This window comes from Buceros rhinoceros, unplaced genomic scaffold (assembly GCF_000710305.1).
Source record: "Buceros rhinoceros silvestris isolate BGI_N320 unplaced genomic scaffold, ASM71030v1 scaffold8722, whole genome shotgun sequence".
Taxonomy (NCBI): Eukaryota; Metazoa; Chordata; class Aves; order Bucerotiformes; family Bucerotidae; genus Buceros; species Buceros rhinoceros.
Genome location: NW_010397135.1, coordinates 9,105 through 70,587, shown reverse-complemented (window position 1 = coordinate 70,587; position 61,483 = coordinate 9,105). Strand labels below are relative to the sequence as shown.

The 61,483-nt window shown below is 37.9% G+C and overlaps 2 protein-coding genes across 2 annotated transcripts; one reads left to right on the top strand and one right to left on the bottom strand.

Moving 5' to 3' along the window:
- Positions 1-874: 874 nt before the first annotated feature.
- On the top strand, positions 875-7,320 carry LOC104502194 (neuron-specific protein family member 1; the record flags this gene model as incomplete). The annotated part of the gene is made up of 3 exons (XM_010146130.1): positions 875-1,012; positions 1,633-1,743; positions 6,978-7,320. Coding segments are annotated over 3 exons (450 nt in total), but the record flags the coding sequence as incomplete, so codon positions are not given.
- Positions 7,321-10,046: 2,726 nt separating this feature from the next.
- STX18 (syntaxin 18) lies at positions 10,047-40,887 on the bottom strand (the record flags this gene model as incomplete). The annotated part of the gene is made up of 10 exons (XM_010146129.1): positions 10,047-10,166; positions 11,721-11,801; positions 12,371-12,440; positions 13,249-13,307; positions 20,699-20,787; positions 25,208-25,323; positions 28,996-29,062; positions 29,164-29,241; positions 30,218-30,333; positions 40,820-40,887. Coding segments are annotated over 10 exons (840 nt in total), but the record flags the coding sequence as incomplete, so codon positions are not given.
- Positions 40,888-61,483: the final 20,596 nt, after the last annotated feature.

The window sequence follows — 61,483 nt, the reverse complement described above, 5'->3', positions numbered from 1 at the left end:
TTCCTCCATGTTGAACCCAGGACAGGCAGCATGTGATACTGCCCAACCTTATTTTGCCAGGACATTTAGCACTCACAGTTGTCTGCCTATGGTGAAGTTTGCTTCCCCAGCATGAGAAGTCCCTAAAGGTTCACGTCAGTCCATTTCAGTGCACTAGTCCCACCACCACACACAGCTTGCACTGTTACAAATCCTGTTAGTTCTGGGGTTTATCACAAAGGGAGTGTATGTTTTGTTTGTTTGTTTTTTACCAAGAGGCAAAGCTGCTCTTTGTTGTTGTTGCTTTCTCAAATACCAGATTATTATTCTTTGCATAATTGACCTTGATGTCCCTAAGTTCTCTTTTGAGGATATGTATATAGCTGGCTTACTCATCTTCTTTAAAAATATATATCATACTATACTTTATTTTAATTAAGTAATCATATAATCTCGTTTCTGTTTATTACTGTTTCTTATGCTGTAGCACGTGCTGGCTTCTTTCTGACTTCCAAAAAAAAACCTCCAAGCTCAACCACTCTTAGTGTATAATCTCTTTGAGTTACTCATTTGACTATCAGTAGAGGCTTTAGAATAATAAACACATCCATCTGGGATATTCTCCCAGGTAATGAATTCCATTTGCCTCAGCTCAAACCTTCCACAAAACCAGGTCTGAATTAGGGAGCTTTGCAGTGTAACTGCTAGGCCAGACTCTTGTTTTTTCTCTTGTCAGTGGGCGAGGTAATTCCAGAGGTAGTTATGTCTCCCATCTCACCTGAAAGGCTGCTGGTCTCCAGCTGCTCGGAATTTATTCCTGGGTTAAGTTAGCTGGATCTGGATACTGACACTGATTTCAGGTTCAGCTTAAGGTGGGTCTTGGATTTCCTTCCAGGCCAAGTTGAGGACCAGTGAGGTACCTAAGGACACTGAAAAGTCGGTGCCACGTAGTGCAGTCCGTAAAGGCATGCCTGTGAGCGCTGTGGACAGCAGTGTAACAGAAGTTCTCCACCCTAGCCCTGTGTGGAGCATGGTGTGTTCCCTTACAGATCTGGCAAGGTGAACTACTCCTGCATAGTCTCTGTGTGATGAAGAAATAGTGTTTCAATCTATAAATTAAGAAGCATTGAGCAACCAAGTACGGAGACTGCGGGTGGAGGAACAAACTCTCATCCTAGCAAGAGGGCAGATGTTACTTTCTCCTTGCTGTGCTAGAGTCACCTTTGTGTTAACTGGATGACACCTGTGCTAACTCACTGTCATCTGGCTCCACTCTTGGACAGGCACAGGGGAAACACGTGCTTCCCAGCTGACCTAAACTAGACTTCCATCATCCAAGTACTGAAAAAGCGGCAGACCCAAGCTACCTCCATGTGTCCTTCTGGCCTTCTGTGCACTGAAGTGAAATACCACCAAAAAAGCCTTGCAGTACAGAGGCGATGGGCTGCTGAACAGATCATCCGCTTCCTTCTCCAAGAAGGGGGAGGTAGAAGCACGCACATGGTGCTTCCCTGTTCTCCCTCAATAATTAAGAAGCTGTGTTTATCCTTTAAAGTGCACTCATAGCTGCTGCCTACAGTAGCAAACAGCAATACAGTAAGCAGTACATTACTAACATCAGCCTGTTTTTTCTGTTTTTTGTTTTTTTTACAGGTAACTGTGCTGGTCCTTTTTGCCCTTGCATTCTTAACGTGTGTTGTATTTCTGGTAGTCTACAAGGTTTACAAGTATGATCATACCTGTCCAGAAGGATTTGTTTTCAAGGTAAATTGTGTACACGTTCTAGAAAAACAGGGGAGTATGTAATATCCTCTGTGTTGTTTTTTGCATAACCTTGATTAAGTCATGTTGTATTGCATAGAAATTTGTGTTTGTTTTCATGGGTTGATGCACTTCCTGTTATGTTTTTCTGCTTAATTTATAATTGTGGTTGTACTACTGCACAATTTTCATAATGTTGTTACAATGATGCTTTAAACACTGAAAATACAGTGAAAGACCCAATGCCAGAGTCCTTCAAACCTACTTGCATCTGCAGTTATCTGGACAAAGCCCTCATTTATTGGGTCATGTGGTTTAATGTTGCATGTTCCTCCAAATTCCTGTGTCTTAGGAAAGAAGAGATGATAAAACCCAGAGGAAAAAAAATGACTTTGGAATATGTGTCAAAGAAACAGTAGAGTGATGTTCTCATAAAAAGCAGCAGAGTTACCTTAGGGTTATTTTTGTAGAAAGGACTTTCTGTTTTAGAACCATGGCCTCCAAGCCTGCCACAGGCCGAAAGTCATTGCAAAAAAGGGAAGACACGTTTATTGGAAAAAACACTGGAGCTAATGGAAAGGGAGGTTGGGGCTCGCTTCATCATGGTAGTGCTGGCTCCTCAGCCATGACCTGGGCTGAGAGTCAGAAAGGTATCATTGATTTCTCAGTTGTAAATTTAGCGGAGTTGAACTTGGCTGTAATTAGGTAAGAAAAGTAGCAGTGATGATGGCATTCTTCCCTCTAATTTTTTAAGAATGTTTAGTCCCGTAATGAATCAAATGGGTACTTAGAGTCATCTTCAGAAGGATTTAAGAAGGAATGGCTGCCTCAGGCAGCACTCTTTTGACAGTCCTGTTCAGGGCTTTTGATTATGTCCCTGCAGGCATGAATATTTTACAAGAATCTAGTCCAAAGTTACAATCAGTGATGCCCTGCTGGACTAACTTAGCTCCAAGCATTCAGTTTTAGGCTACTGGTTTCCCTTGGTTCAAGGGCAGAAGATAACTGCGGTTAGAATATTTGACTGTAATTCAGGAGATCCAACTTTTGGTTCTGCTGCTGTTGTTTTGTCTTTGTCAGAGAAGCACTGAAACCCCGCTGTGCTCGTATCTCATGGGATGACAGCCTTTTTCTTCCTAAGCTTTCGTTTGGCTTTGAGCAATCTGGGATATGTTCCCACCAAGCCTATCTTGATGTGATCCTGACTTAACAGGAATGGCCAGTTACATACTCCTGCCGTAAGTCTGGTAACAGCCTGCTGCTTCTCGCACCACGTTGTCCCCTCCTTTGAGCTGCAGCCTTCTGGCCTCTTTTGTCCTTTCTTCCTAGTGTCACGAACATTTAAGGGGAGAACAGTTTCTCAGCTACATTTCAGTGAACAGAATCTGGTTGGGTTTCTCTCCTCGGGGCCCTGTGTTTAAACCAGAATTTGGGCAGAATGTCCCATAGCTTATGCTTTATTTTTAAGGGGCAGCACATACACAGGGCTGTGCTACTATTACTCTCTCCTGGTGTTTGGGTTTTGTGGAGGCTGTTCTGTAGCTACTTGATGGCTTAATGCCAGGAGACATAGCGTCTTTAGTCACGTGACTCTTCGGAGTTTTACAGGATTAACACATCAGCAAACGACACCAGGCCTGAAACAAGCAGTGTTGACATGAATTTGTGTTTGTTGCCTTTGCATCTTTTTTGGGGGAGAGTCCATAATACATCGTGGCACAGCATGGCACAGATGTTCTGAGGGAGATGAAGTCATTTGTCACCTTGTGACCAATGTCTCTGTGAGCTGGCTTCATGCTTCAGATGGACTCAACATCATTCTCTGGCCTAGATGTCCCTGGGCTTTGGGTGCTGATGTGATTTCCTGGTTCAGGGCAGAGGTGTCCCCTGACTCAGGAAGCTAGGCACCATGGGAATCTGTATAAAGGCTGAGCTGCCGCAGCTGTGAGTCAGACTTCTCTGCTTTGATGTTCTCATACATGGAGCAGTGCCAAAGGTCTCAGTGTTTCCAGCCTTTCTGTGGTCCTGCGCATCCAGGGCTTGAAGGTGTGCTTAAAAAGGTGCTTACTTGCCTTTGTATAGCAGCCTTAAACTGCTCAAGCCTCAATTTTGTGCTTGCTCAAGCTTTCTGACCGAGCCCTATTACTGCTGTTGTGTAAATCTCTCCTCTGAAGCACTCAGCTGGCTATTGGTGTGACTCATGGGAGTCTTCCTCAAAGACCTGAGTGCATTTACACCCTGGAGGAATTTCTCCAGGGACTCAGTATGCTCCATACTGCATCTGTTCCCCTTTAGCTTTCGTTGCCAAGGCACCTGTGTTCTGTCAGGCCCACGGACAGCACAACGGAGTAATTTCAGTGCATTGAAGACACCACCATCCTCTATTAATAAATTTGAAATTACTGATCCAGCAAGTTAATGTGACAGAAGATACTCTTTGTAAGTGAATACCCCTGGGGCCTTTTTGTCAAAGGAAAAAAAGGAGTCATCTTAATGATACAGGCTGGCAACCAGGATTTTCTCGGGCAACAAAGGCCTTATCCCAGAACTAATTTCTGGAACAGAAGGGTTCTGAAAGCAACAGGAGACTAGCAACTCACTCGGGAGCATCACAGTTTCTCCTCATGGCCTTCCTTACTACTTTTTTATCTGGGAACCACAGAAACAAATAAGAAGGATGGAAAGAAATGATCTGCATAAGCGGAAAATCTCAGGCAAATGGCAGGATGACAGTCAGCACCAGTTCCCATCGCTCAGTCACTCCTGAGCGACTTGCCTCCTAATCATGACTTGCCTTTTGTAGGAGCTAAGCAAAAGGGGCTGTCCTGGGGCAGTACCCAAGGAGCAGTGAGTAAAAGGGGAGGTTTTTCCCATCTTTTCTAGAAGTGTGAAATCCTGGGAGCAAAAACTAAGCCAAGATGGAAACTGCTGTGTGTTTCTTTAGGCTCTTCTGTCAAATGTTGTGCGTGTTTGTGACTACAAAAAATAACGTTACTGAGTCATTCTGCCTGTTACAAGGCAAATTGCTTCTAAAAGCGGCACAAGATTCTGTGGTGTTTTTTTAGACTGGCAGTAATCTCAGCTTGTCTTCACTAATAATTATATTTGCTTGAATTTCCTTGGCAGATTTCATCAGAGCAGTGGATTGTGTTCTTTTCTCTGTTCTAAATATTTAGCGTTCTGATTACATCCCATGGCTGTGTGAAATAATCACTACAAAGATGTCTGTGTCTATGTACTTCTTAGTCATTTTATCACATCAGAAGTAATGTCAGTTATCCCAGACAAAGCACGGAAAATACTTCCCGAAGATGGCATGGTTGATGTAGGTGAACGTGCATCTCAAGTAGCTCTATTTCAGATTCCTGGATTTTTATTTTAAATCTAGGTCCTGGTCTTGCAGCTGGCATATAGGATGATTTTGGCCATGGGGAAACCTCTTGCTGACTTAAACAGCGTTGAACAGGCACAAGTGTCTGCTTTGTAGTGCTACTTCAGACAGAACTGAGGGAGGATTTGCCCTGGCTGCTACATTAACAAGATAACAAATACACTGAACCTGGGTGGGAGTGGTGACTTTGAGCGCTATTGCGAGTCTGGCATATACCAAAGCTGCTGGCACACAAGCAGGTTAGAACCCATGAGGTGTTAACTCCGTGGGAGGGCTGTTAGTCCGGTGACAGCAGGTCTTTCAGCAGTCAAAGTTGGCACAAGATTGCATTCAGCGGGAGCAGGCGGCTTCAGAGACTACCTGTAGGCCTGTTTTGGCAAGCTGTCCTTTTTGTTTTCTTACCTTTTGATGCTTTTTCTTCACTCTTAACTTTTTTAGGATGCAGAATTTCTATTAAGCCAAGACTGTCTCCAGGATCTTAACGCAATCATTTGTGCTTTATGACTTAAACTATCTGGAACTATTGATACTGCTGCACATTTATGCCACTTTTTTTTTTGGACAAGCAAAAGTAAACGTGGGCACATTTGAGGTAGCATCTGGTCCTAAAAACAATGACATCTTTGCATGTGTTTTTGTGCTTAGAGATTTACAATACTCAATTTCATTTGTGAAGGTCTGCGAGAACAGCAGCAGTTCACAGTTGCTGTGCTGTAGTGTTATAAATTTTAGTCTTCTGGTGCTGGGAGCAGGAAGTTCAAACAGCCTAAATGTTTTTAAAACAGAGTAGAAATGATTAAACTTATTTTTCCTCAAGCTGCAGCTACTCATAGCTTATAGAGGGTCAATTCAGTTGCCCAAATGACTGCCCCAGCCCTCTGAGGTGTCAGGCAAGATTGCCTGGACTGGCAGATATGGCAGAGGACCTGCAGAGAGACCCATTGCCTTCTGGAGCAAAACCTGGGTGTCACAGCACACGTCCAAGTCATTTTTTCGTTCAGTGCAACTAGGTGCTTCGCAGGCTTTTACTGTACTGTCACTGGGACGGCTGCTAGACGATACTTGCTGACCATGTACACTCATGGTGCATTACCCTTTGTTTTTTAAGATGACAGCAAAGTTTGGATCCTACCTAACATTTAACTCTGTAAATGGGGTATTTCACTTTCAAAAGCTCTGAGCATCTCGCAGTTCCTGTGTAGCGCTCTTACACTTCTGGGAAATGAAATATGTAGTCCCATAGCTGAAGATGGCTTTCTAAAAGCCTGCTGTTGGTTACACCTTTCTGACAGTCAAGAATGAATGCTGTATGTGTGCACACGCTTGCACCCACAGTGTGTTCTCTGTACAGCGTATTTACTGGGCTACAGAACTGTTCATGCCTGAGCACCAATACATCTGTGTCAATTGCTGTCCTTCAGGCTGAAAACACCAAATTAAAGAGCCTAAAGCTAATCCAGTGGTAGGATGCAAACATTTGTAACCGTAGAACAAGCAGCTGGAACTAGGTTGGGAGGAAAAAGCAGGAAAATACAGCTGGAACTAGAGGTTGAGTACTTTTAAAAATAGTTGTAGGTGAGCATCTTTCTTGTCTGTTAATTATTCTGGCATATAAACCCAGATTGGTCTTCCTGTCAAACGTGCTAGTAGCTGAAGGATTGCAGGGAGGAACATTGTGAACACAGTAGGACGACACTGTAGTTAACTGCTGTATGTTGCAGCTCGACTCGCAGAAAGTGCATGTTGGCTCAGACTAAAAGGAAAAGTCGAAACCAAAGTATACCCTACTTCTGGTATGTATGGGGCTTTATCTATCTGTAATCTAAGTGATGGATTTTCCTTTCAGAATAATCAGTGCATTCCAGCTGGGTTGGAAAACTACTACTCTGAACAAGACTCCAGCGCTCGAGGGAAATTTTACACAGTCATAAACCACTACAATCTGGCCAAACAAACCATTACGCGCTCAGTGTCCCCGTGGATGACGGTACTGTCAGAAGAGAAACTGTCTGAACAGGAGACTGAAGCTGCTGAGAAATCAGCTTAGTATGATAAGCTAATTATTAACACTATGTCATTCGAAGGTAACTAAGGGACTTTAAGGAACTTTTCATTAATATAATTACGGATAATTTAGAGGTAACTCATGTTTATGGTGCAATTGCTTCTGTTTGCTGATACTGCTTTGCAAAAAAAAAAAAAAAAAAAAAAAAAAAAAAAAAAAAAACCAAAACAAAAAAACAAACCCAAACCAAAAACTTGCTGCAGAACATTCATGGGCATAAACCAAGGTGCATATCGGCATCGCTTCAGAGCTTTGACACCATTTTCAATGTTAAAAAATCCCCATGTTAGATACGTTCTTGCAGTTTATTGGATACTGACAGATTTCTTCACTGGATTTTCAGGGCTTGGACCTTTGATAAATCATGTGTTCTGTTATCTGAACAGCCACTTTATTTATTAACTTGTTTATCCGTTGTCATTTTGCAAACTGAAACATCCCAGCCATAACTAGAGTGATCTCTTGGTTAGCTGAAAGCTCTGTTAGATACTTAGTTCTGGCTCAAGCAAGAATTGGTAGTCAGCACTGATGTCAAGGGCGTAATGTAATGACACTTATGGAGAAAGAAACTGTCAGGTAGCATTTTTCTTACATTTTCTTTACTGTTGTTTATTTGTAAGTGATAATGAAGTTCTCTGCAACAAGGCATGCTTAATGTTTTATTATTGCTGTCAACTGGATTTAACTGCATTTCCACTGTGGCTTTAGCATCTTGGTAAGGATGTGCACTGAAACACAAACTAGATGATAGACATTATGGGAGAACACAGACAGTTTTAGTGAGGGATGTTGAGGACAGTGTGAAGATACACAGGTCAGGATGTGCTAATGAGAAACAACATCTTGTGATCATACTTAAGAGGGAGAAAGCCTCTGCACAGTAGATGTGGTCCACTGCATAATTTGTTGGATACAACTGCGGGAGTGCTGTATCTAAATTTTATCTTATTATGTTAACATTTTCCTTTTTTATTAATTAGAGTTTCAGTTTATGTATGGTTTGCGGTTTGATACTTTCTAAACCACAGAGCACCACCAGTGAAAGAATAGCTTATTAGATAACACAACTGGCTGTTTTAAAGTGACATGTGAAACGGAGTGAGGAATAGAACTGTCAAAGTATGGCTTGGGAGGGCAAAAGATGTAGAACATAGTATTGTGGATGCACGTTAACCTTCCATTGTAATTACGAATTTACCTATTCTTTGTGTGAAACCATTTTTTCATTTTTATTACAAACCTTATATACTACAAAAAAGAGAGACATCTTATTACTTTAACAGAGAAAGTAAGTGTGTGAAGCATCGGGGCAAGTGAGTAACTCTTTTGTTCATGTAACTTGAATGGGACAAGGTGGAGTGGACATGTCAAAAGTTCCTTTTTTTTTTTTGGTACTCTACAAACATGAAGGGAAAACATCAGTCTGGGCTGTTTCTCAAGATCTGTAATATTACAAACATGGTCAGCTCTACTTTTATTTTTCTCCAGTAGAGTTGCTTTATCAATTTTTCTTACCAATACAGTTAAAATAACCATTATTACTTAAATCTCCAGGTTTGATAGGAAATGTGCATTACACAGTATAACTGTAAAAGGCTTTAAGTCATTATGGTATGTGGAATGCATTAAAAGCAATAAATTATGTGCCAAATTTTTCTTTGCATTTAAAAATGTCAAGCTTATGTTAAGATACTCAAACATACGTTTGCATTTTCCAAGAGGCGTATGCTTTACTGAGTGTAATGAATTCACATGTAACTTTTGACATTTTCACTGTGCAGAGTAAAGATGCTGCTGGTTGTTGCACAGAATGTGTAGAAATGTACATTTCAGAAGAGAGTAAAACACACGGTTCATATCAACATATTTAGAGAGGACATTCAGATTTTACAAGATGGGAAGACCTCTTCCCAAGACTGGCCAACACAGAAATGATTCATGATACATCTCCTCCCCTTAAATTTAGAACAATAAAAACTTCAATGCACAAGTAAATACAGATGAGAAACAATTTATTTCTCTCTCACAACAATGAACATTTAAAAAGCTAAGTAATCTCTTTCTCCTAGATCATAAGGCTTATGCTTCTTAAAGTCAAACCCCTTTTCCCCTCTCATTTAACGCAAAGGAGTTTATTAATTATTATCTACAGTTGGTGCTGAGACTTTTTTTATTTAACTAATTGCTCCCAATTTTAGTACTTTTAAGAGTTTGGCTTTAATACTGTCGATCCTTTGGCTTTGTTCTGACATCCCAGAACATGTTTCACTGCACAATCTGTTTGTGTCGTTGTCTCTCTTTTCACCTAGAAGTAAAGCTCTTCAGTTGACTTCTTATCATTATTATTACTATTAATTACATCAAGCTGATCTGCAACTCGAGTAGTTCCAGAGGATTAGAAGTAGAGGTCATACATGTGCAAAATGATCACGATGTACTGAAGTGGTATCGTTAAATAAAAGCCTAAGACAGTGTAGATGCTTTTGCAAAGGAACAGTTTTCTCTTGATCTGGTCTGCGCACTGGGAGCTGGACGTTAAACATTGCAGGAGGGTGGGTGACAGTGATAAAACCAGCATCCTTTTTTCTTTTTTCTGTGAGCTATGCTCCAGCTTGCAGCTGTCTTATCAGCTCTTTGAAAGGTTTCTGTGTTCTTCAGAGGATTAAGTGTGGCTTTATGTTCGATAAAGGGATTTAAAATGAATGCTACCAACTCCCTTTGCTCTAATGCATACATACATGTTTGTTTATTGGAAAACATTTCCATCATAGCAGTATGAAAAAATGCATAATGTACAGGTGTACCACATACCCTGCTCCATTGAAAAAGATGTCAAAAGCTGTACAATCAAAGTATGTAGACAGTATTATATCCTTAATTATCATACCAGTCCAGGAAAAGCAAGGAAAATGAACACATCACAAGGAAGAATAGGATCCATACTCTAAATCCAGCATTGTTTTTGATGGCCTGCAAGGAAAAGTTACCTCCATTACCACCACCGGTACACATACAGTAGAACGTCAACAATGACAACCCACGATGACTGAGAGTGGCTTCACTCTTCTCTCCCACAAGAGAAACAACGAAACCTGCCATTAATTTCAGGTGAGTAATGGTCAGGTTGGCTCTACCACTTCACGTTTATCACCCCGGAGTTCCTCTCAAGATCTTAAATTGGTTATTTAGAAAAAGAAAAAGGCAAAATGACACCAAAAAGATCCCCAAATCCCACACAATGGAAATACACTCAAAACATTAAGAACTACATCAAAACGTACACATGTACAGTTCTAAGTTGCAAAAGTGAAATTCTGTGGTTAGAAATTCTGTCGTTCATCATTCTAATAAACAGCTTCTGACTAAAAAACCAAACCACAAAAAAACCCACAAAACCCAAACGCATGACAACTTTCTAGAGGATGACATAGCACTGTCACTCACGTACTGCAGTCTCAGAGCAAGCAGCAAGCACAGCAAGATTTTCCTTGGTTTCTCCTTCCCAAAACTGAGAACAACATATAGCAGGGGACCTGTTTTTCTCTCTCACTTTTCAGATTAAACATATGGAATAGTTTTTGGTTGTTTTTTTTTTTTTTTTTAATTTATTGACCACACACTTAACAAAACTGAGAACAACATATAGCAGGGGACCTGTTTTTCTCTCTCACTTTTCAGATTAAACATATGGAATAGTTTTTGGTTGTTTTTTTTTTTTTTTTAATGTATGTGCTACAAACATTAACGTGAGTGACAAAGTTTTCTATTTATCACCTTTCTCTACTGCCTCTCAGTATGGTTTAGGAAACTTTGTTCTACTTAACAAACGGGAGAAATGAATCAATAATCCCTTCATGCCATGTGCAATGCACACTCAGGATTGCTGAGCCGTAGGTAACTCACCCTTGAGTTACACATTCTGTGTGCTTTCAGGAGGGAGAAAAAGAACTGAGCCACTTAGTTCCTAATTTAGGATTTTTTTTTTTTTTACAGAAATCTCAGTTCTAGAAGGAAAACATTTCATTCTAATTAGTAAGAAAGACAAAGGGGTAGGTGATTGGTTTACTAGGAGCATGTGAGATGATGTTGTTCAGTGTGGTAAAGAGACTTCTGCTAACCCTCAGCATTTAACTCCAGTTTCAACAATTGCAGCGCTGTCTTTTATTCGTAGTTTGCAATTTCTCCCCCCGCCCTTTTTTATTTTTTTCTCTTTTTTAACAAAACTTCACAGGTGCTTAGATGCATGCTAGGTCACCTTCATGTTAAAAAAAAATTGGTGAGGCTAAGTGGATGTCTGCAGGTCTGTACAGCTATTCACATCATGGTTAGCGAGGCAAGCAGTGCCCACTAATGAGCACCCTGGCTAACTCACACGGTTCTTCCAAAGTCACGTCCTGACACCGCCACACAAACGCTGTGCTTGTACTGAGGGTGAGCTCTCACATGCTGTTTAAAGCAACACTTGGGCAAAACTGAAATGTAAGATAAACAAGTGGGTTTAAAACACAGCTTGGGAGATGTTACCTCTCTTATGTCTTCGTTGCCTTCTTTGATATTCTCTGTTGCACCCACAACTAACTGATGGATATTGTCAATATCAGTTTCCTGTTACAAAAAATAAAATTGAGAAACAGTGATGAAGGTTAGGGGAAAAAAAAACTTGCAAGGACTTGGGGAACAAGCAGAACTCAGAGATAAAATCTAGTATTTTTAACATCTTAGTTTCAGTTATGCAAAGGTGTAGAGTCGATTAAGTTCTAATTTCTTTACCTGTGATTTTATGAGCCTGAGTCGAGACCACTGCCATCAATAGGAACTCTCCCATTTGTCTACAACCAAATGTAACCTTTCTAATTTTTGCCAGCTGTTTTGAAAGAGGTGCCACCATTTCCAGAAAAGCTGCTGCTAAATAACACATTTAACAGGACACTAATTCTGAGGCAGAGGGGTCACGCTAACACATTCCATTTTCCAGTCCCAGTACATTCCGAGAAGTAACAACAGTAAATATCTTCATTTTGCATTTGAAAAAAAACCCCAAAATATTTTCCTTCAGATTTGCATCAAAAATTTTCATCATTAATCTCATGTTTTCATCTTGCATGCAGCCAAGACCAAAATACTCCCAAGAAAATCAAGCTCTATTTGCTGCTGTAGTATTAAATTCTACTAACCTGCTGCAAGACCTTTTCAGTGAATATCTCTTGTAATCTGGAGATTTCCACCACTTTTCCTTCAATTTGTCTTGGCAAAGAATAGAAACACTGCATCAGAAACTAGTGCAAACAAACATTTCCTGCTGCTGCAGGTCAAGGTTCTAACCCGGTAAGCAGACTATTCCAAACACACAGCTGTGTTGTTGGGCAGCAGCAGTCTAACAGTAGCTCGACAGTTCATGGCTGGAAGACGACCAGCCCGCAGTGAAGCTCTGGGAAAGACACTACCTGGAGATTCTCAGTCAGCAGCAGGCTTCGCTGCGAGAGCTACAGCTGTCTGCCTGCCTTCATCTAATATAACAGAATCCATGGTGGACCCTAAGGAGTTAATTTTGACATTCCATTTTTAAAATGCTACTACAAACTGTGGAGTTCACCTTGCCTAGTTCTAGTATCCCAAAAGTAAAGCTCTAGCTTGAGTTGGCCATTCAGGTTTTGTGCACAGCAAGCGGAGCCCCTTTGCCATAAAGGCAAGTCTTTCTCTGCGTGGGGTCCCTGACTGCTCCTCCCCACTGCTGACTGTACGCAGCAGACAACGTGGTACGAATGGAAGACAACCTTTAAAACTTAACTGGGGCAGAACGTAAACCTTCCAGGTTTAACCACTACTGCTTTGGATAATTTGTATGTCACTCAGCCATCTTTACGCTGTGGGACAGCACTATGTGTAAACTCATACAGTTTGTTTCCTGGGCGCTCCTGTTGCATCCCTCCTTCTACCACACCACTACTGTTCACACAGTCGGGCATCCTGCAGCAAATTCACTGGGTGCGGATGTTGTCCGGGGCATGGGACCAGCATGTGCAGCCATCTGCCAAGTAACAGAAGACTGTACCTGACTTCATCGAAGAGATTATTCATTTCACCAACAAGTCTCTGGTTCTCCTGTTCAAACTGGAAGGGAAGAAGGAAATTACACACGAGTTCATGTGCTTGGACTCAGAACTTTCTTAACTCCCACCCCAATCAACCAACTTCCGCCTCTCCTTGCAACCAATTTACAATACATCTCCACTGGAAAGATCCTCAAGAATTACTAAGACTGGCCTAAATTAACAATATGATTCTGCTTATTTATAACCAGTCACTGTAGCACTTGTCATTCTCCCATTAATGAAACAAACCCCAAAATAACTTGGAAGATTTTGCTCGTTACTTTGCAGTAAGGGAAAATACAGCGGATGGAATCTGTCCCTTGTTATTTTAGAGGAGAAAGCTTTCATGCTTGTGAAAGCATGTGTTTCTCTTCACGACATCATTGCACTGTTCTTCACATTAGTCATGTACTGCCCATGGCATGAAGTTAAGAGCTTTTAGATTTTGTTACAATATGAAATACTTTGACATCTAGTAATCCATACTTTACAAATGCGTTGGCTTTAGTTTTTGCAGTCGACCTCTTAAAACTCATGAGTAATCAATGACATATTTAAATGCACTTCTAGCACTACATTTTTCAAATACAAGCATAAATAGAAGACTTTATAGAGGAAAACAAGCTCTGAGTTTTCATATGTACTTGATTCAGATCATTAGGATTCATTACAGATCATGCATGAAGTACAGTGATGCAATTTGCTGAAACAAAATCAGCACAGGCAAAGCACAGCTGAGAAAAGCATCCCACGTGTAGTGGAGCTTGTTGGGAACCACATCATAGGACTGTGCTTTCGAAAGAACCCGATAGGACCTGCTGAGCTGGGATTTTCAAGGTGCCCAAATGAGTTTGATCCTGCAGGGTGGCAGCCAGCTACAGCAGGTTAAGAAGCTGAGGGGGACTGCAGCATGCCGCTCCTTGCCCCACAGCCACTTGCTCTTGGGGAGCCCTGTGTCCTGCCCCAGCCGAGCAGCTCCTGCCATCAGGGCCAGCAGAGCACCTCATATCGGAAGGGTCACAAGTCCCGTTTTGGGGAAGGGAGTGGAATCGTAGTAAAAGTATTCTGCCAATTAATTCTACATGGCCAAAGCCTCGGTAACTGCTGGACCTCTGCGGTACAGACACAACTAATGAGATCTTTGCACTTCTCTGACAAAGACAGGAAAGAGTTGGTCCGCACAGAGATAGCACATTTCTACTGCAAATGTGACCTGCTGTGCGCCTCTGACAAACCGGAGTGATTCACGCAGCAGTGCAAGTACCAGAAAACAGGATTCAGAACACAAAGAATCTGACACGGGAGCTGTGCAAGACAGCAAGGCCTGCTCTAGTTCAGTTAATCTCCTTTCTTTGAACTACCCTACCTAACACACTGGGATTTTGGCATAATTCAATCACGTTACAATTTCATTAGCAGTAGAAGTGCAGCAGCACTCTCAGCCATCTTGCAAGGTCTCATGACCCTTTTCAAGTCAGAAGCTGTGAGTTGTCAAAGCTGAAAACACCAATAAAGCAGCACTGCTTACAGGTCAGACCTGGTTTTCAGTCAGTACGACAGGAATTGCTTGCTTAAGCTTGCAAGAAAAGGAGGTGTTGCCCTGAGAATATACTAAGTATTTGAAAATAGCTATCAACTTGCACAAAAAGCAAAAGGAGGGGGGAGAGGGGGAAAAGTCTGAGTCTGAGAGCATTATGATAACGGTGAGGGTCATATATGTCAGTGAAAGGCAAATGGGCAATTTGCTTTCAGAGCCATGCTACTGAAGGAGATGAAAATGAAGCACTTAGTATTTAAAAATAGTTTAAACACCACCACGTCATTCGTCATTCAGATGCAACGTGAAAATGAGTGGCTCTAGTACAGCACATAGTTCACCTGACCCACAGCCTCTTTCACAGAGCCAGTCTCTAGCAGTATGTGAATTTAGCATTATTATACTGCTACGTTTGGTGACAGTCACCACTGTGACCCCCACCCTGCCCCAATCACACCACCAGTGTCTCTAGCCCCGGTCTTTTAAGATCTTTCTTAGATAGCTTATGCAACTCGTTGAGCACATTGCTTCACACGCTAATGTACAAGTCCCTTGAAATGATCCAGAATGTTCCAGTTGACAATTCTGCCACATCAAGTACTTTCATAATACTAACACAGAGAAGAAATAATGTGCATCTGCTACTCAGGGTGAAGTGAAAAAGATCTAGTGCAGCCACCGAGGACTTTGCCCTGCTCCTCTCCCTCCCCACAAACAGAGTCCCAAGCAAGCACTGTTCCTCGTCTCATTTCAGCTCACACACCACTTTTTTTCACCTGAGTTTCCTGGTAGATGAGTAAACCACAGGACCAGGTGCTAGGGCTGGCTTAGGGAGAGGGGGCGGCAGGAGCTGAGCAAGACTTCACAGAAATGCAAGGAAACAAGGAAAGGCAATACTCCTCCTGCATTCCCTCCTTCTCACATCCTACACCACTGCACCATCCCCTTGTGCTGTAACATTCTTCCTCTTGCTTCAGGCCCACCGGGACCTCAGAGAGACAGTACATGACTCTCTGCCAACAGCAAATTAAATGTCACTGTGGTAATTATTAAATGTTACCGTGTTAAAAACCAGAAATTTGTGGGCTTAATTTGTGAAATGACAGGTATGTTTCAGGAAGAGTAACAGTGAATCTCAGAAAAAGGTTTAGCCTCCTGACAGAGGCAATTTATGTCACAAAGAATAATGAAAAATGATTTTTTTTTCTTTTAAAATACAGATTTCCTTTTGTATTAGAGGTTCGCTATCTGCATGATTGGCAAGAGCAGCTTTCTCTCCTTGGTTAAAGGACTCCAGAGTCCAAGATCACAGACGAGGAGAAGGCCTGTGAGGCACTGTTGCCTTCACTGCAGGGTAGAAGCCTTGGGGAAGGAGTCCAGCCCCAAGGGTCAAGGGGGAAGAGAGGAACATTCTGCACAGCTCCCTGAAGCCCCACTGATTTCCACCCTAATGATGCAAGGGTTTGGTTAAATAAAGTATCAGTGTTGCAGTACATTCAGATGTCATTGTCACTGCTGTCTGCAGTGTCTCCTACAGAGCAGAGCATTTGTTGAAATATAACTGACTCATACAGTGATATTTACATCACAGTGGTGGATGGTTAAAGGTGTTCCATCGCTGCACTCCTTTAAGTTCACACCACTGCATGTCTCTAGTTTCAGTGGAGTCACCTCAGAACTAAGCCTTAAGGAACAGAGCGATGAAACAGCCATGAGATTTAGCACTGAATCGAGTGGCTGGTCCTTAAGTGACTAAATGGGGCCAGCAAGTGGTAATTGTTTTTCTGACTTTTGTAAGGATAAGTATTTCTGCGCAAATATTCAACATAAAAGATTCCCTATTTTGCTGCCATAGTAAAACTGAGACTATAACTCATTTAAGATGCAAATTTTCAATAAAGAAGCAGTGCATGATTTTAATCCCTTACAAATAGCACAAATCCACTTGAGAAAGTATTCTTTAAAAAGTCTCTTTGATATTTAAAACCCTGCACTGGCACGGATTGCCTTTCAAACTGCTGAATGATCTTCGCAATTTGAAATCATGGCTGCTGGACCGCTTGACACAGGCAGCGGTAAGATATGCTAAAGCAGTCAATTGAACACAAGATTAGAGCGCAGGACACATCACAGAGCAGTGTGTCGCAGAGGGATTTACATGATGGGAACATAAACCAAACTCCAGTGATCAGTATTGCTCTGATTTATGGCTTATTAAAGGAGTCTCTTTTATGACAGGGAAATATTCTGTTACCCAAGTAAGGAGTAAAGTGACAAACTGCTTAAGATACGTCTAAAACTCTAACGCATAGAAGAAACAATCACAGTTCTTTTTTGTTATGCCACGAGGTAAGTCATTACATGTACTGTACCTGAATTCAAGACAAAAACCAAACAAACAAAGAGTCAGGGAAAATTAGATATTTTCAGAACTCAGACAGCAGAGCCAGATTTTTCCCACTCAATATAACCACAAGACATCTGCTCACAATAACTACAAAAGCAATTAATATACCTGTACTCAGGGTTATAAACTGAAATTTATTGTGCAAATCATACAATAGTCTGCAGCCATTTTGAGCAATGTAAAGCTCTCTCCTGTGGGTAAAATTCTGCTGCAGCAGAAACTGCTGCTGCAGCAGGGGCTTTAATTCATTATTTTTACCCACAGGAAGGATCACAGAACCATGACTGAGAATTGTTAAGTATGATTTGATACAACACATCCCAGTTTAAAATCAACACGGCAGCTTCTACACTGTAACCTACCCTCTTCTGAGGGCTGTGGGATTTGCTGAGTAACTTAAATGCTGGCCCACACTTCACAAATCAAGTGTTCAAAAAGTACGAATTAACCTCTCTGTAACAGCAAACAATGCAGAGGAGAAATAATTAACTGTCCTTTGAGTGAATAAATTAAAGTTGTGAGGGTTTGTTACGTTTTTGTAAAGACCCTTTGATCCCTGTGTTAAGAGCACAATGAAGTCATTAAATATTGTCAAGTAAGTATGAGGGGTTTAAGTGAGCAATGAAAAAAATCAATGTACATTGAAGTACTCAAATTACCTCCTAGTTACACTTATATCCAGTAACTGTAAGGTCTGTTAGGAATGAAACTATACAGTATCCAACTTTTACTAATAAAGGCCAACTCTTAGCTCTAAGTTTCCTCAAAAATGCGCTGGAAGAGCAGTTTCGCTGTGAAATGGTCACCACTGACATCCCTAGATTTTGTAAATTGGCTAGTTACAGTGTTCATAAACCAAAAGAAAATAAAAGCAAACCAAATAATCACGGTAGGTCCACAGAACAGAGCGATGCTCTGAGCATCCATGTATTAGTGTCAGTTTGACAGTAACATGCAATCTAATCCAACGGTAAAAAAATGGCCTGACAAGAAATGACACCCTCACTGGAGAGCATTCGCTGCAACTACAAACAACTGCCTCGCTTTCTACTTGACAACTGAATTCTGACTCGCTTTGTAAGACCATAATAAATGTAGACTCCTTCCAAGGCACAACGTGGAAGTAACTCATGCTTGTTACTTCGTCAGTGTGAGAAGCAGCAGAGATGCAGACAGCCCTGCCCTGGTGGCGAGGTACACAGGAGCAATCTGCTCTGGGAGAGATCACAACCACAGCAAGATTCAACAGGAAATTCAGACGTACAGCTCAGAACCAGCTTTCTGCAAATCTCAGAATAAGTTATAAGCAGAGAGGAGGCTGTTCTAACGGTACCTTCACTTTGCATGCTTTTTTCAATTCTAGTTCCCTAGAACTAAAACACAAGGACTGAGAGTCAATAACAAAAACAAATTTTAAAGGTAAACTCGCACAGAGAAATTAAAGAATAAGCCATGGCACAAGAGCAGTAATAGTATTTCAGTGTATTAATACATATAGGACTTCAAAGTATTTTATTTTGGTAGCATTTTGATCATCTGCTTCTTTAAAGAGACCAGGACATTTGTCTCTTTCCCCACAGAGCAGACTGATGAACTTAAAGCTGAGATCTCAAGTTTCCAGCCCAAGTGATTTTTCTAGGCTTAATCATGGCACTGACATCAAGGCACTGTTATAAATTTTCTTGTAAGCTATAAGGCATTGTGTAAGCTAGGAATAAAGACATATTATAGTTTATTTAATTTGGAGCATCAGTGTTATTTTTATGCCCCCTTTTACAGGAAGTGCAACTTCTGAGAGCACAGCAGAAGTAAGTGTAAAACAACCAGTAGAAGTTTAAAAAATATATATAATAAGAAAAGCATAGCACAGCAGAGCTCTGAATGGGTAAAGAATAATAATGGATTTTTTAAAACGTCTGTGGGTTCTCCCCTACGAAGAGCTGTCCAAACACCTAGTAAGCAGTTTAGGATTGGAGATGGAGGAGTCTAGAAATCCTTCAAAGCATTAAACTACGAACACAGATTTTTCTCTTACTTAGGCCTGGAATCACTCCCCCTCACAAATAAATAATAACCTATTCCAGGGAAAAATTCAAATCCTAGGTTAGGAAAAAAAAATATCAGCCTTTTAAGATGTTTATCTTTCTTCAGTGTTGGTAACAGAAACAGAACAGAACTGACACACTTTGGCAACATCTAAGTCATGAGGTATCTGGGGCCTTACTCTAAAAAGAATGAAAGAATTTAATGAAAAAGAAATGTATTTATTCACAAAAGTACCATGACAAGGAATGTAACATGCTTAAAACTTAATTACAATGTGAGGCCTACAAAAAGCAATCTGACATTTAGGAGTCAGTTATTAGCAAGCCCTTTCACAGCCATCACCTCTGACACTTGTTTCCTCCTGATCCTCTGGAAGTTTACAGCAAGGGGGCTAATATTGTGCCTGAACACAAAAGAATGAAAGTATGTAAAGAATTCTCTTTAAAAAGAAAGCAGAAAGCAGGAGTAAGCCTTTACATTTCAGACTGGCACTCAAGAACAATGAGAGAGCATCAAGAGCAGCCTCTGCAGAACCTTCCCTCTTTGACAAACCGCTATGTGCAGCTCCCCGATCCCTGATGGGAAGGGTGATGCATAGTGTGTTTGGGAACATCTCTAATCACTGCCAAGGAAGCTTTGTAACTGCAGCAGCCCTCTGCTCACCTGTCTGAAAACTGCCTGCCTGTATATAAAACAAGGCAATGTGTGCTAACGTAGAGAGGTTTCCTAAGAATTTTAAATTGTGAGCCTTGTTCAAAACCATAAATTTTAGGAATACCAAGAGGTCTAAGGTCTAACAGACAGGTTGTCAGCAATTGCACCTCGGTCAGAAATGTTGTATTCTATCAGTTCAACAGCAGGCAGAATTGGATCAAACAATACATGAACATGCTGATAACAGGGAAATGGCAAAAAGGCAAAATGCATGAGATACTGGTGTGACAGGAAGCCTGTAACCCAATCTGATTTTGATCATCTAAAAAAAAAAAAAAAAAGGGAATAAAATGAAGTATGACTCCTTAGCTATTCTTAAATAGTATAACTATTTAAGGTATGTTCTAGAATAGTCCAAGTAAAAACTGGCCAATACTTTATTCTTTCATAAGTTTCAAAATGCTTTTTCTGATGTTGCCTTGACTTCCATTGTCTCCTGACTAAAAAAGCAATTAAAAATTGTAATTTAAAAACCAATTTTAATTTCAGTTATTGAAAAATAGTTGTTACTAACTTCATGGCTCCATGTATGCATTTTGTAGCAATTTAAAATAATAGCTGCTACCAGAAGAACAAGGAAGCCATTTAGAAAAGGTCTATCTTGTTATGCCATTATTCTATTAAACAAGACTTTGGGTGAATCTGTACTGTAACACACGTGAATACAGCAGAAAATACAATAAAATGGACAAAAAGATACACTTACCATTTGTATTTCTTCAGGTGACAGCTCATCTTCCCCTTTGCCGTCCCCCCATAATCCAAGGTTACTCTGGGCATCAGGCAGATTCCTGTCTGTAAAAGAACCACCAAACACTTCAGACAATGCAGGACACTGAATAGTAAAGTGAAAATAATTTTTCATCCATTTCAGAATGCTGATGAAAATGATATACCTCATTTGTCATTAACTGAGATTCACCCTACATTTACAGCACACAATTACACCAATAATTAACTTCTAAACAGGGACAAAAATCTATTGCATATGTTTAATTTTGTGAACTATGAGGAGCTGCACTAATATATTGACAGTGAAGGAGGTAAAACAACTCACTAAGGCTTGTGCATTTGTATTTTAACGGAAGAAAACACACAAGTTTCAAAATGACAGTCTATATAGTAACTATTATCTTCCAAGGAGATGTGACAGAACCAATAGTTCCTCATTTCAAAAAGCAGAAACAGAGTCTCAAACACATTTTGAGCACAGGACAAACTTCAGTCCCTCACGCTGTTTGAGCTGCATATTACAGAGGAAATCCTACGCACTCTGTGCAACGGATCTTCCTGCGTGTGACAGAAATCAGGTCTGACCTCACAAACTAACCCTTACACATAACTGCTTCATTGATTTCAACAGTTACTTTTTGTTTGATTAAAGCTGTGCACAGGCACAAATCTTAGCAGGAGTTGGACATAAAAGATCTTGAACAGCTATTTCTGGGATATTCCCTCTGGAAGATTTATTTTTAGGTTTTATTATATACTTCTGATTATAGACAAAGAAGCTAGAATGGAAAATAAAAAAAACCATGCCACAGGAACCTACTGTTTCTGAAGGTGTTCCAGCATCGGTGTTTAAAATCCTAATGATAACTAGGATGATAATAATGAAAACTGGACTCTCTTCTTCCAAAAGAGAGATTAGCATCACCTCACAATGGATCAAAGCTGAACCTGCTTTGACTTATGAGATGCAGGCTCCAAGTTCAAAACCAGAAAGATATAGTCTTTACTTTTTCACAGATTTCAGACTTCCTACTTATGCCAGTCAACTTTTTCAGGCATTTATAAGTATTTTCATTTGTCTTGTTATAACCTTCTAAACCTAGTGTTTTTCAATTGCAGAAGCTGCACTGATTTGCTATCATTCAGGTACTGACTTGTCTTGGGAGGCCTCTGAAGTCCTATTTACAAACAAATATATGAAAAGGATTATAAGGAGAAGTTTTCTTCTTTATCCTTCACTATAATATTTGTCAAAAATCTTGAAAAATAAATATAAAAGAATATTGTTGTGTATGTCTCCTATAAATGTTTATTTTGCTTCACAACAACCAAATTAGGATGTACAATGAAAACATTACAAATGTGGATAAGAAATATAGTAAATTAAAAAAAAAAAACCAAAATAAAACACAAAACCCCGAAACCAATAATAGATCTGTTCTTTCTTATAAGCAAAAAAAAAAAAAATAATAAACCCAACAATATCTGTAAAGATTGTTTAGAAAGTATTAAACTCTATTTTTTCATGGGGAAGTCTATTTCACAGAAACACAAAACTTACTTGTTTAGGTAACCAATGTATTTACATTATATCAAAATTATAATGACATATTTACTGGCTTCGAAGAGAATAAGATAATTAGTTTATGGAGCCAAGAAAAAAAAAAGATATATTCCTGTTTTATTCCAGAGGAGCCAATTACTTTCAGGCACTGTCAGCACTGTTAAAACACAGCACCTGTATCCAATGTGATTGCTAATAAGCAAATACACTTACGGTAAGAGGTAAGTGAGAAACAAGCATCTCCCCAGGGTTCCTCCTGTCACTGAGGTACATTTCTGGCTACTAGGAAAGTTGTTCTGCAGCTTTCGTGGAGCTGACATTAATGTTTTTCTACAATTCATCCAGCAAAAGCCAAACAACGTTTCTTTTGCAGAAAGAGAAGTAATTAACAATACAAAGTAATGATCAAATCCTCTGTACTCTTTTCCATGCTGAAAGGAGGCAGCTGCTAAGTTGCTGGACCAGTTCAAAAGCTACTCGTTATTTACATTTATTTCCATAAACTAAATGTCAAATTTGTAATATGCAAATAATTACTGTCGGCATATAAAAGCAATCTCCAGAGAGACTATATTCCTACCATGAGGCATGTCCAGTATAATACAAATGCTTTTTTTTGCATTACACCAGGTGCTTTCTCTCAACACAAAAGTAATCACATTTTGCCCTGCTTTCTGCCAAAAAAGACAGACAAACCCCAAGTAGTGCTTCAGCACCCAAGTAGGACATTCAGCTGTTCATCATAAAACATTCAAATTAAGGACAGGACTACAAGCTGCTCTGAGAACTATCTTTACAGCTGAGATATCTAACACAAGGGACCCAGGCACACTGATGATGGCTATTATTATATCACAACACCAACATCCTGAAGATGAAACAATTTTTCTAAACATGATAACTTCTCCAGTTGCTTAAAAGTTTACTTGGAATAAAAAAAAAGCAAAGGCTGTAAGATACAAACTGAGCTTCTTGTTTCCTAGTCATCTCGTTCATGCTATTCCCATGCTTTGACAACCACCTACCAGCAAAGTCACAAGGCTGATTTCCATAAGCAGCAGCAACCACCACTTACCCTTATGTGAGGAATCACAGGCTGTGTGCATTTACAAACTGTTTCAGACAGATTCAGTCTGATAATACAAGTTTCATAGTTTCCACAGAGCCTAGTCAGCAACCCCTCATAAGCACTGCATCAGCATCACTTATGTGACAGGACCCCTATTTTCTCGTAAAGAATTAGAGCATAAACGAATAAAAGTGAAAACTGGCAATAAAACATGCAATAAACAAAGCTTCATTTCTGTTTATTGCGGTGGTTTGCTGTGTCCAAGGCAACCAAAGAACAGTGTTTTCCACAGTGTGGCACAGATTTCTGGAGCTAAAAATTGCAATGACACAATGTGGAGGGGATGCACACTTTCAGAGATTGCAGAGATATTCAGTAACAAGGAAAGAGGACAGGGCAATGAAGATGCTACTACGCTGCTGCTTCTCTGCTGGCATTAGCTCACAGCTGCAAAACACTGATAACGTGTTAAGGTGAAACTCATCTACGTGCCTGTGTATTGCATCACTTCAGACATACTATAAAAACGTAGTAAGCACTAGAAATGACACATAATCCAAACCTTTACTTCTTACAACACATTCAGTGTCAGGGAGGAGAAAAAACACCCTAACATACTGATAAAGCTGCAGAAGTACAAACTGGTTAGAAAGATAAAAATGCTGTATCAGAAAATGAAACTATTTGTACACTGTGAGGTAATTCAGTATTAGAGTCTTCATCCACAAATGGAGTACCCACTTCACATGAATACACCCCTTGTATGTCCCTAAAATCGCCAACCAGAAGACTGGAGATTTACTGTTTTAAAAGTCTCCAAAAATAACTGATTATCAGAATAACATGGATGTCCAGACTGCTCTTCTATCTTGATGAAGTATTATCCTAATGTAATGTCACATTTCATACAGTTTCTGTTTCTCTCAAAAAAAAAAAAAAAAAAAATCATGCTGTAAATCACAGGGTACCTCTGCTCTAGAGAGCACAAGCAGGAGAACCCAAGACAGAGAAAGCAACTCCAGAATCACAGAAACAAGGTTTCTCTTTAGGTATGAAACCTGAAATTATCTGCAGAAATTATCTCCAAAAAGCCCTCTGCGACAAAGTTCTGCCAGCATACACATCCCAGGAGAGACCAAAACAGGTAAGAGAAGGGACTTCACACCCCCCAGCCTCAGAAGGCCACCAAGGCATCACAAGCAATGTTCACAAGTCCTGACAAGAATATCAGCAGCTAAAATGAGGTCAGAGATACTGCTTTTGACTTACAGCTATCTCTGGCCCACTGAAAGATGAGATACAATCCTTTCAGCAAGGAAACTCAATGCTGTGGAGAACATCTCCTCAAAACTACTGGATCTGGCTAGCCAGGAACCTCCCTTCTATGAGCAAATTATACCTTCAAGTTCCTAATGTAGAGGTGTCCAACTCAAGGCCTCTGTGTTTAAAAACTAGGAAACGTTCCCAGAAAGTCATTGAGCTACTTTCCATTTCCTTGCCGTCAGGGAAAGGAATGCGGAAAAAATCAGACAGATCTCAGAAGATATCTAAGTAGGTGGATATAGGTAAAAATAAATAAAAATGAAAGAGTTCACACAGAGTTTATTGAGAGGATGAGGAATCCGGCAAAGTATAAGACTTTTAGCTGGTTGGAAAAAGCATGTATAAAAAATGTAAGATTTTCCTTCCTCAGTCTCACAGTGTGCTTCACAAAAGTCTGATCGACTTGGGGAAGATGAAAATAGAGAAGGTGCAAGTCACAGGAACAGGCCTTTGTGAAGTGAAGAAAGTAGTATTGAACAGACAGACCTTGCCACAGAAAGTGAAATATCACTATGTTTTATTCTTACCTTTGCTTTCCTCAGCAGCAAGTTTTTCTTCAGAATCGTCTAAAAGATTCTGTGAAGACTTTTCAGGGGAAAGAGGTGATTTGGACACGTTGCTCTGCTCAGGTTCAAGTCTGGACCTAAAAGCACAAAAGCCTGTAATTTAACTGATATTACACAGCTGAATTTCTCTACAATGAGAACAACCATTTAAGATTATTAATTTCAAGACTTAAACTCTTGCAAACTTCAGATTAAAGATTTGCCACCCAAGATACCAAATGTACTTAGCAACTTTCACTGAAATATTATTACAAAAGCAAAGATAGCATGGATAATATTCCTGAACAAAACATATGGTATCTTCAGAGCTGAGGAGAATTTTGAAGGCTACAGCATAAAAATACAGACACCTTATTAAACTTTCATTCAAAAATTGAGTATATTAAAATATCTGTATTTTTTTAAAAAACAACCAAACCCCATTTTGGCCATACTGAAAATTCTTTTTAGTAGCAAGAGCCAACACCACTACTTAATTTTTTTCGAGTAATAACTACAATTTTACTTTATTTTGTCCATTATCATAAAGGAGAAGTAAGAAAACACAACAGAATTGCTTTTTCTTGAAACATGTATTTTTATATAACTAGCTTTAAAGGATAGTTTAACCAGGATGAAAGTGGTCCTTATCTTGCCTGTCAAAAGACACAACAGAACATTTAGAAGCAAGGAAAAGGAAAAAAATGTCTGCAGTGGACAGATAGATGCTACATCTAAGTCCCTGCTACGTAATTTTAATACAAAGGCAATGCAAAAACCGAGAAGCATATACAGTGATTATGCACCAAGTACTTGTTAAGTATCTTTCACTGTGGCACCAAAAATAGTTTAAAATTAGTGGCAACACATGTTTTCCAGTAAACTTCTGTGGTTTATTGTCTACCATGAATTCTGTAACTAGTCCACAGCAGACAGTTAAATGCTTGGCAATTACGCTGTCAGAGAAGCTAAAGAACAAAAAACCAAAAAATGGGCTGAATCACCTGCTGTGTCACCTTCATCACTTCCTCCCCTCTCAAACAGAATCAACTGTTAATCTCATTATGATCTGCAATCTTCCCCTGCTGCTTAACAGAAGGTGTTGAATTTTGGCTTCCTTTCCTTCTTTATATTGTGTCTAAATTCTAACCCATAATTAGAAAATTCTGAGAGAAACAGAATATAAAGCATTAGTCATCAATGAGTGACTCTAATTTAAACATGAAAAAACAGTAACAGGGAACCTTTTTTAGTTGTAAAAACTCTGCAAATACTGAGCTTTTGGTAATTTTACAAAAAAGATCTCTTCTTTCCTCATCTCCTCCCTCTCAAGTGCCATATTTGTCTAATAATGGGGAAAAACAAAAAAGACTTTTCTGGATGTCCATGCAGTTCAAATAATAGTTCTGATGCTAATAAAATATCAGTTCCCCAGATAATAAAAATATCAGCTTGATTTGCGCAATTGCACACATAATGTAAGATACTCCAATGGAAAAAGAAATTTAAAATTGAAATGAATTTTGAATGCAAATAAACATAAGAACTAAAAATCACAACCAAGTACCTTTACAGAAAGAGCTGCTTGTCTTTCCATTTCTCAAGTTTTCATTCTGGGGAACTAGTCCTACGTAATTGGCAGAATTTTTCAATAAAAAACATGAGTTAATGCATAAAGACAATTTGTGTAAGAAAATTACAATCCTCAGGCAATTTGTTGAAGATCTTGGGATGTTTATCTATATAAAAAGAAACATGGTGAAGAGTATTTCTACTGCAAACCTTTCAGTATTGTCTGATACACGCATGCTTTAAATTGACTGAATTGCAGGCAAGAAGAGCTGCGCTAGGATTAATTTACTTTTTACAGAAATGTATTCCTCTATTGTTTGTGGTCCTTACTTTGCAAGGTATGCTAATGTACAAAGTTTTCAATTAAAGAGGAACAAAATGCCTGGGATGCACTATTTAAAGAATGCCTAATTCTTTTAGGTGATGAAATGTTCTTATGATCACATAAAGCATCTGCTGAAATCCTTGGGGAATTCGGGAATCAACTAGTTGAAAGGCATATGAGAAAAGGCAATTTTTCTTCAAGTCATCATAAAGATTGGTTTATGGCCTGTGATTTGTTTAAATTGAATTTTAATGACAATTTAGCCATTACAACACATCTGCAATGCAGAGACTCCACCTGGTCAACATCTGTTTTCTAGCTCTTACATGCATAAAAAGAGGCAAAGAGGTATCCTCCAATATCACAAAGAAGGGCTGCATCCTCTGGGGTTTTTTAATGCCTTACTGCTCTTTAAGTGGTATTCTAACTTCTGAAACAGCTTTTTCATTGCTCTATCTTTAGCATACATCGAATCGAGTTGATTTCTCTCTTTAGTTATCTGAGAAAACTTGACCCTGGGATTTTGCATGAAAACAATAATAGGAGTAGAACAAACAGCAGAGCTGGTATTGTTACCCCCACTCTGTAACCACAGGAACCATTAACCTGTAGCCAATTCTGTAACAGCAGGAACTTCCCCTAAGAAGTTCCTCAGTGCGAAGAATACTTAAAAGGTCACTTTTTACACTTGAAAAGTATCAGTTTGTTTCTACATGATTTTTCTGAAAAGTTATGGGAGTTACAAAATACCAGTGCCTTACTTTTCTCTCATTACTTCTTACCAAGTTTCAGAACCTGTTTGGGGTATTTTGTTTCCTTGGTTTTGGCTTGTACTACTATTAACATCCCAAGAGGATATATTAGAGTGAATCTAATTGTGCTGAACCACTTTGAATAAGATGTACTTATGGACTTTTGAAAACATCTTTCTAGTTTCAATGTAAGTAGCTGATTGAGCCAAGCACCAAATTGACAAAGCAGCATCAAGTCTTGGAAAAACACTCAAGAATTTACTTACTGATGTGTATATCCTAGCATTTGCTATTTTTGAATTACAATGTACATAATGGAACTTAAGGTTAGAATTCAAATAATGCAGATTGAGAAGATATGGACAGCCTTTCAGGTATTACATAAATTACAAGCATGTTCATTCTTCCTGTCGTTCCTACACCTGGCCGAGTGCAGATATAGGAACTGAAAAAGTACTTTGATACCTGACTGAAAAAAACCCAAAACTCCAGACCAAAAAGCACATAATCTTTAACTTGTTCTAGACATTTTCACTCTATGTTAGGAGGCTCAACGTATGCCGTAAGAAGCAGAAACTCTTTTGCTTCAGTTAAGGAGTTACATTCAAGATTTACTTTAATCATGTTTCTAGCTGCCATGAAGACCCACCATCTCAAGTAGCATTTATTCACAAAATAATCACTTCCTTTAGCAGAAAGACGGTGGCATTAAAAAAAAAATAGAAAAAAGAAAAGGCAACAAGAAGGAACGGGAGACAGAAGTGAACATCTCTTGTACCTAAACAGACAGTATCCTAGGATTTCATTCTTAATTATTTTACGCAGAATATTACTTAATGGGACACACAAAAATATCTTCTTGCATTTGTAGAGGTCCAATAGGTTTATTAGCCCACATTTTACTGTTTTGATGCTTTACGATGACACTATATTGGCACTCTGGCATTTACTGACTTCATTTCACATGCCGAAAGTGAAAAAGAGCCCTGGAATGCACCTGCTGACAGCTCATCCAACTACACATTTCCATTAAAATAAACTCCTTAGAATCTAAGCATGAATAACAACTTTTGTTGAATGTCCTACAAATGAAAGTTAAACTATTTTTTAACACTACTCACAGTCTCTTCTTATCTATCACTTGCTTAACTCGGATGGCCCTTTGTTCAGAATACAGCTTACACACTCCTGTTCAAGATAGCAGTAAATAGAATTTCAGGTTACAAGAGCATGACTCTTCTTGGAAAATACAATCATTCATTTTTAACCATTCAATAAATACTAAGTACTTTTTAAGTAATCTTCAGTGAAGTCCAAGACAGCTGTTCTGTGCTCCTTTACCTGAGCAGACTGGACACCCTTGTGTGCTGAAACACAAAAGAAAGATACAACACAATCTTTTAACTTTGTGTTAAGTTCACGTTTTCAGTCGATATACAAGTTATATTCAAGAGCCTATTAACATTTTATGTATGTTCTATATTTGTATTTATTTTAAACATAGCTATATTTAAATACAGGTTCTGTAAAACAGCAAATCATTACAGAAACCAAAAGCTGAAAACAACTTGTGTCTTCCAATATTTATGTTATTTGTTACATACGCCACCGAGTCATACTATGCCAATTAAATTTCTTAGCAAGAATAGATGTCACCAAGCTAAGCACAGCCAAACAGATCTAGAGATTTATACTATGTAGTTCCCATGCATGACTGACTGTCAATGATTCTGAATAATGCTACAAGTATGTTTAGATGGTATTTCAAAGCTGATAAAAATCTTCAGTATATTGGTAAAAAGGAACATACAGCAGCTCAACTTGAAAATGGCAAACCAGAAGTTCTCTCTACAACTTTCATAAGATAGTGTTATAAAGGTATGATCCCATACTCAAGTTGTCAGAAATGCTGTTACTTTACCAGGACTCTGTTAAAGTCATTTAATTATCTCAAACTTGGAAAGATTATACTTTTAATACCTTACAGATGGACAAGCTAGAAAGAGGTAACCATTAAATTTAGCGAGCTTTGCTTCAGGCCTCTGTGATGCAGTGCTAAATTAATTTTCAAGTAGTAAATACTTACAAGACTGTTATTTTTACATTTGCTTATTAGTGTATTTGAAAAAATAAAGTTCTGTGCTCTGGCCTCTCCTTTCACTAACATTAAAGAAAATTAGGTACAGTACTAATCAGCCAATGGGATTACACAGATGCAAATGGAAAGTCAATGAGACTTCACCATTTCTTTCCAAAAGCATTTCAGATGCACCATCCGATACCCTGCATTATATTAGCCTTTATCAACAACTAAAAAAACCATTGAAGAGTTGCTCAGTTTACCTTCTGTTCTCAGCTGATGAATGGCATCGGCACACGTCCTCATAAATATCTGAGCATCTTGATCTATTTGATCACGTTCTGTATCTGTCATCCTCACATACTCAGACATAATATGGCTGAGAAACAAGACAGAGTGTCACTTAAGAAACCCCTAACATAAAACCTACAAGTACACATCTCAGACCTTCTTCCACTCACCATCTCCACAGAAGCTTTTCTGCAACACCAATTTTCACAATAAAAAGAAGTAAAAAGTACAATAACCATCACTGATAAAAATGCCGCTTCTATAAAGCCGAGATTTTGAAAACATTTTTGACTCATAAATGATGTAGAAAATGCAATGTATGCTATAATCTCATACATAATTGAATACTGAGCAGATAAAGATAAAAAAAACCTAGAAAATACATCATTATCCTCAGTACTTATTCCAATGAGGCATATTTCAAGTCCAAAACCATCAAAGCAACTAAAATAAAGGAAAAGCTCAAATGTTGAAAGTAATACAAAAAATCTGGACTTATTTTACTTAAATATATATTTTCATTATCCAAATTCTGAGCTTCAGTTTTAAAGAACCTGTAGGACAAAATCTGTGAATTCAAACCATAGAAAAGAAGAATATTGGAAAATAATATGCAGTTTTAATATAAAGTCAATTACAAGATCTATTAAAAGCAGTTCCTGTGGTTTATTTCTATTTTAGATTATATGTTATGTATTTATTATTTCCTAATAGGATTAATACATCTTTTTGTTACTAAATTAATAAAAATGGAGGCCTGTCAGTAAAATATGAACACACTGTAGATAACCACCAGAAAATGATACTGTATTAAGGAATTTAAGTTTTTCCAGAGCCACAGATGACAGGGTTATAAAATTTTGCTATAGCAGCTTATCTTACGTTTACCTTGGGTTTCCTGATGAAAGAGTCATCACAGCATCAAAACAGGAACAAAAACCTTAACTCACACTCTCATTTTCATTTAGATTTTTATTTACACGTGAAAATTTCTCCACTTGTTCAAGTATAAAGCAATGGCATTAATGCAGTAATACAAGTAAACAGAAAGGATCTTTTGCAAAGCTAGCCTGAAACCCTTAGAGGATCTGTACACACTTTACTGCAAAAATGCCAAATCTTCCCTGGGTCTGCTGCAATCCCTGCCACAGGAACGCCTACAACCAACTCACATCACCCCATCTCATCATCTTACCCCATGCAAAACCATCAGCTCCTTCCTGCAGCTTCAATGTACTGTCAGCGTGGGTCTCTCAGATCTCCTTCACCAAGTTTTAACCTTACTGTAATGTCCCTCAGTATTATACCAAAAATCTTCATTCCCATCCCATGTGATGGACAACACATGAAAAAGCAGCACATGGTTCTTCTGGCTTGAAAATCAGTTTCTGTTTACTGCCCAGCTAGTATACAAACACAGATTAGCCAGCAAACAGTAAGGCAAACTAATTAGAAGTAATATTCTGTATTTTACTTGCTTGTTTCCAACACTGTCATGTATTTGACATCTAAAAATCAGGATTTTTCTTCCCCCTCTTGTTGGAATTATTCTAAATGTTATAAAATCCTTTTTTATAACTTGGAGAAAAGCAGCCATATGTAGTGTTTCAATTTATATTTTACTAGCTGAATTGCTCTCCTTTGGTCAGGACAGATGGGTTTCATAAATGTGTGGCAAAATCCCTGTCGCAGCTGTAATCAGTGGCCTTCTAAGCTGTAACTCTACTTTGTCCTCTGAGAAAGCAGCTTCCGAATATTGAAGGACTTGAAATAGTCTGATTTTAGAGACATCTCACGGATAGGCTTTCCACTGCCTAACGCTGGTTAAGATGATGTATTAATAGTTACATATGCAGTGTAAGATAACATAGTTAACTATACTAGAACACATCTCCCGCCACCACCCCCTTTGCACAGCTTATATAGATGGGCTTTTTATTAATAGACTGTGACATAAGCAAGTTCTCAGCATATGTAAAGCCAGAAAATCCATTCTTGCATCCACCTCGACACAGGCCCATGGAGAAGGGGACCACGAAGATCATCCGGTATAGGATAACGCGTAATATTGTTCGGTGACGTATGTCTAGAGAGTTACTTCAGCATTTAGGGCACACAAATTCAGAAGGAAAATGAGGATGAAGTAACAGCTTCATGATGGTCCTTTGATGAAGCAAAAAGTCAAATTACAATCATAAATTCTGGATGGTCTGACACTGAACAGAGTATGAAGTTCCTGTCTTAATATGTCAAAGTTTTGTACCCTGCCCAGCTTTGTGGTACTTGCAGAGAGTTCTATGCTTTCAAAGCATTTTTTAACATTACAGGGTAAAATAAAGATTACAAAATGCAAATCAGAATTTTCTTCTAAATCAGGCTTAGAAATACATAGGAAAAAACTTGCCTCAGGCATACTTTTTTTTTTTTTTACTAACGTGTAACTAGTAGTAATATGGTCGTATGCTGAGGATAACTGTAACAGCTTTAACATGGGGGATCAAGTTGTTCAGCTACTTTTCATTTTTGCTAATACAAGACCAAGGCAGATCAAATTCTTAAATAGAAGTCTCACAGCTTCAAAGGTAGCAAGATGCAGGCTAATCCAGTAAACAAGATAGAATACTCTTCCTTATGTAACTGCTTACAGTTTATATGATGTCTGGTACCAGAGCTTTGGAACAAGAGCTGGTCAAACCACTCAGAGGCAAGGATACCTGCAACCTCAACTCTTTGGGAAGGGAAGAATGGAGTCATACAATCACATCCCATGATGTCAAAACAATATATGGCATCCACCAGTACCACCAGGGTACTCCCCAGTAACTAACAGTGCACTTCCCAGTAAATCTGCACATGGAGATTGTACTAAAAATCCATCTAATCACCATCCTCTAGCCTTACCGTAAAAAGAATAGGCCCAGAAAAACCACAAAAAAAGAACAAAACCAATCAAACAAAAAAGTCCAGCTGCGTTCTGAATGTCAGAGATACAAATATGTGCTCAGAAGTGCGGTGGCAGTATTACAGCAATGGACAAGACACATCACTAAATCAGAAAAGGTCTTGCAAGGGATGCCAATGACAAGAGATTGCTTTGCAAATATTACCAAGAAAAACATCTAAGAATGGTGTTGCTTTATTGTTCAGTAAAGACATAAAATTATATACAGAGTACGAATAAATTCTAAATGTTCATTGCTTTTTTTTTTTTGCATCAGCTTTCATCACGAAGGTCACTCATAAGCTGCAGTTACTATTCCCTTTAGCTTACTGCTCCTAATTCACCTGGGCCCAGTTTAGTACCTGTCACAAAAAAAGGAATATCGTAACTATTTGTTGATATTTTCATCAATAATAAGAAGTGTCAGATGATACATTAGTAACAGGATGCTGAGTGAATGAGTGTATGAGAAAGAGTGCTACGCAAACCCGGTCATGGCACGAGTTTACCGAAGGTGCAGTACCTCCTGGGGTAACGCTGAAGGTAAACTTAATGAAGTATATATCTCTCCTATCTGTGTGCCAAACGTGTGCTCTTGAAGGGAGCTAACCAACGTGCAAAAAAAAGCCCAGGGTGTATGCACATCCATATAGCATACACGCACAAGGCCCTGGAATGTAAAGATGTATCCTCATTGCCAAGAACTAGGGGAGAAAAAACGTGTGCTAGAGCAATGAAAAGATGAAGTGTAGCAACTGTCTTTAAAAAATAGGGTTAAGGAAAAGAAAAGCAAAGGACTTAGAGACCACTCAGCCTAGAAAAACAGGAAAAAATAATCAACATGAACATAACAACACATTGTTGCATAAAACACCATCATCACAATGGGAGGCAAAATGCAGTACAATTCACCATGAATGAAAGGTAATCTTTCTGCTATCCTTAGCTTTGGGCAAGGCCTCAGCTAGTTTCACTTCATTTCAACACCTCACTGCAATACCTACTGGGACAGTGTCCAGAGGAGTGGAAAAAATACAATCAAAGGTTGAAGAGAACATATATGAAAAACTAAATACATTGTAATTGCTGATTCTAGAAGAGACTGAGGAAAACTAAATTAAGTTAGTGTAAAAAAAAAATTCTAGTAGCATGGATAAGGAAATAGAAAAAAGCAAAGGGAGGATATGGAATCTCCAACAAAAGATATCTGAAAGCAAGAAAAACACTGTGATAGAATGACCTAGTCATTCTTTCAATGTGTCAGCCATGCTCCTTCCATCCTATCATTTCTATGATCCTATTTTGCTGGCAAAGCATTAGGAACCAGAGCTGACGAAGGTGCTACACAAGCGTTTGGAATTAGTGACTCTTAACTGCTGTTGCATAAAACATTTTCTGCTTACTGATTTAATAAAGACACCAAATCAAGCAGAAAAACTTGATCTTCCGCCAACAACATATTACAAAAGAGAGAGAAGCAATAAGCTGAAATAAACCAGCTCCAAAATACTGTACGTGCTGTTTTAGCAGAGATGTGCCAAACTAACCACCTGTAGCTATTGCCTTACAAATATGTACATAAATATTCCTACATTCACATAAGTATGTAGGTATAGGCACGTTTGTAAATATATGTATAACCTTAGTCGTAAATACAGCAGACATTTGTAAATGTCTTCTGGGCATCTAGTATGTTTTAAATTACTTTATTTCTTATTTAACTACTAAATTTAAAATTATTTATTACATTTTGTGCAATTTAATTTACTACCTTTTTCCATCCAAATGCTGTTTGACTAAATCAAAGGTAAAAACTTGTCTACTCACAACAACAAAACATTCCAGAACAACATATTTGAAACATTTGGGGTTTTTTTAAGTCTGTGGGGAAGCTTCAGCTACTAGAACAGGCAGTACAGGCATACCTGAGTCAGTATTTTCAGTTTTGTAACATACTGCTGAGAAATTTCAGAATGCTGCCAGAAAGAATTACTATTTCTAAAATGTGATATATGAACTTCGTACAATAAAAAAGGGAGAGAAATAATTTGAAAATAATTCCCTAGAGAACAGGAAAATACTATATACTCCTCCATGAAAAAATCCCTACAGGTCAACTCTGCACAAGACACAGGGTAATCACTCAATAATCTTCTGTCAAGTGGCAAACTTGTAACTGGTTTATTGGTGGTTGGTTCCCCCCCCAGCTTTACTAGGGAGATAAATGCTAGTGCAAGAGGCATAATTACTGGGCACCAACATTATTTTTTAAGACAGAAAGATTATTTAAGAATTTTTTCAAAGTATACTATTTGCAGTAAACAACATGAAATGTTCAAACAGTGAACTGGAGAGAAGGACCACAGAATCAGGTAATAAAGACATGTGAGAAGCCACTCACCCAGCCTTTCCCATGGAAAACGCACCGTTTCTACTTAGATCCAATGTATACTGCACTGATGAACCACCTAAGTATCTCTCTGGTTGCCAAAGACAATAAATTACATGTCTAACACTACATGGAAAGCTCTTCTCTCAAAGATTCTCCTTTTAAGTATGAAGTGTCAAAATCAAGAATTCTCTCAATTCCTGTCCAATGTCCGATTAAAAGAGTGGGAGTAAGTACTGGTCTTTAAACTGTCTAAACTTTAAAAGACCCTTCAGAGAAACTGGCAGCTGAGGAGGAATCCCAGGAGGACTGTTTCAAACTCCCAAGTGTTAATGCAGCACTACAGCGAGGTCCTCAAACTATATTTAACGCAAATGTACAAACTCTCTTGGTGGTTCGGTGATCAAAAACATGAAGAAGCTGATGATGAAAAGCAAAGGCATGAGCTGTTCACAGACGAAACATCAGACAGTTTACCAAAGACTGAAGACAGGATCTCACACAGCACAGTGTAAAAAGCAATGTACGAATGCATTATAGCAAACGGACTGAGAGGAAGAATATATAGAATGTACGGCAGGCATATGCTAAATGTGCAAAGATAAGTAACAAACCTCATCTGAAAGGAATGATTGCAGTTTGATTAGCAAGCAAACATAAAAAAGCACCGACATCTCGTTAACATCTTCAGGAACCAAGAATCCCCGCCTTCTCCTTTCCAGGAAGAGCGATCAACTTGTTCGGCTGCGAAGTTTATGACCAAAGGGAGACAAAAGAAATAGCAGTGACCCTTACAGCTAATTCTCTTCAGAACTGAAGAAAGGACAGGTACTATTAATTTTTCTTTTATGGAAACACGAATGAGAAGTTATTCCACTAAAGTCAATAAAGTCTCATCAGCATATCACTTAGGAGAGAAAAATCTGATATTCAGACTTTATATAGGGTCAGGATAGAGCCTTTTGACCCCCCCTTTCTCTTTTGCATTGTTCCTCGCTAACTCAGTAAAGATACACATTAGTTGAATGCAACATTGCTGGGAAAGTCCTTAAAGATCACAATTCAGCAGAGATAATTTTCTAATATACAAATGTCTTGTGTTTATCATATTTACTCAAAAATGGAAAATTAATTTTATGATTATCTAGTAAACTTTAAAACAAAAAGTTATTCAGTTCTGTTTTAAAGAAAAGTCTGTGGCTCTTTTTCTTATACTTTGCCCCAAGGACTACACTGCTTATGTGCTTTCTAAACGCTACTATAAAGCCTAATAAGCCTACTTGAAAAAGCTGGTGAGGAAGTCCTTGAGATAAACCATAAACCAGATTATGAACAAATACTGAAATACTGTTTACCATTGCTGTTTCTAAGTATTGTCAGAGCACCTTCCAATATAAACTAATTTTAAAATACTCTGAGATGTCCTAAAGCATTTCTTGATTGTTGAGTTTCACTTCTTTACAAAGATTCTTGGAGAGAGACTGCAGTTAACAACATCACAAGTGACAGCTCAGAGACAGCTACTATTAGCAGGATCAGTGATGATGCAATATCCCATGATTTAGCTACACACTTCTTATAAAATACCCTTGACACTGAATGTGTTCACTGATCATGCGGATATCACCTGAAGGGCTTCATTAGGTTTGAAACGTGTATGAAGCCAGCAAGAAAATAATTTGAACTATTTATTTTTCCTTAAGACAAAGCTCCCATGTTAAATTAAAGCAACAGTACATAAAAAGTTATTGATTCTTCCCCTGGCAGGTGTAACCAACAACATGCATTGCTCGGTCTTTGCTGCTTACTCAGTGTTTTTGTTACTTATTTTTTTTCCTTAAAATATGTGTTGTAGAGAAAGCCCAGGTTTTCACTATTATTGCCCATATAACCCCAATTTTTAAGCCAAATGACAAGAAATAACTGTATATTTGGAGAGAAGTTTGAAGGAAGAGTTTCTAGACATGCTCATTTGAAAATCAGTCTCTAACAGGCCAGTTTCAAGTTTCTTTCCGCTGTAACTCATGATGTCAGTGGAAGATGACACCACATCTCTGGTACCACTAAAACTCTCAGAAGTTCTATCCAGAGGACAGAATCATGGTAAATAGCTTGAAGACAAGCAAGAACTCAAACCAAAGTAGTTCCTTATCACAGAAAGCTGAAAACCAAGGTGTGAGAGAAAGCAAATGAATCCTGAGAAGCAGGCGAGAACAAAGGTGCAACGGCCTCTGAATCTGCCAGCTTAGATCACTGTATCACTACTTTCAGGTGTTCTGCCATTCACATATTTTATAACTGTCAAATCAAGAAGAAAGAAGGTGAATAAGGAATTACCAGTTCTTGAGCTTTTTGGACTCAATTTAGCTATGTCAGTTAAATATTTAAAGTTTGACAAAATGGGTCAGGGTCTCAGTTTCAATTAACCCTTCTTCCAGTTGTCTTTCTCATTGCTAAAAAACTTCCTCTAAAAATGAATTAGAGATACCTTCTGGAGCCAGATATTTTATGTATGCCAAAAATAAAACCCTATTATTACAGAACTTATAGTCTGCAAAAGTAAGTCAAAGAAACAATCAAGAACCTGAATGAAACACATCATGAAGAAGTTTTAAAAAGGCATACAATAACTCAACGTGGAAACTCAAAAGCTGAATTTCACTAACACTTTATGCTATGGTTGGAAAAACAAATAGCAGGATGGGCAAAATTCAGAGTAGTCAACTTTCATTAAACCTCTCAAAATTAAGCCTCTTACTTACATAAATCCCAGCACAGCCTTTTAGTAATAAATAATTTAAAAGATTTCCCCATAACTTAAGTATTGGTAAGTTATTAAACCCGCTGTCCTGAGGCATTTGCTGAGACTGTAAGACTGACAGCATGGGTGCTGTGATCCTCACTGCATCCACAAATTAGAACAGCATAAGCAATCTAGTATGGAATTTGACAGTACTAGCTCCTTGAAGTCTGACCATCAAGGACAGGAACAACCGCAATCACAGATAAGATTTAGAGGATTATTTTATGGTTTAATAAAGGAAATGCCACTTCATTTTCCACTCCTTAGTTAATATCTGAGGTGTGTGAGGGGTGGAAATCACTAAGAATTACTATAACTGGTTAAAAGAGCATTAAAAACTTTTAAAAAGCAAAATAGCTTTGACAAATTTTTACTCCTTTTATCACTTCAATTTCATGCACAGTACTGTCAATAACATGCAAGTAGTACCCAAGATTTAACTGTTACTGTTTGTTTGCTCTTACCACAGTTATTTGCAGTTTCTCAGCCTGTGCATTCACATGGAGTTTTCAGACAGTAAACGCAGTTATTTCACTATTAAATTGGCAGCTCCACCTAGTGTTGTTCATGACTTAGTCCACCAGGAACTGAAAAGCTGAGAGCTAGTCCTAACAGGTAGCAGTACGCTATTTCTGCTTGCTGCTTGGAAAAGCAGTTCCTCATACACCTTTCACACAGAATTGACACCCTCACCCCCCAGCATCATTTTCACTGGCACTGACTACAAATAGCTCTCACGGCCTTATAAAACATGCCAAAACGTTCTTTATTGTTTGTTTGTTTCATTTTTGAAACAACAAAATACTGCTTTTAAAATCTCAGAGACAAAAAAAAAAAGATGCCAGAAGTCTCCTGGCAATTTACTTAGGAACACATTTTGACGCCACTGATTGTATGGTATTGCTACTACTATGACAGACCCTTCCAGGCCTAGAAGTTGTTTCTCAGAAAGACTGTTCGCCCAGTATGGACAGAGCCTAAGTAATAGCAGATGTCTCATCAGTTCCTATTGTCTTCTCCTGGGGGATGGATATCTGTCTGGATAGGGCTCCTATTTGATATCTGTGAAGCCTTTCGTAGAAAGATATTAAATTGATTGGGACTCAGCATCTTCAACCCAAGATGACTTTCTCTAGCTTGATCACAGCAACAGCTTAGCTTTAGTCAGGGCTGTGGCAGAATCAGAATGCAGACAGGGTTGTCTCACCCCAACACTCCACTTATATTGAGGGATTGGAGAAATACAACACTGGAAATATAAAGCTTAAATATATTGTTTCATTTGGATATACAGAATCACAGAATCATCTGGTTGGAAGAGACCTTTAAGATCATCAAGTTCAACCGTTCATTCCGCACTGCCAGGGTCCCTAAACCATGCCCCTCAGCACCACACCTACATATATTTTAAACACTTCCATGGATGGGGACTCCACCACCTCCCTGGGCAGCCTGTTCCAATGCTTCACAACACTCTCTGTAAAGAAGTTTTTCCTGATACCTAACCTAGATCTCCCATGGTACAACTTAAGGCCATTTCTTCTCATCCTGTTGCTTGTCACATGGGAGAAGAGACCAACCTCCACCTCTCTACAACCTCTTTTCAGGCAGTTGTAGTGAGCAATAATGTCTCCCCTCAGACTCCTTTTCTCCAGAATAAACAACTCCAGTTCCCTCAGCTGCTCCTCATAAGACTTGTTCTCTAGACCCCTTCACCAGCTTCATTGCCCTTCTCTGAACATGTTCCAGCACCGCAAAGTCCTTCTTGAAGTGAGGGGCCCAAAACTGAACACAGTACTCAAGGTGTGGCCTCACCAGTGCTCAGTACAGGGGAACAATCACTTTCCTTCTCCTGCTGGTCACACTATTTCCAATACAAGCCAGCATGCTGCTGGTCTTCTTGGCCATCTGGGCACACTGCTGGCTCATATTCAGCTGGCTGTGGACCAGCACCTCCAGGTCCTTTTCCACTGGGCAGCTTTCCCGCCACTCCTCCCGGACCCTGTTAATGTTGTAAGGGGTTGTGGTAGCCCAAGTGCAGGACCCAGCTCTTCGTCTTACTGAACTTCATACAACTGGCCTTCATCCATTGATCTAGCCTTTCCAGATCCCTCTCTAGAGCCATCCTGACTTCCAAGCAGATCAACGCACCTCTATAACTTGGTAGTTTCTGCAAACTTACTGAGGGTGCACTCAATCCCCTCACCTACATCATTGATCAAGATGTTAAAGAGAACAAGTCCCAATACTGAGCCCTGAGGAACACCACTGGTGACTGGCCGCCAACTGGATAAGCCAACTACAGTAAGCCAATTAATAAGCAATCTTTGTTTTTAGTCATTATGTCTATAGATGTTTTAAGCAGTTCACTTTATAAATCTGAAAATAGATTTATTTACTTATTTCAAGACTAAATCTGTTTAAAGACAATGCACGCTTACCTGTAAGCATTAATGTAATCCTTTCTGTGTTGCAGAAGAAAATCTTTCAGCTTTCCAATATGAGAAATCTAAATGAATAGAAATCATAATGAAACTTCAGTCAGATAACGGATTACTTTGTTTAAAGTACAGTATTCCACACTTTAAGCATGAGTTTGTAAAATTATTTTTTCTGTAATTCAAATAATGAAATTTACTCTTTTATGCTAGAACTGTCACATTTTACAAGTGGTCAATACATAAAAATAATCTAAAAAAGATCTGTACAACTCAGAGAAAAGTAGTAAAATTACGTCTTCTATCTGAAAAACAAAACTTAAACACTACTAGACATTAAATATAACCACAATATTAAACATTAAAAATAAACAAAATAATACAAAACTGGAACCTAATGTACATTTTAGATAATAAATTCACTTCAGAAGATCATGCAAGGAAGTTTTAAACAATTTAAATATCCAATTATTATAACAAGGTGCTGTCCCGCTCCTTTCTGGTTTTGCCATTATAGAGAGACCAGTTTGTGCCCAAACTAAAGTAGTATCTCTGTCATTTGATAATCATTAGTAAGTTCCACCAGAGCATACCTCCTTATTAAATTCCTGTTTCTGGATTTCCACCTCACTGTGGATAGATTTTACTATAAATCCACTTGTTTTCTTTATTAAAAGTCTTTCCAAATTTCCTTTGAAAAGATGAAAAAATCCTAAAAATCTGAAAGAACTTTTGCAACCTTTAGTCTAAGATTTGGTGTAGCATAAGATGCTGCTTATTTTAGAGAATGTAGGAACTGCAGAAATCTAGTTTAGCTGGCCACAGAAATGAGATGACTGCCAGTATGACCTCCTTGGCAGATCTTGAAGGCGGCATAATGGGGGGGGAGGAGGGAGGAGAATTATATACATTAGTGTATATATTTTCAAGGGGGAGGCAGAGGGAACCTTTCTAAAGCATATTCTCAAATATTCATTAATAATTCTGTGCAAAAAAGCATGCAAGGAATTTTACAAAACAGTCGTTGGTTTAGTTTACAAATACAATAAATGTGGTTTACTCCATGTATCTGGGAATAAGCACCAGAAGCTGTTCAAGTCTTAAAATCCTATTTTCATGCAAATGTTCCTTGTAATTAAACAAACAAAAAAACCCTAGAGAGAGAACAGAGAATAGTTTAGATAAATAGAAGATTAATTCCCCCAATTATTTTTTCAAAAGATCAGCATCTCTTTGAAAAAAGAAGAAAAATGTACTTGGTAAGACCACAGTGATTTGTACAACTAAAAATAAGTTTCCTTGTGCAAACGAATAGGCATACATTTCCCTACTATTATTTGCTCCGTTCCATTTTTACTACAACTCATAGGAATTTTCCTAGTTTTCATGTTTAAAGTTTTCCAAGTGATTAACACAGGAAATATTATCCCGTTCACAGCAAACTGGGTTGTTAGTACCTCCAGTAGATCTGAAGCTTCCTAATGTGCGTTAGCACTGTTATACGCGATACAGGGAAATACTGAAACCACTACAGGATCCACGAGGCACAAAGAGTAAGCTCAACCATGCTACAGATGTTCCTTCTCATTGCCACTGGAACTTACTGTTTGTATAGCAATCTCTTTCTCAGCTCAGACTTGGTACGTCATGAAATTTGCTGAATAGGTAAATTAGCGCTTTACTATGAAAGCAAAACATTTAAGACAGTCATACAGTGTTTCAGTAGAACAATACTACTTAATAGGCAGAAAGAAAGGACTACAGAGGACGCAGAGTAGGAATGTAAAATAAGAAACACATTTCAAGACATTTACATATGTGAACAAACACTAAACTAGAAAACAGACTAGCAAAATTTTGTAAGTAATAAATCTTAATATTACTGCAATGGCCACAATTTAGGAGTGATTAACAAGCAGAAAGAATCAGAATGACAAGCAAGAACACTGTCTTACAGTAATTAATTCATCTAGTCACAAAGAGCATTCTATTTAGGCTAAAATTGTCATCGTGTGTTTGAATTGCACTGACCCCACTTTGCCTCTCCTTCATTTGTAAAGCTATTTCCATGAATTTAGAATGACACTATTATGCCCATACTCGCATCAAGCTCTTAGTTCCCAAGATTTGCATCAGAAGTGAGACTTCTTGTTCTTCTTTTGCTCAAATTCTAACAGCATCTTCTGTGATCCTGCACTGCTGCTATTTCTTGTTTGGCTTTTTTTAATGTGTACAACTGGCAAAGCTTTGAATTCGATTCGTCATTACCATATCAACAAAATTAAATACTTTTTATGGAAAAGGTCTCACTAGCTTTAAAGGGAATGTGAATTTTATTTGAAAAAAAACCCAACTTTTTTTGGTACAAAGCTTAATCTTCTGTAGACACAAAATATTCCTGATTATAGAAATATAAATCTTGAAGGTATCTCCAGGGTCATCAACCTGTAATTATTCCAGGGTTATCAGAGGCACACCATACACTCTTTACAGAGATATCAGCCTAAAAGTAATATAGTATCTCCATATTCCACCTGAATGGCGTTATTAGAAGCCTACTGCTCTTACTATGAATAAGAACCATCAAATTTCCAGGTTTACTGATTACCAACTTCTGTCCATCTGTTCTTGCTTCAAAACAGTGCTTTTCCTTAAAAGCTTTGCTTTCCTGCATGTGAGTTTACTGTGAATAATCCTACCTCATTCTAACTTCTGTAGCCCCAGACAAATGACTACAAGCTTTTAGTTTCTTCCCACATGGTAGTTCTGAAATGGCCTGACCTAAAACTTCCCTTTACATTTGTTCCAGCTTGTATCCATCCCTTTCCAATGCAGATGACTAGAAGGGAATTCCTGGTGTTAGTTACTTTGTAAGTCATCTGGAAATAACTTTTCTTCCACCATTTTCACTGATCAGTTTCAAGCTCATTCTTTGTTTCGGTCTCTAAATACATACACTGCTGCTGAATTTCTTTCTTCTCCCCACAACTCATTCAGCACTTGCTGTATCACGTTCTTTCCTCTCAGAATTCCTTCATCAGTAAATTTTACTCTGAGATTGATTTTAAAACTCATCTCGTTTAGTACTGTTCTTGTTTTGGGGACTGCAAAAAGTAATTCCACTATTAACCTCTCTTCAGCCCAACACTTACTGTAATACAGAAGCATTGCTTTTGTTTATTCATCATATTCAATTAAGATTCTCCCTGCTAATCTCCTCCAGACTTCCTATCAGCACTTTGTCAGACACTTTACTATGAGGAAAAGCAGATTTTCTTAAACCATCAAGTTGGTTGGGCTCATCCTATTTTTAGTAGGACAGCAAATTAAACTGCATTGTATCTTGCTTTCTATTTATCTTTTTCCCCTTAAAATCTTTTCTGAATCCTGGACCAATTCTGGGTCAGGCCCTGCTGATGTCAATATCAGTTTCACTCTGCTGACTTCATTATAGGCATTAAATTTCAATTAAATTTCAATGTAACCATCTTCAATTCAAAGTGTTTTCATCAAAAATAGGTGCTTTCAGAATTCTGGATTTCCCTTATTCATGGTGTCTGAAATCAACCCAGAGATTATCTGATAACCACAATTCGGCTGCATTGAAGTTCTGAGACTTTTTACTAATTTCCAGTTGCATGCTCTGGTTCCCAGTACATATCTTGCTTTTACCCTCCTGGTCCATGGCTTTTTCCTTATTAATTCAGTCTGGAGACCATACCTAAACTATTCTTAACCTATACTCCAGCTGCATGACAAATCCACTTTTTTGCTAATTCTCTTCTTATTTACATAGCTAAAGAATATTTCACTTTGGGACATTTTAATACCATTAGTTAACTCATTGTGAATTTTGCCAAACTTGACTTAATCCCTACAAAGTCTTACCTTCTGCAACAGTTTTCGTGGTGATCCAATCTCTCTCTCCCCCTCCTTTTTACTGCCTCTTGGCTAATTTTTTTCTATCTTCTCTCATTAATCTTTCAGGTAGACATAGGAAACTTTTAAATCCCACTTGCATTTGAGCATATCCATTTTTTCACTTAATTTACCTATCCATCATAACCGTAACTTCCTATTTGCTATATATGCCTGTTTTGGAAACAATTATACCACCAGTTGACAGAGCCGTCAAAAGGATAGATGAAAGCAATTTGAAAACGAAGCAGAAACACATCTGAGTATTGGCCTGATGTTATGGTTCCCATTCTCTGCCTCTGGAAATCAATTTTCTTCTTCTCTGAAAGTCTGAAGCAGAAAACTAACCCTCTCCTTCAAATAACGAAATTATTTCCTTTTTTCCCCCTGAAGAGACAAGAGAGCTTAGAGAAATGCCCTTCATAGTTGCAGCACTTTTGCACCACATTAAGACTAAACTTATCTTACTGGGAAGAACATCAATGAATTTCCAGACATAACCGACATTTTTATGACAATCACGGGATTCAATCAGTACTTTCCTCCCAGTACTGCCAACATCACTTATATCATTATACTAACAGCATCTTCTTGATCTTCTCTTCACTACCAGAATATGGAGGGTATGTTCTTTCTGACCATGAAGAAACTCTTCAAAGCTTACAAAACTCCAGACTCTCCCTCTTCTCACTGGCACTCCCTTGAGGGTCAATAGCACAAAACACAACATTAAAGTGACTTTTAAAAAATTATTATTTGGGAAGTGAGGGTTAATAGTGCTTAAGACCCAATACAAAGAATCAGTTTCTTTCATTTCAGCTCCAGAAATACCTGTATCAGCACCAAGCAAGAGCAGAAGCTGGATAACACCAGCAGGGAACTTCCTAAAAGATGTATCTGCCAAAAGAGGAGGTATATTTAATTACAACTTAGGAAACTTAACTTGGTAACTTCCTGAGCTCAGGTACCGAAGCTGAAGAGACTGCAGGTGTTATTTAAAGACTCCCAAGTGTAGTTCTGATCATGAAAACCCAAGTGATTTTCTACAGTGAAGCAGCAGTTTTCCACTGAGTGCAAACAAAAGCGTCAGCATCACACAAGTGAAAAACACTTTATAAATTCACACTAAAGCCTGTAACATAGCTTCTTTAGGTTCCAGTCTGCATTGTAAATGACCTCTTTAATGCCTATATCTGTGTTGTGTTGTCACTGCAGATTTTTTAAACAACTCTTATTAAAGTATAAAGGGAAGCTGTGAATGGCTGCCATCTGCTACCACAGGTGGCATGCACAGCTCTATTTGTACTGGGGGCCTTCACTAGAAATACTAGATGTTCCTCCATTTAGAGATATTTCTTACGATTTTAGAGTAGCCCATGTTTTTAAACAAAAACAGAAAGAGGAAAGCATTCCCTCCAACACAGCATCTTCCAAAGATGTGTATGCTTTAGAACGAAGACCCTGACTATGCTTCCTTCAGTATCTTAGCAATACACACATTTCTTTCCACTCCCAACAAAGAATTGATCGCTCATGAAACAGTAGGTTCCAATTTGCATACGTTTAACCCACTGTAAGAAGCAGCAGCATTGTTTACGATTAAAATGATTGCAGTAGGTTCCCGTGACACATTGTGGAGAGATTTTGACAGCGCTGAATAGTTGTTTTCATTGAACAAATGTACCGCTTTATCAAGTTTACTCTTCCATCAGAACAATAAGCAACTATTGACTACCATATAAAATTGACTGTTACACTTCACACTATATTGCTACTCTGAACTTCTGAAAGATGTAGTTTGTTAAAGGAAACTTTAAAAATACTTAAACCCAAAACATAATAGAAAGGCTCTTGCAAAAGTCATGAGATACGGAATTTATTATTGATTCAGCAGCACTGACAAGCACTGCTGATGGAAGTCTTTTATTAACCATAAAAATAAAAAAAGTTTCACATTTAATATTTCAGTATATCCAAAAAGTCTGATCTTCAAATGTCTTCAATAGATTACATCTATAGATTCATGAAAAGGTGACTATTCTACAGTCCCTTCTGCAAAGAGCAGAAAACCTAAGATTGTGATAAAATTATTACCTAGACATCTGTCATGTTTCAGATTCCAAACATATAGTCAACTCAAACAAAACCACTGTCTAGTTCATAAACAAAAGTAAGATTTTTCAATAAGACATCAGGTGATGTACAGGAACTGCATGTTACCTACCAAAAAAGTAGTCTCGGTACTAGAAGGAGATACAGTAATTGGTGTAAGAAAATACACTTGCTTTTATTTAAAAAAAAAAAAATGCTTCCAATGTCTAAACTATATTAAAATTAAAAGGAAAAAAAAAGGAGATTTTCCATGACTAGTTCATGTGACGAAGGCAAGTGCTTTCAAAAATCTGGAATAAAGCCCAAACAGACTAGATAGGATAAACAAACCGAATTTATATTAAATATTTTTTTAAAATTAAGAGCTTGGGCTCTTACCTAAACTACTACACTTGGGAAAGACTAGTTAGAAAAGTTTTGATGCAGAAACAACTCCTATGGAGAACTTTTCCTCTACAAACTACTTTTAATTAGAGTTACGAATTTTTAAAAACACAACACGTGAAAGACAACATCCCACACAGCTTCCTTCCAGGTTACATTTTAAAAGCTGTCAGCCCATGGTCAGCCTGTCAACCCACAGGCTCCTGCAGGAGAGAGACACCTAAGAACAGACAATAGTTTGTTCTTAAATTACTGTTACCTGGATTCTACATTTCAGAAACTGGAACCTTCAAAAGACAAAATTATGTAATTCCCTGACACGGTGACATGCAACAAAGATTAAACCGACTCAACAAAACAAAAAATTTAGTTCAGATCTGAAGCTTCAGCTCTGAATTTAACAGTACGAAAACTGTTATGTAAAGGGGTTTGGATGGAGACTTCTCAGCAGGCCATGAGGTGGTGCTGTCCTACCAGAATCCACTGCAGACGAGCACCGGCTCTCCCAACGTCAACTGGTCGGTTTTCAGCTGATTTGTCTCTCAAGGGGATACATTTGGTTTAGGTTTCCCCAGCAAACGTGAAAGTTTCTCAAATAGGTCACGCAGATCAATTGCTCTCGTAATCTGAAACCCAAAAGAGCAAATAATATCTAAACTGTGGTGCGGGGGTGGCCTGACGCTGGAAGCTGGTAGCAGGAGGCGAGGAGACAGCCAGCCTGGCTACCTCTAATCTCAGGAAAATTGTGACTTTGTTCAGTTTCTGCTTTACATCAGCATTTACGTTACAGCAGCAGCAAGGGGCAGGGAAACGTTTTAATTGCATTTTATTAGTAGTCTTGGATTCAGAGCAAAGGAATTAACATAACCAAGAACAGGGATGTTGTATTAATGAAATGTGTGGTACGTGGGATAAGAACATTCAACACTGAATTAACGGAATTAAAAGTCATGAAAATAAAGAATGAGGCATATTGACTCTTCAACGTAAAGATGGCACAAAATTTTAAAAACATTTTAAAAATGTGTAATATTATTATCAGTATTTTTCTAATTTAAAATAAACACAGTATATTTTTGTAAAAATAAAGTAAAATTTTAAGGAATCACTGCAAAAATTTGCACTGGCCATTGTGGGATATTGGAAGATAAATCCTGTTTGCAGAATACCACAGTGATCATTAACAAACTGATTAACAAACCTCTAAACTACAGTAAGAGCCAAAGCTAATTTCCTAACACCTGGTCTGGAGCAGAAAATGTTTCCTTTTGCTTAATATCAAACTGGCATAAAGAAAAAGAGTAAAAAAGCACCTTCTCACACAGTAAAGAAAGACGTCTGCTTTTAAAGGAAATAATTTCTGGTTTTGAATTCCTGCTTTATTTATCATTTATTTATAAATAATGCCTATGGTTCAAAAACTGTCTCTCATTGATCTTTGCTGCTGTCAGTTCACACTAGAACTACTTAAACCCTAAAGTGCACTTTAGATACACATTTGGTTATTTTGATTTTTTATTCACTGTTTGTTTATTATACAAAGTGGAAAATAGGGTAGGAAATAGCTCACGATAAGGCTAAAAGTCTCACATTTCATCTTACGATATTTCCCTTAAAAATAATCCAGAGATGGTATAAGATTTGGTCAAGTGCACGATGAAGAGATTCTTTTGGGAAATTGGTGACAGAATTGCAAACCGCTTTTTTGTTCAAGACTTTTAATAAGAGTAAAACAAAATTAAGACCTAAGAGCTTGAAAGCTCCAGTCCCCCACTGACCACAAAAAAGACTGAAAGTACCAGTATTATCACTGGTTGAAGGTTTTACCGGGGTGTTATTTGGGGGTGGGGTTGCTGTATGTTTTAAAAATGTGTATGGTACCTACAGCAAACTTGAACTGTATAGAAAAGTTATTCTGAAGCCACTGAATTTTTTTTTAAGATTTGAATTATTGCAAAGTATATTGTATATTCTCAAGACCATTTTAATGCTTTGCATTTCAGGCATTCATAAATACAGAAAAAATGTATCTTATTTTATAAGATAATTATTTATAAACACTGGCTTTCTATTGTGAACCAGAAAACTGCAATACACATAGAATTTAAGATAAAGAGGTCTGTGCTAATTTTTCTTAGGTTTTATGGAAACATACTGGTTTGATACCTGCACATCTAAATACTGTGAAAATGATCTGCAGAGAGTCAACGGGAACGTAAGGTGACCTCCAGAATAAATTAACAGTGGCCTTTCTCCAAGGTAATGTCATGCTAAACGTTTTTAGTAACCAGTCTTCATTTATTCTTTGTGGCAACAAATACTTTCAATTAAAAAAAAGGCAACATCTGATTTTAATAAAAATTACTATTTCCCTTTTTCTTGTTTATTCTCCAACCCTAATAACAACTTTCTTTAACGTTTATGTTTTTACACAATCATCCAAAACCTCACTGACTAAAGTATAAATCCCCACAACAATTGTGGGGAATGTCTTGGTTGAGAGATAAAAGTAAATTGGTCAAAATACATAGCTACAGTAATTGGCATTTACCATTGCTGTTCAAAACGCTCCATTTACAACCTTTCAGTAACTGCATTCAGCTTTGCTTGTGCCTTTGTGTAAGAGACATTTTTCTTGTCCCTTGTTCTCACAGTCTGAACTCACTTAGTACTGTGTTTTCTTGACTCAAAGATGTTTTACAACGTAAAGAGACTTCCAGTCTCATTTAACATTAACGGATATGTACTAATAAAAGGTTACGCCGTTTGACCATCATCATGAAATTCAATGTCCACATTTTTGCAGTGCAATTCAGAGAGAGTTACACGTGCATGTGGTTCACTTTGGGACTCCGGTGAATCTCTTTTGGCAGAAGCCATTACAGGGCAGTTAATAAGCCCATGGCATCAGCTGTGCCAAGTGCTCTCTGCTGAAGCTGCGGACAGACGGGAGCCTCCCTTGCATATACTGCAGTCATATGCTCCTCTGCCAGGAGTTCTTCATCCAGAGTTTACATTTTCAGTGTATTTACACTAATACACATATATACTGATTCAGCATGAACTGACACAGCACCTTGTCTCAAAATCCTACCGTGCTTAAGTTATGACAGCACCATTCTATTTCAGCATTCAAGTATTTTTCTGGATTTTCATCATTTGTACAATAGTGTTCTTAGTGTAAAAATCCTTCCATTATGTTTCAACACCTGCATTTGTATCATGCAGATGCAACACTACTTTAGTGGTTGCTCTAGCATTTATGCCAAATAAGTTTCTCCCACATGAACAAACTCTGCTGAAACAAGAAAATGCTCAGTCAAAAATGATATCATGCAGATGCAACACTACTTTAGTGGTTGCTCTAGCATTTATGCCAAATAAGTTTCTCCCACATGAACAAACTCTGCTGAACCAAGAAAATGCTCAGTCAAAAATGAGAAGTTTGTAATTCCTGACCGGAAGAACACATATAGATCAGGCATAAAAGCAAATAAATAAATATACTGCAAAGAAGCTAATTCTGTACACATTAAGATTTTCTTCCAAGTGTTTTATGGTATTGGCAAAAATATTAGACAAAGGGCTCTTCGACCTCCCATGTAACAGGAAACCCGAAGATCTGGATTGTCAGCCCTAAATCTTAGGAACTCACTGGGCCCTGGTCAGTCCTAAGTCCTTATGCAGCTGATGCTGACTGACAACCTGATAGAGGCTGTCACATCTTGGGCAAACGTAGATAAAGTTTCTCAGTCAGCCACGCAGATCTCTTCCATGCCACCCCACTTCAAATGGACTGCCATGCTGCATTTCTGAGCAAGCTACTGTTCCACTGTAACAGCACCTTGGAAGTAGAACCAAACAAAAAAATCTCTCCTCCATCCCCAGGGAAAATAACTCTTCTCCACTAGTCCTTGTAACAGCAAAAAAATTGGCTAAAATGAGGTGAGGATAATAGTAGCAGGAAAAAAAAATCCTCTTAATAACTCTTGGACTGGACAGGAATACTAACAGTCAGTCTGAAATCCAGTCTGCTAATATTTTTCTGTTCCCGCCACCCTGCCTCTTTCTACAAAGTAGAAGTCTTATAAAATGGTTATCAAGGCAAACCATGACAGGTTCGCAACTCTACAGCAAGGGCTGCAAGATTATCAGAGCACAAGCTGGCCTAAAAGCATCACTGATAATGAAGGCACCTCTTCTTTGTCCCCACTCAAGAATCTTTAGACACAACCAAAGGCCAGCCATAACGTCTGATAAAAATCCCTTCCTTTAGAGTACATTGCTCTGTTGTATTTCTATTAACTACCAAATTGGTACTAACTGCCCTAGGTAATGTACGATGTGGCACGAAAAAGTGTCTCTGGAGTCCTGCATTTGTTCTCAAAATGCTATTCATGCTGGGTTTGATCTACCTACAGGTATTTGCCACCTGGTTTGGCCTATGAAAAAAAAAAATGGTCCCCCCCCAACCACGAGGGAGAATAATTTCTACTTGAAAGATTTTCAGTAGATAGTCACGTAGAAATTTCTCCCAAGAAAGTGCTTGCAGAATTTGGGTGTAGTAAGCTTTAGCTGTAATTGAAAAGGAAATCAATGCTAGCTATTCTTTCACGTCTGAGTAATGCTGACAATTCAAAAGTATATTTTCAGTCACTGAAAGCAGAAACTCCTGACAAGAACTTAAGATGTGAAATAAGGCACTTTTCCTCTGCCAAGAACCTCAGTAAGATTTTTTAAATGTCCATTTCCTGTAATTTTGGTAATTTTAGAGTATAATTATTTTTACCTTTTTATGATGCCTTTGGGGTATCATTACAAATATTTTTTAAGCATTTAAACTTAGAAAAATAAAATTAAGTAATAGCTTCTCTTAAGAAGAACGTGTCAGCCCTGTTCTGAATAAACGATCTCTTTTAAAAGCAATCTAGAGATTTATATCTGCTGTAACCATAGAAATTAATCTTGAGTAAAACACTATTCATTTAATGAAAATCAGAACACTGCTATTGCAAATGGAAGTTGGGTTTCTGTTTTTTTAATTCAATAGACAGCTTTGTATGCAGTTGTAAGATTTTACTTGATGGGCTACTTCTTAGAATTTAATCACTGACTTAGCTTATTTGAACAAAGCATTCAGATTTCTGAGTATTTTAGTTTTACTCGAGACAGATGTCAATCCATAAGAAAAAAGGTAAAGGCTTTTCAGATTAAAGAAGCTGAAGTTAAATTTAAGGAACGTTTTTAATGATAAGAGCAACCATGAGAAACTACTATGACACTGTAAGGCCGACAAGAAGACAGCACAAAATTTTATATTAGTTTTTCATATAAAAAGTTTGAGTATAGCAGAGAAGGGAAAAAAAGTACAAACTAGGAAACATTTCCAAATGTCGGTATAGCTAAAAAAATATGACATTATGTTCAGAAAACAGTTTCGTATAGACTAAGAATATTTACAGTGTTGCATGAAACATTCCAACATGCAGACCTTTAAAAGAATATATAATGTATAAAGAAATTCAAGGTTAAAATAATCAAATATTAATAGCTCAATTAAGTATGAGCTAGAGGAGGATCAGTATTTGCTGTATTTGCAAAAAGCAAGGAAAGGAACTTGGAAGTTCACATGAGTAAACACCGATATGCTTCACAATGTAACATCAAACCAAGAGATCATAGCCCAAAACCTAGAAAATTTTTCACATCACAACAGACTGAAATAAGTTTCCTGTGGGAACACCCGTAACAGCCACAGAAATTTAACCAAAATTGTGAAAAATATGCAAGCAATACAGTAGAAGGAATCTTTATCAAAAGAAATACAACCTAACATACCATTTTTCTAACTCCCATATGTATTATGATAAATTACATGGCACTTTTAGCTGTTACACTACCTGTATATAAGGCCATACCAATCGTACTTCCTATTGAGGAAGTTATCAGACTGTATCGGAAAAAAGAAATTTAAATTCAGCCTTATGTATAAGTAGAAAGATGAACTCTACACTCTAAATCCAATTTTCTGTATATTATACAATAACAGATAAAACTGAATAAGAAAGAAAATTAAGCTGCTTAAAAGCCAGAAGTTTCTAAGACAGTAATTATTCATAAGCCACAATACCAACTCTGAAGTCCTCAGGAAGCCCCTCTACATGGGGTGACTGTCTAGCTTTGGGACTGGAAAACCAGCAAGATACTTGCAGCTGGAAAACATAGTGTTTCCCATAATTTAAAACTTTATCCCAACTTTAAATTTTTTTGTCGCTGCCTTTGATAAAGAGATGAATTTCCAGTATGGCACTGACCTTACCTCCTTGAAGGATCTTTTGAAGAAGGAAGTTAACAGATGAATGTAAAAGGGCAATCATTACAGAAGCACTGATTTGTCAGAGTAGGTTTTTGTTGTCAATACATAAAATAACAACATTCTCTACTGCAATGTATGAACATTTCTAGGATGCCCTTATCAATCCATCCAGACTAAAATTTGCAGCATTACTGGTTTATTCCCAATATTTTTGTCCATAGATCCCTCTGTAAAACCTCATTTGAGCAAAACCTGAATCTGACTCTTCATTCACAGCCAGAAACTGAAGTGTTACTTAAAACAGCTTTAACTTTTACCAGAATGTAGGTGACTTTTCCCTGCAAAGTAACCTTCTCCTGTCCTGCAGAAAAGGTAAATCACATGCTCCTGTTATCCTCCCCTGACTCCCTCCTTCACACAAGTGCAACCTGCCAGGAAATAATTATATTTCTTCCAGTTGCACCCAAAGCCCGATGACACTTGAATGTACTATATGTTCATCTCATCAGTAGCTCAAAAAGAGATTTATGAAAAACTATATCTAGCAATGCTCCTTAGGTCCTTAGCAGCAATGGCAAAAATAGGTCAAAATAGCATGTATTTAGGGCCTGGAGCATACCGGCCCAAACTGATGTTTGCTCCTGCAATGTCACTATTGTTAACTAGCAGAAAAGAAACTTAGGTGTGACTGGGGAGAGCTAAGCAACCGTGTAATAAGACACATGAATATGCATCATCCTAACCAATTCCAGCACAGGAGATATACGCTTCTGGTCTTCTCCTCTGATCCTGGTCTGTAAAGGAGAATGATCGAGGAGTCTCACCCAGACTCAAGGCTCACACGGACATAAGAAAGCTTGGCTCATAATACAAATGGGAAAGAAGAGACTCAATGAAGTGAGATTTGCAAGGCTATACAAGACACCTGAAAATACAACAGTCCATTCCTGCCTCCTAGCTAACTCATCTATTTACTGTAATACGCTACTTCTCACTGCAGTGTATTACTCCACTGTGAAAGCATTATGTTTATCCCTACAAAGCCTCAAATTCATAGGAGCCCACAACTTAATGCAGTAAGTAGCTTTTTGACGATATGCATCCACAGAAAAGAAAATATACAATGTGCAAATAGGGAGAGAACATAGAAACAAACAGCAAAAACACTAAGGCAAGAACTTAGCACAGACACAAGAAGAAAAAAGAAGAGTTGACTGAAAAAAAAGGAAACAGCATCTGCACTAAGACATACCACCACTGCATACTGCTGCATCAAGTCGGTGTCTCAGGCAGTAGCCAACTCCAAAGTGCCTCCAAGACAAAAGGACTGTAAACTACAGTTATCTTCACGGCTGCTCAGGAAAGCAACAGTCTCCATTCTGAAATTACTAAGTGACTATAAATACAACTGAGCACCCAGCCAGCTATGAGACAACCTTAGGAAGCAAGGTGGTGAGGCACACACTGACACGTATTTATTGACGGATGGATGTTCACAAGCACTTTGCAGTGAGAGCACCACAGTTACCCAGCACCAACACCCATTGAGATAAGGTCATGTTAACTACCAGTAGGAGAAAGGACACTGTGCTTCTGTAAACTGATGAATCAGAAGAGCCTCAGAAGACAAAAATCTACTAAAATGCTATTTTTCAAAATGAATTTGAGTTCTGATTTAACTTGAAACAATCTGCCAGAAAGAACAAAACAGGGACTGCTTCACTCCTCCTCTGATTTTTTCAGATGTATTTTATAGGTAACATCACAGTTTTTCAACAGCTTGTGGCACACAAACATTGCAAAGATGTTACAGTTTTCACAGAGGACTTGTTTTTCCACAACTTTCTGCTACTCTACACATTGGTATTGCTGTAGCGTGTGGTACTAGAAGGAACCATCAAGTAATTAAAACTAAGACGCTCTGTGTTAAGATTCAGTGTCCATCAGGCAGTTTCCTTGTGTTTTGCCAACCAGTACACAGTGAAGCAACCAACGTTACCTCTGTGTCTTTTGCCACAACTAGACTGCCCCGGTTGGGCTCTGGTAGCTAAACGCTACTGGGTTGGTGTGTGCATGCGTGTGTGTAGGTGGATAACAAAACAACAAACAAGTGGATAGAAAATACTTGTGATTCAGCAGATATCTACATGTAGAAATAGAGTATGTCTTGTAAGATGGATACTGGTTTGTATACACTCACGGTTAGAGTAAAATGCTACTGCAATTTTGCCACTGTTTCACAGCTCTTAGTGATTTCTGTGAACAGCCTCTCATGTCAAAGATGGAGGTGATGCTGTTTTCCAGTTTTTATCTGGGTTACAAAAACCAGATTTACAGATGTCAAAACACTGCTGCACAGTTCTGCTCTGCATTACAGATGCAGTCAGTATGACTGAAATATATTTCAGCAGTATTTCAGTATTCTGCCCATGCACTGGCATGGTGTTCTTAGGAAAAGAAAAGGGTAAACACGAGGTACCTCTCCACTGGGGAGCTATCTCACTGGAAACTTTAAGTTGAAAATTGTAAGTCCATGTATCAGAAATAAAACAGGAAAGTTTAATCCTGAGAATTTAATGTAAGGTGATTGGTCAAGATTACATGGTATATCTCAAGCAACTACCTGACTATATGAGTAGATGAAACAGGAGCTGCTACAGCTGGCTGTGGCACAGAAGTGAAAAAACAAGAGCAATGCCGAGAAGTGAAGGAAGAATTGAAAATGGAAGACAGAATAAAATCAGCAGTAGAAAGGTATGGTCTGAGGTAAAGAACAAAAAAAACCCCAAATATCATCCGATACATCCTGGCTAAAGCAATAATTATATTTTCAGTGGAATGTGAGACAGATACCAGAGGCACAAGAGCTAGCATGCACTTGGAAGAACAGGGCCCTTATTTAGGGTAATAAAAAAAAAAAAAAAAAAAAAAAAAAAAAAAAAAAAAAAAAAAAAACCCACTTAATAAGGGAAAGAAACAAACCAATAACTAAATCTATTTGGACATAAAATATTGTCCTTGGAAGTGTTGGAAATAGCCTAGATAAAACATTGTATGCTATATATATTCTAGCAAAGAGAGGGTTAACATAACCTCATGTTTTTAATAGCATGTTCTACTTCTTGGTACATCAGCATTAGAACCAGAGCAGCCCAAACCTATAATTTTTTCCCACAGAAACACACAACAATTTCAAATGCTCTAGTATTATTCCCACGGAAGAGCATATTGCTGAATGCACTCTACAGCTGTGTAACTGTTCAGTGGCAGTGCAGATACTGAAAGCCTCCCTACCTAAACCTGTTTGCAGGCTTACTTTTCTTCTTTTTGTCCTGAATGTTCTTCAGTCCCCTTCATAACGACTCAAACACTGACATGATGAAAGCATCAATAACATGGAAGAGACAGACAAAAATTACTAATGATAGAAAAATCAGAGAAGGAAAATAAAACCTGTTGTCTAAATAGAAAGTTTAACTAATGTAACTTTGTTTAGTTATATTTAGTTGCACTGTATCAAACAAGCTGAACTATGACTTTTCATGACGTTTGTGTTACTCAACATGATTTTTCCTTTATTTAAACTGATTTGAGGAATTTGCACCTTAGAAAATAAAAAAACGTACCTTTAATGACAACATGCACATTTTTATCACTTCGTTAGCAGCCATTATTAATACCACATAGAGTCAGGAAAAGGAAAAAGTCCAAAAAGCAAGAGCTGGACAAAAAAGACAAAGGAAGAATTAATAATACAGATTAGATCTTCACATGGACTGCCCTTTTAATTTGTCTTATGAGACAAACTGGACAGCAACAAAAATAATAAGCCTGCCTTCTGCTGCAGGAAGTAAAACAACTGATTAGATACTTGTGGGCAAACAACTTACCCTTCCTGCAGTTAAAGTTTTCTTAATATTTAAATAAACAAAAACCTATTAATTATGTAATATGTGCTGGTAGAAAAATCAGGAAATGAATACAGTAACAAAGGAATTAAATGGAGTGCAAATGAAGAAGAAAATAGCAACAGTAAGAAAACAGCGACACCAAAATTGTGAGAGAGATTTCAACAGAGAGCTATGATGAAATATGACACAGAGACAGAAATAGAAGCATTCTGACAAAAAAAGAGCTGGAAGTAACAAATGAAAGCAAAAGAAAGCTACTACTTTTATATGAGTGAAACAGGAGAAAATAGGGTGACTCCCGAAGAGCCACTGTATTTTGCCAAAGTCAAGGGATTATAATATAGTTAATATTCCCTTTAGATTTAAAAACAATCCTACGAGGAAAATTAAATGCATTAAGGGCAGTTAAAAGATGCATGCCTGGTTCGGAGCTTATGCTCCAAGGCAGAGGACTTCCATATAATCGTAAGAGCTGAGTTCAGTAATCTGGTTTGAAAACCATCCACAAAAAAATACCCACCGAAGCACAGAGGACAAATACTTTCGCTTTTAAAAATCTCCCTTTCCATTAAACTGAAAACACATTTTTCTTTAAAAAGTAATACCATTGGTTGTTTTTCTCTTACATTACAAATATAAAATGTATGCCATGCACACAGCAGAAAAATCTATTAGCCAATGTTAGTCGAATGCAACTTCCTAACTGAAATTCAGTAGTTTCTTCCAACAGTCACAAAACAAAGTCCTTTTGTTAATGTACCAATCAACCCTCACTTGGGACAACGAGAGTCTCAATAAGGTCATGAAAAATCTTCAGACTATGAAACAGTCATTTTTCCATCTTTCCTGTAACACTATTTTTGTCTGTTGTAGCAAGCATTACTCTTTTAATGATTATTGTTAGTAGACTGAACGTTTGGGGCAAGAGGAAGAGTATCACTACACCTTAGAATTAAAATTACCTACATCAGACTAAACACAGTGCAAAATCTAGGCTCCTCATTGCAGGTAACCTACAGACTAAAGGCATTGCCTTAGTTTACTCTCAGAACATACTAATTTTAGCTGTTGGTCTAAAGCGTCTTCCGTTCTGAAGTTCTGTGCAACACTGAAGCCCTATAAAATGAAATGGAGCACAAGTAACAACGGATTCATCATCCTGGATCTTGTTGTAGCCTTTTCGTACGAAGCTATAACACTATTTTATTACATAGATTAGAAACTCAGAATTTTGTATCAACCATCCTCGCTTTTCAACTACAAAGTCTGATGATATGTAGAAGGGCAGCATAAACTTGACCAGATTTTCCAGGTGAATTGTTTATTTCTTATGGCCATTATGGTAAAGAAGAGAAAAAATTAGTGCTAAGGAGCTTACTGGAAACGCTAAATGCATGGTTCTATCTTCTTTGATAAATCTACTAATACAAATATGATTGTACAACAGGTTATGGCTTCACCATTAACAACAGCTGAAAGGTCTTCTTAACTCCTGATGTGGAGTTAAGGCAGAGAGGAAACAAATTCTTGGTGCTCTTTTAAATAGGATTTTGATGAAGGACTGAAATTGAAGACTGGATTTCCTGACTTCGAGTGCATGCAAGTCCTTTTTTTGAAAGAAAAAAAAACAGATTGATATTATATAATAAAACCTACTATGTTTCCTCATATACCATTAAAAATTTTACTTTAAAATTATGACTATGTAAATAATTTTTTTATATTTCCGTATTACCTTTACAGAATACTATCATTCACCCTGAAAACTACCACACACTACCAAAAAAACCCCAGAAGTATCAGAGATCTTCTTCCTTGCTTAAAAAATATAGACACAAAATATATTCAGAATGATCGATGTAATCTCTTGCGCTTCTCAGCTTTACAGTTTTACGGCAATTCATTAGATCTGTTTTTTCCTCAAGTGTTACAAGGAAAACTAATTAAACATCAAAAGATTCCTGCTTGTCACATCAAATTTACTACTCACTGGAACAACACACCCTATTCACTAAATATGAGTTGACTTCGGATTCATCATGAACCACATTCTTTACTAATTACAACAAATGCTTCAAAATACTGATTACTATCACGAATCAGTAACTTAAACTAAACACATCAATTATCACAGCCTGCAACAGCTAAGAGATGTCATCCCATTGAAAGCACACCACAAAATTAAAAGTTAAAAATATAGTAATAATTCCACCCTTAATCGCTGCTCCTCCCCTGCTACCCAAGAGATAGGAAGTGTATTACTGTACCAACAAAAGACTCGCACACCACAGTTGGCTTCCGCAGACTACACATGCCTTTACTGCAAAGAACACTTCTCAAATGAAGGTCGTGCAAGGAATAAGAACATTATGTTGGCAGTATTATTACACCAGACCGTGAACACAGCACAAGATACTTTTCAGCAAGATTTATATTATGTGGTTTGTTTTGTTTGTGGAATAATATTAAAAGATGCCAGGGCTTCAACTTGGTGGCAAAGGAATAACATAACATATAATAGCTGCTACAACTTGTAGCTGCGTATGTATTCTTTAACACTGTCTGTGTGGCTGAAGGGATAGTCTGTTTGCTCTAACTGAAATAAATAAAATAGTTTAAAAAAAAAAAAATCTATTTTCAGCACCATTTCTAATCTGAGTCAACTATTGGCAATATTGCAGTCAGGTAGGTTTGGGTTTCACTGTTCTAAAAGAGCAAAAACCATCAAAATTGTTTTTTTCTTTAATCTGAACATTAAATATACAGATAGGAGCAGAGAGAATAATGCATAATTTTGTTCAGATTCTCTCATAATTTAATTGCAGCAATATTAAAGACTCAAAAGAGCTATTATTCACTTTTGTTACATTTAAAATTATTTATCCAGTAAACTCTTAGGACTTGGTGTGATTTTAACTTCACTGAGATAAAAACGTAGCCATAAACACTAAGTCAAGAAATAAAAACTTTCACGATTTAGCAACTAGGTAACAAAATAAATCCTTTAAAAGCTATCAAACAAAGTAAAAATAAAATTAGATATAAATTCAAGTTTTAGACTGTGGTCAATTGAGGTCTAGACAAAACCCTATGTTTGTTCACTGCCTAGTCTCCAGTCTGCTCCAAGTTTGAAAAGGTAATTGAACTCAGTCTATAATTACTGGATTAGATACAGATGGGCTCTGTACATTTCAGGGGAGGAAAGAACTGTTTTGATTCATTTTATGATTGCCTGTAAGGTCAAACTTTTCAAAATGTACTTTCATCTGTTAAATGGTTTCTCAAAGTCCCAGGGGGACATCTTCAATAACTGATGTTTTAAGCAATTTGGGTCTATCAGATCCAGTCTTTGAATGTAATACGCTGTCCATTTTCTAGAATTATAAATGTGCATGTAGGTTAATTGCTACAACTCGTACATATTTTCAAAACTCCACTGTTTGAAAAATTGCAAGTTTTACCCATAACTGTTATGCATAAATATTTGTAGACTTCTTCGGGTTTAGGGTACAGAATCTCTTTAGAAATATAAATAAATAACACAAATTAGAAATGTCCGTATCCATAATTCCTTTCCATTTGTCTGAAGTTTCTGAATGAATAGTCCCAATTAATTCAGTTCACTTCTTACAAACAAAGAAACAAACAAAAAAAAGGGAATGTATCATAATAAAAAAACCCTAAAAAGCATTTGGAACACTTCTCTTTTAGTATTCCCTTATTTGAGCCTTCATCCTCACTCTCACTCACAAGATAAAATGGGGAACAAACAATGAGCGTTAAACTTCCACTTGGCTAAGAATTCTTTGCAAAATCTTTTCTTCAATTAAATCAACCATAACACTGCAGCCTGTTTTAATACAACCAGGATTTCATCTTGCATCTTTAAATGTCTTGCTTAGTTAAAAGTTCAAATGCTCCACAAAGGATATCTAGCTCTGCTCTCAGTTAGAGACTCTCAGAGCTACCGTAATAGCAATTTAAAGCAGAAAACATACCATGCAATCAAAAGGCAATATAATAGTT